This window comes from Protopterus annectens, chromosome 2.part1, assembly GCF_019279795.1.
Source record: "Protopterus annectens isolate FY-2018-M chromosome 2.part1, PAN1.0, whole genome shotgun sequence".
In the NCBI taxonomy this organism is placed as follows: Eukaryota; Metazoa; Chordata; order Ceratodontiformes; family Protopteridae; genus Protopterus; species Protopterus annectens.
The window spans coordinates 1,284,109,152-1,284,181,240 of record NC_056729.1 but is presented as its reverse complement, the minus strand read 5'-3'; positions in this window follow the sequence as shown (position 1 = coordinate 1,284,181,240).

Here is a 72,089-nt window from a genome sequence, read left to right as displayed (position 1 = left end):
TAATTACGTCAACTATAGAAAGCAACGTTTTGTAGAACAGTATAAGAAGAGCATACTTCCTGTTAGTAGTTAGGCAAAATCCTGTATTTTCATGTTTTTGTCTCCTTGCAGCAAGTAATTAAATGCCATATCTGAACCTTACGTGAATTGGTCTTTGAAGTTTTTTCCCATGACAATGGTACCCCTGTAAAAGGTTGGGAGAACTGAAGGTGGTAGTTTTGCTCAACTCAGCCTTCTTAAAAAGTGTACACACTGTCACTCCTTCTTGACAATGTGATTAGTGTTTATTGACCAAGGCAAGTCTTCTTTGATATGCACCCCCGGGAACTTGGTGCTCTTTATCCTTTCCACTTTCTCCTTTGACTGTGAGTGGAGAATGAGCCTTGCATCTCTTTCTGATGTCTGCTATTATCTGCTTTGTTTTATTCACATTGAGAGGCAGGTGCTTTTTATCACACCAGCCAATCAGTTTGTTCTCCTCCTCTCTGTAGGCTTTATCACCACCATTGCTGATGAGACCCACCACTGTAGTATCATCTGCAAACTTAAAAATGTGGTTTCTGTTGTACCTAGTGATGAAGTCATGTGTCAGCATGGTGAACAGCAGGGAACTCAGGACACATCCTTGAGGTACTCAAGTGTTTAGTGTGATGCTCATTGAGGTTTTGTTGCCTACGCATACCTTTTGGGGTCTATCAATAAGAAAGTCCAGAATCCAGTTGCATAAAGGAGTGCTAACACCTAGATGGACCAGTTTCTCAATCAGATGTTGGGGGATAACCGTGTTGATTTCTATTAATCATCATCATCATCTTTTGGCTTTTCCCGTTAGGGGTCGCCACAGTGGATCATCTCTTTCCATTTCTTCCTATCCTCTGTATCTCGCTCTGTCACACCAAATGCCTGCATGTCCTCTCTCACCACATCCATAAACCTTATCTTAGGCCTTCCTCTTTTCCTCTTACCTGGCAGCTCCATCCTTAGCATCTTTTTCCCAATATACCCATCATCCCTTCTCAGCACATGTCCAAGCCAGTGCAATCTTGTCTCTCTTGCTTTGTGTCCAATCTGTCCAACATGTCGAGGTGGCCTAATGGTTAAGGTGTTTACCTTACAAACACAAGGTGCAGGGTTTGAGTCTCACAAGGGATAATTGGCTAGGCTTAAAATGGCTCGCAAAGGGTAGTTAGCCTAGTACAAATCTATGAATGAGCTGACCCTCTAATATACTGATTCCTAATCCTATCCATCCTAGTCACACCGAGTGCAAATCTTAACATCTTTAACTCTGCCACATCCAGCTCTGACTCCTGCCTTTTTGTCAATGCCACTGTCTCCAACCCATATAACATAGCTGGTCTCACTACTGTTTTGTAGACCTTCCTTTTCACTCTTACTGGTACCCGTCTGTCACAAATCAATCCTGACACTCTTCTCCACCCATTCCACCCTGCCTGTACTCTCTTCTTCACCTCTCTTCCACATTCACCATTATTCTGAACTGTTGATCCCAAGTACTTAAACTCGTCCACCTTTACCATCTCTACTCCCTGCATCCTCACCATTCCTCTACCCTCCCTCTCATTTACACACATATATTCTGTCTTAGCCCTGTGACCTTCATTCCTCTGCTCTCTAGAGCATATATCCACCTCTCCAGAGACTCTTCAACCTGATTCCTACTCTCACTACAGATCACAATGTCATCTGCAAACATCATAGTCCACGGGGCCTCCTGTCTGATCTCATCTGTCAACCTCTCCATCACCACTGCAAATAAGAAAGGACTCAGAGCTGATCCTTGATGTAATCCCACCTCCACCTTAAATGGATCTGTCACTCCTACTGCAGTCCTCACCACTGTCACACTACCCTTGTACATATCCTGTACCACTCTTATATACTTCTCTGCCACTCCCGACTTCTTCATACAATACCACAACTCTTCTCTAGGCACCCTGTCATATGCTTTCTCCAAGTCTACAAAGACACAATGCAACTCCTTCTGACCTTCTCTGTATTTCTCCAATAACACTCTCAGAGCAAACATCACATTTGTAGTGCTCTTCCTGGCATGAAACCATACTGCTGATCACTAATCATCACCTCCCTTCTTAACCTAGCTTCTACTACTCTCTCCCATAACTTCAAGTTGTGACTGATCAATTTTATCCCTCTGTATTTACTGCAGCTCTGCACATCACCCTTATTCTTAAAGATAGGTAACAAAACACTTTTTCTCCACTCCTCAGGCATCCTCTGACTTTCCAAAATTTCATTAAGCAATCTAGTTAAAATTCCACTGCCATTTCTCCTAAGCACCTCCATGCTTCCATTGGGATGTCATCTGGGCCAACAGCCTTTCCATTCTTCATCCTCTTCATAGCTGTCCTTACTTCCTCCTTGCTAATCTGTTTCACTTCCTGATTCACTATCCCCACATCATCCAACCTTCCCTATCTCTCATTCTCTTCATTCATCAGCCTCTCAAAATACTCTTTCCATCTACTCAACACACTCTCCTCTCTTGTGAGTACCTTTCCCCTCACTATCCTTTATCACCCTTACTTGCTGCACATCTTTCCCAGCTCTGTCCCTCTGTCTAGCCAATCAGTACAGGTCCTTTTCTCCCTCTTTAGTGTCCAATCCCTCATACAACTCTCCATACGCCTTATCCTTAGCTTTCACCACCTCTCTCTTTGCCATGCGCCTCATCTCCTTATACTCATGTCTACTTTCTTCATCTCATTGACAATCCCACTTCTTCTTCGCCAGCCTCTTCCTCTGTATACTCTGCTGTACTTCCTCATTCCACCACCAGGTCTCCTTGTCCTCCTTCCTCTATCCAGATGTCACACCAAGCACCTTTCTAGCAGTCTCCCTTACGAGTTCTACTGTAGTTACACAGCTATTCGGAAACTCTCCACTGCCTCCCAGTGCCTGTCTTAACTCTTCCCTAAACTCCACTTCACAATCACCCTTTTTAACTTCCATCATTTAATCCTTGGCACTGCTTTCACACTCCTCCTCCTCTTCTTGATCACCAACATCATCGTACAGACCACCATTCTATGCTGCTTAACTACACTTTCCCCTGCCACCACTTTACAGTCTCCAATCTCCTTCAGACTGGCCCTCCTATATAGGATATAATCCAGCTGTGTGCATCTTCCTCCACTCTTGTACATCACCCTATGCTCCTCCCTCTTCTTAAAATACGTATTCACCACAGCCATGTCCATCCTTTTCGCAAAATCCACAATCATTTGACCTTCTGCATTTCTCTCCTTAACACCATACCTACCCATCACTTCCTCATCCCCTCTGTTCACTTCAACAGCATGCCCATTAAAGTCCGCTCCAATCACTAGTATCTCATCCTTGGGTACACTCACCATAACTTCATCCAACTCACTCCAAAATTTCTCTTTCTCATCCATCGCACACCCAACTTGTGAAGCATATGCACTAACAACATTCATCATTACACCATCAATTTCGAGCTTCATAAACATCACTCTGTCAGACACTCTCTTCATGTCTAAAACACTCTTGGCATATTGTTCCTTTAGTATAACCCTTACCCCATTTCTCCTGCCATCCACACCATGATAGAACAATTTGAACCCATTTCCTAAACACCTGGTCTTACTTCCCTTCCATCTGGTCTCTTGCATGCACAATATATCAACCTTCCTTCTCTCCATCATATCAGCTAGCTCTCTTCCTATACCAGTCATACTGCCAACATTCAAAGTCCCTACCCTCACTGCTACACTCCTAAACTTTCTCCTCTCTTCCTGCCTTCAGGCATACCTTCGCCCTCCTCTTCTCCTTCAGCCAACAGTAGCCCACTTTCCACCAGCACCCTGTTGGCTAACAGTACTGGTGGCGGTCGTTGTTAACCCGGGCCTCGACCGATCCGGTATGAAAATATGAAATTTTCACGCCATAAGTTATGTGGCAGAATTTTTACGCCGGATGCCCTTCCTGACGCAACGCTCCCCATTTATCCGGGCTTGGGACCAGAACAAAGAAATGCACTGGCTTGTGCATTCCCAGTGGCTGGGTTCTATTAATGCCCTAAAGAAAAAGAACATGCAAAAAAAATCTGAATCAAAAAGGAAAATCCAATCTACTCAAACAATTCTCTTTTTAAGGTGTACCTGGAAAACTAATGTTATTTTAGAGTCCATGATAACATAAAAGAAAAAATATATGAAGCAAGTTTAATTGTACAGATTCTAATAGTTTAAATAAATCTACTCAGAATGTGGCACTATTACAAACTATAATGTACAGAAGGAAAGAAACGTTAAGTTTTGATTTGTTTCATAGGCACAAAAATCCTAAAAATAACTGAATATTTTGCCTGAAAAAGATCCTTGTGTTATAGCTCTTGAAGAACTAAAGTGAAAATCTGGTATTTCTCAATTACAGTAACAATTATGTTATTTATTTGTATCATGATTTTCAGCAGAACTGACCACCGTGGAAATGACCGGATAAATCCTATAATTACTGTGTTTGTTGTAGCCAGCACATCAGTATGAGTCTTCCACGGCATTTGTTTTATTCAGTCATTTGTTGACCACATTTTAGGTCAGTGTCCTCTTGTCAGGGGAAACTTAAGATGATATTCATATTAACCAAAGGAAATTTGGTCAGGCCTCCTGAGAACTTTCCCTGCTGTGTGAGATGTCTCCCCATTCCCTGTTTCCTATTTCCTGTTTCTGGTGCTGAGGATGCAGGTAGAGTAGTATGGAGGCAGCTGGGGCATTACTGTTAGCGATTGATAAGGAAATATGTAGTCTGGATAAAAATATAGATGAACGAGCAATTCAGATGGCTGAAACTGAGATCAAAAGGGATTAGTTTGAAATATGGGGGTCTGAGGATCAGAAAAAAGCAAAAAATATAATAGGGATTCAGCATATAGGGCCAGATATGCCTAGTCTGTTTAAGATGCTGCAAATAGAGGAATCTTGATGAGTGGATGGGAGATCGTAGGTTTACCCCGGGTATCACTTCTGTGTCACTGTTAGACAGAGGCACAGTATACTAACCTCGAAAAAAAGCATAGCAAAATTAATTTAAAATGGGTGGCGAAAGCCAAACACACTCTGGCTAGGCTTATAAATGCCCAAGGGCAGATAGCCTAGTATGAACCTATGAACCTATAAATGCAGGAGCCTGGAGAGGAGTCTGTGCTGTCTTGAATTAAATTAGGAGATAATGGGCAGGATTCACGAAGGCTTGCACGGAGTCTAAGAGATGTGTAAGACTCCATGCAAGCCTCGCGATCCAGGAACAGCCCGAAACTCCATGTAAGAGACCAGCTAAAACGTCTCTTACACGGACTGGGCGTGGATATGCTAAATACCCCACTTACAGCCAAAAGGCATGCAAATGAGGTATATTAGCGATCCACGAAGCAGAAACCAGCCCGTGTAAGAGACGTGTTAGCTGCAGAAATGTACTCAGTTGACAACTGAGTACGTTTCTGCAAAAAACACAATGGAGCCATGTCAGCTCCAAATAAAGCGTGCATATGAGCCAGGCAGCATGCCAATGGCCAAATATGTGGCCATTGGCAAGGTACCCCGATGCAAATAAGAGAAAATAGTACTTATTTTTTTTTGGCGATCGAAGATGTTTAAACGCAGCGCAGTCTCGCACAAACGGGCTGCGCTGTATAAAACATAAAAATGAAGGTTATAAACCCACAAATGTGGGTTTTATGCAATACATGGAATGACAATGGAGGGACCAGCATGCCAAAAACAACATGGCCACCATGTAGTGGTTGCTAAGGGGGGAAGCTGAGTCTAAGACATGTAACTAAGCATTAGTAGGCAATCTGATGTAAATGAGGGTTAGGATACTGAATCCCACAGTCACATACCAAATGAGCACATTCTGAGTAGTGTAAGAGATACATAAGGGGGAGGAATAGAGTAGGAGATAGGTGAGATCACAGGGGGGAATGGTAGAAAGAAATGCAGTTCATTGGAGGTCAGTGTTACATGACAGATGACAGACACAGATCATGGAAAGAGGAGTGCCACAAGATAAGCATGGGAAAGTCAAGAAATGGAAGGTGTACACTGTTACTTACACCAAAGTTTCTTGCTGGCCATGAAGCACGAGTAGGGCAGTGTGAATGCGTGTAAGGCAGACTGAGCATGTGGGAGCGTGTTGGTAAATGTGTAACACTGTTTGCACTGGTGTGCGCGCGTTTTAACCCAAATAGGCAGATCCTGAACCATGTAAGCATGTGTGCGTGCATGTAAGCCACTGTGAGCGTGTTTCTGCTGGTATTCACGCTGCTCCCCCCTGAGGAAACAGAAAGGAAAAAGGAAGCAACAGAATTAGTAGGAAGCTAGCAGGGAATACTGCTGGAGCTAGCAGGTGAAAACAATTAGAAGCAGGCAATTACACAGGCAGAATAGTAGCCCAGCCCAGCACTTAAAACTCTGCAAACAGCAGTGCAGGATGTTTCTCTCAAGAGACACTGCAAGAAAGGAGTAAGCTATTAGAAGTGAAAACTGAAAAAGCTGAACTCAGAGCAGAAATGCTAGGGGCTGCCATAGCTATCATAATGAGACATAGGCGACTTGCTGAGGGTGGTAAAAATGCAGACGGTGCCAGACAACCCACAGTGAGGAGACGGAGAAGAGTGTACAGGCCCAGGGTCACCTACCATGGGTTACATGAGCTGGAGATAGTAGAGCTATAGAGTGGACAGAGCTCCTGCAGCAAATAGTCGAGCTGTGCAGGCCACGCCTCACACACAGAACCAACAGAGGGGAACCCATCCCAGTGGAAACCAAGGTATTTGTTGGCCTAAGAATACTAGCAACAGGTACCTTCCAGAGACCAACTGGTGATATGATGGGGATATCACAGGCATCAGCCTCCAGGGTACTGCACCAGTTCCTGGATGCCATGTCAGCACATGTCGGTGATCATGTATATTTCCCCAATGCCTGTGAGGTATTGGCCAGCAATATCGTCTCTTCCAGCAAATAGCGGAATACCGGAGGTAGTGGGTGCAATAGACTGCACGCATACGCATCAAAGCACCAGCCGTGAGCCGGGTAGGGCCTACATTAACGCAAGGGCTTCCCCTCCATCAACTGCCAGGTCATGTGTGATGCCCAGGGCATAATAATGAATGTGTGTGCTGGCTGCCTTGGGAGCTACCATAATTCCCACATCTGGCATTTGACGCAGCTGTACCAGACATTTGCCAATGGGGACATCCCACATGGACACCTAGTGGGGGATGCAGGTTATGCACTGGAGCCGTGGCTGATGACACCCATCAGAAACTCACACACACATGAACAGGAACACCATAATGAGGCACACACACAAACACGTAATGTAATAGAGCGTGTGTTTGGGCTGCTCAAGTCATGGTTCCAGTGTCTGGACACATCTGGTGGAGCCTTGCAGTACTCACCAACTACATGTACCCAAATTGTCATGGTATGTGCTATGCTACATAATATGATCTTGCGAAAAAAGCTGCAGCAGGACCAGCATAGGGCTGGGCCAAACAGCCCCCCACCATTGCCAAGGCCATCACAGGCAGAGCGTGACTCGGCAGAGGAACAACCTGAGCCTGCCCCAGTAGGCAGAAGAAGGCATGCCCAGTATGCCCTGGCCTTGGCAAAGAGGCAACGCATAGCATATACACTGGCTCAGTAGGAACCCTGGGAATGATACCCCTCTCTGACTCACTCAAATAATAACAGGGATGCCTAAAATGACATGACCTGCTCACAAACATGTACAGGGAGTGTAATATGTGGATCCGACAGAGGCAGCCCTGCGGCACCTGAGGCATGAATGCCATGTGTTAAGTAATGTAACACCATGTACTATATGCACACTTGAGGACCCTGACTAACATCCACCCTCACCAAGCATGAAGCCACAAAATGACGATGGGATGATCAATTGCAATAACTGGCGGAAGTAATGCAGTTAGTCAATGGGGAGCCAATGTGTTCCAGCCTGGGAAGACATACTGAGCATGACATGATGCACTACCTGCTAGGGGTGGCGTGCACCTATCAGTCCAGGCCCCATGGATACTGGCAAAGGCTGTCAGTACCCACAGCGTGCCCTGAATAGGAAAGTCTCAAAACACAAACCCACCTTCATAGGTACCACAAGGGATAGGAACCTAGATGTAATGCTACCCAATGCCAGAAGTCTAAACAGCAAGATGCGTGCAGTGTAAACACACACAGTATTGGGAATGTTGATATCAGTCATGTAATAGAACACTGGGTCAAGGCTCACATCAGCACCCTAACACTACCAGGTTACACCTCATACTGTGCTGTACAGCCTCAAAACATGGAACAAGCTACAAAAGGAGGGTGACTAGCAATAATTGTCAAGGATAACCACACCCCCATGTTGGTACCACAACAAGAAGCAGCATGGATTAGCCATGGTCAAATACCAATGGCTAAAACCGCCTCCCAGTATATAGCCTGCTGCAGACTACTGTCCTAACACCAGGAACTGCACCTGGCCTATGTTGGAATACATGAATATATCAAGACCCCCAAACCACATTATATTGGTTGACTGAAAATACCCAGACATACACTGGGAGCATTATACTAGCACCAACACAGTAGGAGAAAAGTTCCCAGAATCCATAAACCAAAATGCCCAGGAGCAACGTACCACTCCCACAAGAGGGGTAAGCATACTGGATGTGATAATCAGCAACATGCGTACTGGATGACAAGATGAGAAGTGTATCCCTCACTGGTAAGACCAGACCATAGAGTAATCACACCGGATATACACATCCTGACCACAGTCCCTGGCCAGAAAACCACAGTGAAAAACATGTGTAAAGCATAAGTTGCACCCCTCCAAACCAATGTGGAATCCACTAAAGGCCCTGTGCAGGTGCAGAATATGGGACACACTGCAGAACATGTTATACAGGCATTCCATGAACACAGCCAGGAATGCTTGGATTATGCAATCACAAATAACAACAAGACACAATGCCATACACGCAGGCATCTGGCATGCTGGACTCCAGACATTACCAAACCATGCAAGAGAATGAGGAAGCTACTACATGATAGAGCAAACATAAAAAGGGAAGTAATCACTGATCAGTAGTATGGCAATAAAATATGTCCACACATACAATCCACTAAGGCCAGCCACAACAGGTAGAATTTGTGAATCCTGAGGCAATGTTACACCTGCCCCAAGTACACAGACAACCCTCAACTCCCCCCAATAAATACAAATATATGTGAGAGATGCAACCATTTATCCAAACCGGAGGCTGAGCTCCCCCAACTCAGTACTGTCAAAACTAGTCAGGAGGAGAAGGTAACCACATACACCACAAACCCAGTCCCACATAGACCTATCACAACTGTAAACCAAACACATAAACACAGAAAAACATTCCCGGAGGCCCTAATTACAAACACACCACACCAACAGAGGCCTCCAAAGCAGACCCCAAGCAATCACAACCTCCAAACATAGCACATGCAACACATAGTACACAAAGCTGGTGTGCCAAACAGTCACAGGCCAGAAGGAGAAACAACATGCCTGATACAGTTGTAATAGGTGTCTGTATAGGCAGACACACTGCTGTCCCACTCACCAGACTGAACAAGGGAAAGGGTACAGTAAGCTGCCTGTAGGCTGCCACAATATGCCACATAACACAAGTACACAGGTTACCCCAAAGCAAGCAGAAATATGATGCACTCATATTCCATGCTGGTGTGAATGACCTGAGATGTACCTCCCTGGACTACATGAAAAGAGACATGGATGAGCTCTCTGAGTATGTACTCTAGGCTGGTATGACACTGGCCGTTTGCAGCATCTAACCCTCACCAAGAATGATGCCACAGTACAAACACAGAATGATCAGCTTTAACAGGTGGCACAATTACAGCTGTCAGTCCAAGAGGGTCTAATGTCTGTCTGTTTGAGATGTCATGCATGACAAGCCATGCTGCTGTTCCAGGGATGGCTTGCACCTGTTACCCCTGGGCGTCTGGATACTGAATAAGGCCTTGCCACCTCCATAGAGCCGTACGTAGGCAAGGCCGAAAAGACTAACCCACCACCCTAGAAAACATAAGTGGTAAGAAACATAAGGGTAATGCTGACCAATGCCAGATGTGTAAACTGCAATATGCATGCTCCTGAGGCACTTCCCAGTATGGAGAACATCGATGGCTGTGCAGTGACAGAAGCCTGCTGCAAGCCTACTGACAGCACACCAGCACTACCAGGTTATACCACATATGCGTTATGGCCCCAACACCTGGACCAAAACATCAAAGGAGGGGGAGTATCCATATGCAGCACAGACACCCATATGGCCAGGTAAATGGCAATGCACGAAGCAGTGGAGACCACCCATGTGCACCTAACTGTAGTCAAAACTGCTGTACAGTCTGTAGCATGCGACAGACCACACTATCACACACAGAAACCCCACCCAGAAATCCTGAAGACACTGGACAGTATGAATGTCCCACCAAATACTAAACAAGGTACTCACAAATTACCACATAGGTGGTAAACCATTATGTATGCAAGGAGTAATCAGGGACATAGGGACACAAGTTGACAGTAACCTGTCATGTGACACTCACAATGCCAGTGTGGCTAGGAAGACTGTCTATACTGGACACCGTATCATGAAAGGATTCACATCTACATCAACAGAGGTCACTGTGCCCCTGTACTGTTCCCTTATCAGACCCATAATCTAGTACAATGACTCATATGGGATGTACCGTACCTGACACCTGCAGCGGTTCGGAAGACCTCAAAGGTACCTCACCAAGAGGATAAAGGGTGTCAAATATATGGCATATGCTGGCTGGCTGTAGACACCCCAGCTGAATGCAGTCACAGACTGCCTACACAGATGCATTGTATGTCTGTTGTACAAGGCCATGTCCAACACAGGAGTAATGGACATGCTTCACCCCAGGAAATCAAAGCCATTGGAGCTGTGAGAGTGACAGATGTCGACCTCAACACATAATGAAATAGGATGTGCTGGAGGGACAGATACATAACCCACAGGCTCCCCACACCCTGGAACAGGATCCCACTCCATGTTAGGCAGAGCCCCTCACTGACACCCCTCAACAGGAATATTGCCAAGTGGCTGGATGATCGTAGATGTACACTGGGGGTCTTCACTGTGTCACGTCCAGACAGAGGCACAGTAAAGAAAATCATAAATGGCCATAATATTCACATAGCAAGGGGTGGCGAAAGACACACACACTCTGGCTAGGCTTACTAATGCCCTAGGGTGGATAGCCTAGTATGAACCTATGAACCTATGAAGATACAAATTGTACAGGACACTAAGGATAATCACAAGGCTTACTCAACTGATGGTAGGAACCATGTTGGGAATTCACAGATATGCTCTGAATCACACAGATATTACAAACAACATACCAAACACACACACATATTGCCAACATACAACCTGACAGGTGCAGTGCAACCCCCCCCCCCACCGCAGAATGCAAAAAATCTATCTCAGCAGACTGCTGGCCCCCTGACATTGCAGATGCTGAGGTAACAGCCATCATCTACAAAGCAAAACACACAGCAGCAAAGGTATGAGATGGTGTCCTGGGCTGAGTCCAACATGGACTCCAAGAAGAATGGAATGCCAAATCACACTACTGCCCAATGTCAGCCTTAACACAGGATATGTACCCAAAGAGCAGTGTACAAAAACAGTGGTCCTTCACAACAAAGGTGTTGCCTGAATGGATACTGCAAACTACCACCCCAGGATCCTGACAAGCTAGGTCTGCACAGCTACGGAAAGGATTAGCATGTACCGCAGACATAAAGCTATCGGGGACCTACTGACACGGGACCCTACCCAGTGTGGCTGTCGTAAGTGCAGATCCTGCCCCTAAACATGTTTGACCCATTTGAAAAAGTCATTAAGGTCATCAATGAGGGCAATGTGGTCCACACAGCATAGCTGGACCGTGCAAATGCTTCCAGACAATACCCTACGAGTTCAGTATGGATATGTTCACCAGCTTAAATATAAACCCCTATGTCAGTAGAGGGGTTGCAAACCAGACCAAGGACAGAACTGACATGGTCAGACATGCTGCATCCATGTCAGACTACAAAGCAGATATGAGTGGCATCCCACAAGGCTTGGTCCTGGGACCTCCCCCGTTCCATATATATGTCCCATAGGTACAGGCCAACATGGAAGGACTGTGACTGAACATGTATGCAGAGGAGTACAAACTGCCCACCATATCTGACCCCCAGCTGACACAAGCAATCCACAAAAGGGCCACATAGAAACAGACAACTGGAGCCATAGCCATATCAGCAAGCTGATTGCAGAAATGTGTATAGACAACCCCCTTGGATATACAGTAAGTGCCCACCAATTACCACACAGGTGTTAACCCATTATGTACCTAACATGTAATGAGAGACCTGGGGACACAAGGTGATAGATATCCTGCACTGGACAAACATGTGGCTGTAGTGTTCGCAGAAACATACCATATACCCACCCAATCATGAAGGTTGTCGGATCTAGATAAGGGGAGGTTACTGTGGCTCTGCAGTCATCCTTCATCAGCGTCACAATTGACTACAATAGCCCCTGTGGGATGTACCTCAGCAGACACCACCATCAACTGTAAAGTCCACAACAGTACCTCACCAGGAGTAGCAAAGAGCATGAACAGATGCCATGTGTTGCCTGATTAAACAAACTGCAGCTCCACACACTGCCATACTGCCCACCCAGAGGCAAGCTGTGCCTGATGTATGAAGCCATGTCCAAGCTGGAATCAATGAACATGCTGCACCTTGTACAATCTGAATGGCAGTGAGCTATGCACATGAGAGACCTGAACCCCAGCACTGACATACATAGGACAAGCTGTACTGAATGATCCATAACACAGAAGCCACCCCCACTCTTGAGTAAACTCCCAGTACAGGTTAGCCAGAGAGTCACCTATCGACACCCCTCAAGAGGAATCCTGATGAGTGGATGGGAGATGGTAGGTTTACCCTGGGTATCACTGTTATGTCAGAGGTAGACGGAGGCACTGTATACTAACCATGACATATGTCATGGCAAACTCCAGTTACAATGTGTGTCGAAGGATAAACACACTCTGTGACTAGCATCAGAAATGGCCTAGGGAACATCGCTAGTGTTTGCCAATGTCCACCTATGTTGTGGAATACACTACCAATGTTGGACAAGCCTGGTGTAGGTAGTCCATATCTGAACATAATGCAACATGGTCATATGTGCACAACTGGCCCCTACACAGTCTGTTGTGCTCACTATGAAGATGTCAAGCAGTGATAGGACTAAAGCCCAGGATACTGTCCACCACAGTGAAAGTACTGAACCAGTACACTATACAGTACTACAGTGTTAGGTCATTATGAAAGGATGTTGACAACTGTATGCAAAGTATCCCATGCAATCCCTGCAGGCACAGTATAATCCCTGTTATGGCAGACACGAAGCAGTTGGCCAGTAAGTACACAACATGACACCCAACACACAACCATAAACATGAGATATGCAAATATGTGGTGGACTGCAGAGTTCAACATATGGAAAGCTCACACTGGGCATGCTCGCACACTTTGATAAATGAGGCATATGTCAGACAACATGCCATGGAAAGGCTGAACTGGGCATGCTCACACACTTAGGCCATATCTCCGTTTAGCAGTTGGCCACACATATCTGGTATTTGTACGTGTCATTCCAGGAACAAACCACAACACAGCAATCTGCCCAGTGCACACAGTAAATGACTACAGAGACATAAGCGATATAGTGGATCGCCCTCATATTCAAACATCTTCCACAGATACACAAGTTGTTCATAGGAACAGGGAATGCTATGGCAATAAAGACCTGCAAACAGTCTATCAGCAAAAAATATTGTGCATCTGACAATTAAACATATGGGTGTAGAGGTCAATACTAGGCTGTTTGCCATAGGGAATGACAGCTTAGCCAGAGTGTGCTTGGCATCTGCATCCCCAGTACAGTAGGCTACTGTGCCACTGTAAAGTAGGTCACAAAAGGCAACGTGTGAGGCTAGTGAACAGTGCCTCTGTCAAGCAGGGGCACAGTGGAGATCCCAGGGTTTGAATGTGCTAAGCCACATCCATGTTGTTGGTGTGTGCTGGAAGAGGGTTGCTGAGGACCTCTAACAGTAAGTGGGCATCAATAACAGACTGAGGGGAGCCCTATCTGCATTGTCTGGACAATTCCACTGTCAACACTGTGTTGTGATGATTATGTGGGATTGAAGTGTCGTGCCGGTACTGTTCACAGATGTCCTCCCTCTGTGGGCTACAGCTCTGCAATGTATTAGCTCACTCTGTCTGTTGGACAGCTCATATATGGCTGGTGTATACCTGACAGGTGTCCTGTTGTGGAGCAGTCATGGGTATATGTGGGATAGCATGATCAATGCAAACCTTACACATGCTCATAGAATGCAATTGGCAAGGATTATGCAGAGTGGCCAGTATAGTCCCCCAGCATGGGTCCTTTGAAGTCGTCCACCCCAGTCTTCACAAGTGTAGAGTCTGCTTGTGCTAAATACAGTTTGTTTGCAGTGACAACCTTGCCTGGGAGTGGGGATGGGATATGGATGTCCAGGGAAAGGTGGGTATGGTCAGATATCAACAATGGTGGTCTACCTCTGGTGTGGAACAGTGAGTACCCATGTTGCAGGTGGACAGGTGCAATATGTATTCCCCCATGTGGCTCTGGTGAGTGGTTCTGCCATAGCACATGGACCCACAAATTGTAGTGGCTGTAGGGTAAAGTTGTAGAGGCCTGAGTAGTTCCCACACACAATATGCCTGTACCTGATGTTAACAACTGGAATGGTGTATGTGAACACCTGCATATCCCGGCACTGTTCCCAGGGAAGCAAAGTGTGTGCCCTGGATGTGGGAGTGGTGTTCTGGACTGGTTGTGTTGTGTGTTACAGGTCCTGTGGTCACGAAGCATGGTATAGAACATAACCTGCCAGTGTGATGTGCATATCTGACCCTGAAGTAGGTGGCTGCAAATGCATATATATGCTATCCCCCACCTGACAGATAGTACTAAATGTACATACCTCTGTAGAAATAAAGATGTCAGCACCCTATAAATACTGCAGGTGCAGAACAGATGCCCAGTAATTCGGATAGCGCGCTCTGCTAATGCGTCTCCCTCAAGTGCCATAATATAGTTAGTTAGGAGTTTGAACCATGCAAATGCTCAGTGTGTGTGTGTGTGTGTGTGTGTGTGTGTGTGTGTGTGTGTGTGTGTGTGAGCGGGGTTGATGTTTGTGCAAGTCTGTGTGAGGGAAGCGTCCCTTTTGGCAACTGGGAAAACACTCTACAGGATGCACATTCCCCTATATAAGCACTGATCATGTCAGCACCCTATAAGTACAGCAGGAGCAGATAAACCTCCTAGTAATGCGAATAGCGTGTTCTGCTAATGCGTCTGTCATGAGTGTCATAACATAGTTAGGTAGGGTTTGAATCCTGCATCTGCCCAGTGTGTGTGGAGGGGGGTTGGTGTGTGTGCAAGTCTGTGTGAGAAAAATGTCCCTTTTGGCAACTGGGAAAACATGCTACAGGATGCACAATCCCCTATCTAAGCACTGATGATGTCAGCACCCTATAAGTACAGCAGGAGGAGGAGAGCCTCCCAGTAATGCACATGGTGCGCTCCACTAATGCGTCTGTCACGAGTGTCATAACATAGTTAGGTAGGGGTTTGAATCCTGCAACTGCCCAGTGTGTGTGGAGGGGGGTTAGTGTGTGTGCAAGTCTGTGTGAGAGAAATGTCCCTTTTGGCAACTGAGAAAACACTCTACAGGATGCACATTCCTCTATCTAAGCACTGATGATGTCAGCAATCTATAAGTACAACAGGAGAAGGGAAACCTCCCAGTAATGTGAATAGCTCGCTCTGCTAATGCTTCTGTCATGAGTGTCATAACATAGTTAGGTAGGGGTTTGAAACCTGCAAATGGCAAGTGTGTGTGTTTGGATGAGGGGAATTTGTGTGTGTGCAATTCTGTATGAAAGACATGTGCTTTTTGGCAATCAGCAGATCACACTACATGATGCACATTACCCTTTCCAAACACTGATAATGTCAGCACCCTATAAGTACAACCGGAGAAAAGGAACTTTCTAGTAATCCAAATAGTGCACTTTGCTAATGTGTTTCTTTCATGTGTAGTGACGTAGTTAGGTAGAGGTATGAATCCTGCAAATGGCAAGTGTGTGTGTGTGTGTAATTGAAAGTGTGAGAAAACAGATCCTTTTGGCAAATACCAGATGCTGCATATTCCCCCAGTAAACACAGGGGATGTCACCACACTATCAGTACAGCCAAACAGGGCTACTTTCCCAGTAATGCCAATAGTGCGCTCCACTACTGGGTCTATTACCACTGTCAGAGCACAGATAGGTATGTTTTGGAAACCCACAACTGCCACATGTGGTTGTGTCACACGATATGACCATGTGTGGGTTGTTGTTCATAACAATGCATGCCATTGCCTAAGCCAGCAATGGCAATGCACACATGATGTATGTGTGTGACACATACACATATATACCTGTGACCTTCAGTAGTTACCATGTCTGACACGTGCCTCAAGTGGATAAATGGTATTCGCAATGCATAACAATATGACTGTGTCGTACTGTGCAGGGGCCGCACGCGGTATGTGTCTATACAGTGTGGGTTGTATATGGTATAATACCTACAGCAGGGGATACACATCTGGTTTGGGCCATATAGTCTACATGTAGTCAATGAACAGGTGCTGCATGTTCCCACCTGTTGTGGGAGTGGTAACATGTTGTTCCACTGCAATTCAGTGACTACATGCTGGGAACCTTTCAGCTAGTGTGTTGTAGCTACAGTAATGCTCACGCACAATGTTTGGCTGGAAGCAGTCCAGCCATATAAAGACATTTCTTGAGACTGTCATATTGCCAGTGTTGTTAGGGAGGATAGGTGGGTTACCTGTGTATGGGAGGGTTGTGTGTGCCAGGCTATGAACCAGAAGGCAGTCCAACACACTGTTAGCTGCTCATGGATAGGCCCTGATGCTTTGTGCTGTGCCAACAACCTGGAGGTGTGTGTATCTGTGGTGCCTTGGGATACCACCCCCCTGTCCATGTGTGTTACATGTGTAGTGGACGACAGGCATGGTATGAGGTATAACTGGCAGTGATGGGTTGCACCTGTGAGCCGTGAATCAGGAATCTGGTACTGCACAGATATTGCAGTTCACCGTGCTGAGGACAGTGTCCAGTGCATGCATCTTGCGGTGTACACTGCTGGTGTTGTGTAGCATCACTGTTAGTGTCCTATCCTGTGTGATACCCACGGAGGTGGCTATGTAATCCGTGTCCTGCAGCAAAAGGCACTATGTGTGTATCAAGGGGCTTTGCCAATATACAATGGCCCATGGGTGTCACATGCAAGCTGCCCCTCGCAAATCATTGTGGCTTCCCTAGCATGTAAGCACATGTTGACAGCCATTGGATACCCTATGAATGACATTGGAGATTGAGCAGAATGTAGACATAGAACACCCTTCCTACATATTGTGGTAGCATACCTGGTGAGGGTATGATGGCAACCAAGATCAGGCTCATACTGGCCCATGCCACATGCTGAGAGATCCCTTCTATGTTCCCTATCATGTAGTCCAGGGAGGTATGTCTCAGGTCATCCATAGTGGCATGGTCAATGACTGAGTCATATGTGTCCATGCCTCTGACTGACCTGTATGCATGTGTTATGTGGTGGACCATAGTGCCCCACAGGCATGTCACTGTGACCTTCACCATGTACAGCCTGTTGAGTGGGACCCCACTGCAGCGGCCAAGAGGTACCTGACACATCTGTAGCAGGTGTGTTGTGTAGCCCTACAGGCTGTGAGTGTGTGGCACATGGGATGTGTGTGCCATGTGTGGCATGTGCTCTGTTCCGACGTAACATATGCCTGTGTGCCAGCTGCGGAGGTGTGTGATGCTGAGGCAGGATGCTATTCTGAGTCTCCAAGTATGCCCCAGTGTGTTCAGATTGCTGTCAGTGTGGATCTATGTCAGACTGGTATTGTAGTCAGTGTAGTATGTCATGCCACCTGACAGGGTATGGCAGTACTGGGTTCAGAGTGCTCAGTCCCCAGACTGGCTATGTGGTGGCATCCCACACACGTGTTGTACATTCCTGGCCAGGGGAGAGGGTTGACTGCATACATGTGGCAGCTGTGACATTGCCACATGACTCACATAAACCACAACTGAACCATAGAGGTGATTCTCAGGTTACCTTTGCACATGCTACCATAGTAGTGTAATTGCCATGGTGATTACCAACACATAGGGCCAATGGGGAACAACATACTGAAGGTGTGTATGTGTGGGTGTACTGCTACTGATTTCATAGCACTGGCATATATGACTGCACACGTGGGTAAATGCCAGGTAAGTCATGTGCAATGTGTCACAGGCAATGTACATGCGAACAGGACAGACAGTGACGTTCTGTCATGTGGAAACTTGACATATGTATTGTACGCTATGCAGATGTCACTAGGGGTCCACAGAAGCTCTGTAACTCTGCATTGCAGGTGAAAGCAGTATTCCAGGGAACCCCAAGCGAACATGCATGCAAACAAAGCTACAGTAAGCAGGGCTGAAAGTAGTCCATTGTACAACAAAGAAGGGGTAATACTTACAGTAGGTAACAGTGCAAATATGTAGGCACTATCAACATGTACCCAGGTATGCACAGCTCAGATGTCCATGGTAGAACTGATATTATGTCATAGTTAATTGTGATTTGTATTACATTGGTACTGCACACATATCAACATGTGCAAACATCCACATTGCATAGTCGTTGTGGGCAACTTGCCACCATTACTGTACATGTCCATCATTGCGTATCACTACTTGCATTAGCTTCTCCCCTGTGCTACCTATGTATGTGGCTATCTGTTGACATCCTTACCACTGGTATGCAATAATGTGCAGCTGTTACACTATGGTACTTTCTATGGGTGTAGATAACAATTCAGGACAGTCATACAGTTACTGCATCAGGCATGCTGGGATATACACACAGTCATATCAGCACACTGTACTGTTACCAACATGATACTAGTAATACACTTCTATGTAGTCACCCTGTGCATCAGCAACATGTTTACCTGTTCCTGCACTGATGTTGGAGATTGCAGGAGGTGGCACAGTTTCATCATATGCACAGGGTGTAAATTAGGTATGCCTGAGTCTGCCACTGATACCACCAATTGACATGTGTGTGTATGTGTGTTGGTGAGGGACAGCAGTACAGGGTGGGACACTGTTGGTGCAGTGTGTGCGTGTATGTGGTAGCCCTAGGTGTTAACATTTCGCATGTGTGTATGCATGCACACAGTTCCACCTCATGGCTGCCATATACTGGAGTTTGTGGACAGCCACAGACTGCACCTGGCAGGTCATACAGATCAGTGTCTGTGGGAACGGACATGGTACCTGTGCCTGGCAGGGGTGCTACGGACGGTATCCGGTACTAAGCCAGACTGGGTACTGTCATCAGAAGCGGGAGTGTGTTGACTGGACACAGGTCCCTATTGGGACTGTCCAGAGCCACATGCACATGGTCTCCTGGGGCGTTCTGATGACAGCACAGACCCAGCATTGCTGGGGCTGCTGCTGGCACTATGGGGGCATCCGCGGGCCTGTTGTCATCCGCGCCGACTACCAGCTGCTGCTGTTGCTGGCATACAGCCACGTCGACGCCACAACCATCCACCATTGCCCTGGCTCATGGACATGTGGTTGTGGAACTGCTGTAATATGTCCCCACAACGTCTGTCTATGACATCGGTGAAATTACGGATAGCATCCGCGATGTCACGCATACTGTCAGTCATGGCTGTGAGACATGCTCTCAGCTCCCTCAGACCCTGTCTGGTGTACCTTTCCATACGCGACTGTGCCTGCATGACAGCCCGAAACATAGCTGAGGTTGACAGACCTCTTTGGGCACGTCTGCCAGAGGCAGTATGCCCACGGATGCTCCCACGAGAACCCATGGGCAACTGTCTGTGTGGTACCATCGCAGGACCCTGCCCATGGCTGCTGTGTGGGGAAGCATGTGCCACAGATACCACATTACCCTGGTCAATGCCCACTGTATCCCGTCCATCATCTAGGGACAATGGTGACATAGGATGTACTGGCAGGATGACTGTGCGCAAAGATGGGGTTGACAGCTGTGTACTGTCAATTGGCTGACCAGTGACGGACCCTGACACACCTTCCTGTGCCATTACACAGATATCATCATTATCAGTACCTGTGGCAACAGATTCAGGTTCCCTGCTGCAGGACACCAGAGCAGCACCAGAACCTGTGGGAGGAAGACAGGAAACACAGTTTACAATCTCTACACAATGTTACCAGTGATGCACTAATGCACACATGCACACATGCACACATGGACACAGGCACACATGCACACATGCACACATGCACACATGGACACAGGCACACATGCACACATGCACACGTGGACATGTGCACAGGTGGACCCGTGCACACATGCACACATGCACACATGCACACGTGGACACAGGCACACATGCACACATGCACACATGCACATGTAGACACAGGCACACATGCACACATGCAGACATGCACACATGCACACGTGGACACAGGCACACATGCACACATGCACACGTGGACACAGGCACACATGCACACATGCAAACATGCACATCCCGCAGTATACACACAGAGCACTACTGAGTTACACTAGTATTACTAGCACTATCAGGACTGTTATAGGTATTGTTAAAACACACTCACCAGCATGGATGGGCTGCCTTGCTGTAACACCGGAGGGACCTGCAGAAATGAGGAGATTAATGTCAGTGGGCACAACTGTGCCATTGATACTGCATATGATACAGTGCAGTAGTACACCAGTTGCCTTTCACATGTCAGCTGCTGATATTGGCAATATCACACCTGCACAATTACATACTATGTTGACAGCTACATACCACAGACACACCTTACACATGCATAAACTAACAGTGTACAGAACAGTTAAGTGTACATATGGCATATTACCTGCACACTCCATGTCGTGTTGCTGTATGGATCCAGCCTCCATCATGATGCAGGTGTGTTACTGTTGATGTTCTGGGGCTGGAGCCACAACACTTAGGAGTAGCCCCTCCAGTCTGGTGAGGGGGGGATGTGTGGCCACCCCACCTCCTGTGGCGACCTGTTGCCTGTGGATATCCGACGCACGCTGATGGACATTTCTGATTAAATCACTGCAGTGATGTACCTGCTCATATGTCCTATTATGCGTGCCAATGTCATTTACCCTACGGACAAGGTCTTGCCACAGTGCAGCCCTCTCCTGCTGATTCTGGCTGGTGCGGGAAAACAGTATGTCATAATCCCGCACCAGGCTCTGGTGTATCTCTTCATCTTCTGCAGCAGAGTAGGCAGGATTTCGCTGATGCGCCATGTCCCTGGAAGAGAACACAAACAGGATATCAGCAGACTATGTCAGCAATATATGGCACACATACTATACATGATTCTCAACTGTAGTGATATACTACTACTCCCATATGTAGCATGTGTGTGTCTCTTGGTGGATACACAAGTACATGGCCAGGTATCAGTGCTCAGCCAACACCTGTGCAACAATACCTGCCACATTCCATACAACATAGTAGCATGCCCCATCGGTCAGCACACTGAGACAGGTCCAATGCACAACCTCACTCTGGGGGTTCATACCAAGGTACTGTATGTGGAACGCCATCCACTAGTGTGATCTTGACACAAATTACTCGGCCTGGCTATACATATCCCACCACCACCACCACCAGCACAGTAGATTACTTTGATATATATGTGCTTAGACAGATATTCACCTGTTAGGACTGACATGGTATCCATGCAGCCCACTGGGCCAGTGGAAGCCACAACCCACACTGCTGACCCCTTTGCAAATGCTTCCCACGGACATCCCAAAGAATGCATGGAACATGCACGCACATTTCTAACCCAGACCCTATGCACAAAGGTTAGGCATCCTGTCTGGTGGACCCCAGCCAAAGGCAGATTGTATAACGATAGAAGGAGGCTACTGCAGGACAGAGCAGATTCACATAAAGGGAAGGCATCTGTGGTCAGCACTGGAATAAGCTACGGTCTCTCATAACAACATCCATGGCCTACTCTGGGAGGGAAATGGCCACGAACACTATTGATAACCACAAGGCCTTCTTCAGTTATGTTACACATATGGACCAAACACCTCAGATATGCTCTGAGTTACTACACACCAACTTAACATTCACCGAACACACAGATATTGGCAACATTCTGGCAGACAGGTTCAGTGCACGTATCCCCCCTCCTTCTCCCCCACACTTAGAAATACTTATCACTGCTGAATGTAACCTCCCTATCATCTCAGATGTCCAGGTGAGGGCCACCCTCAGCAAAGCAGAACACACAGCATCAATGTGACCTGATGGTATCCCTGGATGTGTGCTACGTGTACTCCAAGAGGACATACAACCGCATATAAGACTGATAATTAACCTTGGCCATACTACAGGATATGTACCTGAACACTGGCATACAGCAACAGTGGTCCTACTCCACTAAGGAGGCACCTCTACTGACCCTGGGAACTACCGCCCCATAAGCTTAACCAGCCTGGTCTGCAAAGCTATGGAATGATTCAGTATGGGATGCATATACAGCGATATTGGGTACCTGCAAACACTTGTTCCCAGCCAGTTTGCCGTTGTGATGGGCTGATCCTGCCTTTTGAACCTGGTTGACATTTCAAAACAGTCACTACAGCCATTGATGAGGGCAACGCAGTCCATACAGCCTACCTGGACTTGCCTAAGGCCTTCAACACAGTACTCCACTCAGGCATCATAGACAAGCTCATTAGCTTACATGTTACTACATATGTCACATGATGGGTTGCACACTGGTTGACATACAGAATCCATAATATCGATATTGCAGGTGCCATGTCAGACTCAATGCCAGTCACATGTGGTATCCCACAGGCCTCTGTCCTAGGACCCCTCTTGTTTGGCATTTACTTCTCAGATGTGAAAGCAAACATGTGCGGGTTGTGGATGACAAAGTTCCCAGATGACTGCAAACTAAGCGCCATAGTTGTTACACCAGCTGACACACACATCCTACAGACAGGCCTCACTGAAACGGACAACTGGTGCCAGGATCATGGCCTAACACTGAATGACATGTAATGTATAGTCATCCCCTTTGGGTGGAACTACATGCACACAACATATCAGATGGACATACCTATAGATACAGACCTATGACACATATGGAGGGTTCACAGTATGTAGACTATTAACTTGTTACTTTACATTACCTGTGTTTGTCGCAGCTGGTTGTGTTACCATTACTACAGCTTCCTGCTGCTGCTAGCCCAGCTTGGTACTGACACTGCTGACAGCTTCAACTTAGTTTGTGTAACGTGTGTTGTTGTTTGTGTTCTTATTTTCTTTTTTTTTTTTTCTTTCTCTCTCTCTCTCTCTCTCTCTCTTTGTCGGCCTCCAGACAGTGCAATGAAAGTATTGCATGTGTGGAGCGTGAGTACAGGATGCTTTTGTAGGTATCTGCATAAGTCCATGTGATGGCCTCTGCACCAATTGTAAGCCAGCATTTGCTAATTGCATGCAGCCAGTTGTGTACTGATTGCAGTTCTCACTGTGATTTCAGGACAGTGCTATAAAAGGGTATGTGAGATAGGCATTGCCCTTTCAGATTGTAAGGGCGGGGACCATGCTGGTATGCTGTGGACACTGTTCTGTGAGTGTAAAGGTTAGTATCTCTCTCATGATTCAGGCTGTGTTGTAGATTCACATTTCTCCATTCCTCTCTCCTGTTTCCTGTAGTAAGTGTGTATGCACACTGACACCTACAACTATATATATATATATATATATATATATATATATATATATATATATATATATATATGTAAATATACATACATTTATATATGTACATTAACTGACATTATTACCTACTACCTACCAACTAGCATGGCTTTTTCTGTTCACACACTACTATTATGGAAATCCACTAGATTTGACAGTAAGTATACATGACATGCTTTGTGTACTACACATCCTATATTCCCTTTACATTCATTCCTACTATTACATGATATATTTATTTTAGCATAATGTTCTTGTGTAACAGTCATGGCTTAGTGGTAGGTAATGCACACTACTGTTTCCAAGGTCCTGGGTTCGGGACTGACAGTGGGATTTTATTTTGCTTTTGAACTGACTACAGGACCTATCAATCAGAGTGACTAAGGCACTTTTAAGCAGTTGTAACTGGGTTAGCGCTGGTTTGCACAGAGCTCACACATGCGCACTGGCGTTCAGCTCAGGGCACACCCGCTTACAACCGCTTAAATATGCTTACTCGTGCGCACACCCGCGCTATTTTCTTTGAAAGAAATGAAAATGGGGAGACAGGAAAGTGGTGAAAAAGGGGTCACAAAGAGGGTAAGACAGTAGGGAAACAAGCTTGGGTTTTGCAGGAGGGATGTAGGTAAGGCCCATAGCTGCCCATTTCTTCATCAGCAACAGCTGTGCATATGTTTGTAATTTGGTGTGACATTTGAAACCTTCCACCCCTGAGAGAGGTGTCAGGACAACAATAATACTTGTTGTACAGCCAATTGTAATTGATAGTTTCCATGTCCAGCAGACATGTGTGCGGAATGGGCAGCTATGTATGGGGCGTAATTTTTTTGTGGGTACAGAGTGCCCTTTTTTTTTTATTTCAGGTGAGAGTGGTATGTCAGGTGAAGGAAGTCGGTATAGCTGGGGAGGTAGGTTGGGTAGGTCAACAGACAAGACACACAAGATGCATACAGGGGAGGTGTATGACACGTGTTGGGGGGGTTACACAATTGACGGGGACGGATGTTTGGATATCCAGAGCCCATGAGCCCATACTTCTCAACCTGGAAACATCAAAAATCTGGACAAAGCCCATGAAAAATAGGTACAAATCTGTACACTGATTAACATCTAATTTGCATATATAATTACGCAGCCCCACCCACTCCAATGGAATTCTGGGGAATCAATTTTCAAATGCAAACTGAAGAACAGACAACCAAAATATGGCACCACTGACCCCCTGCAGCCATTCCAGTGTCCCATTACCTGGCAATTTCATCACATTTACCATAAACACTAATGTGTGCATACTGTTTTACTTATGCAATGATTATTTGGATTTATTCTTAAATTTTGGAGCACAATGCACAAAACACTAACAGATATCTGCTAAACAAAGCAATACTGTCTCACAATGAAAATAGACTTGGCATTAAAACTTCACATTCATTGAAACTCACACCACATCCAAAGAAAATGCATCTGGCGGTGGTGGATAAAGATTACCTTTGGGCTGTTTTCAATCATAGGCCCCTTGCACACAAAACAAGAAACATACATGTGTTCTTTGATACACCTTCTTGACTTTATTAAATTATATTCCTTGTATAATAGAGCACATTTTTAATTATTTTTCTAGTATGCAATGAAACAAAATGCATGAAGCAATAATGACAAAACTGCCCAAGTCAGAACATTTCCATCATAAAAGTTTATTTACACACACACACACACACACACACACACACACGCACGCACGCACACACACACACACGCGCACACACACATACACACACACCCTGGCTGTCATAAATGAAAAACAATAGAACCCACAGCCTTCTGCATCAAAAGCAAGCATTGTACCTGTTGTGCTACTAACAACACAAAGTCACAAACCAATTTGGCATAAGCAGCACTGCTTAAACCAAATAAATGAAAAGCATATGCAGATAGTTCTAACACAAAATATAAGTGCCTACTGTAAAGTAAGAAACACAAACACTCTTGAAACAAAATTAATTTTTCCAAAATGACTAATTCCACAAAAGGTTAATATAAATGAATCAGGTGTTCCAGTCTCACATTCATTGCATACTTAAATAATCTACATTATGTACTCTCACTATTGCATATATCTAGCATCCATATGCTAGCTTGTTTGCTGTGCACTTCCATTTCTGTTTAGCCAGTAATTAAATATAAGAACTGAGACTGCTGTTACTAGCCAGACAAATAAGCAATTTGTAAATGAAGCCCTAAAAAATAATGCCTTAGATGGATAGGCAGTGTGATAAGCCAAAGTGCCTTTCTGTTTACATGCCCCAATACTTTTAGAGGGCAGTCTGCTTGAGACATGGTATAATCATGGTGTAAGCCCATTCTGTTACAGCATGATGCCATCATGCAATCCATCTGGTATGGCATATTACAAATGGTCTACCTTAGAGTGTTGAGCCACATTTTTGTGTGCCACACGAGGTGTATATTTCTTACCAGTCTTGTCACTGTTTTTCTTAGACGTGGACTCATATCAGGCACACTTCAAACTTCTTGCTGCCCTTAAAAGCACTTAAAAGAATAAATCTCTCAAGTCAAGCAGGGCCAAACATGGATAAACCTACATGTCTATAGCTATATCTTTATCTAGAGGGAGATCTATGTATATATAGGCAAGATAAATACTTGCATCAAATATCACTTACACATGCATTAAGTTTAGCAGGTGACAAATACCAAACTCCAAGCCCTTGTATGGGACCCACCTTTATCCTGAAAAAAGAATTTACCAAAATCAGGTAATACCACATGGTCAAAAAGTATGCTTTCTTCCCAAAATGACACCCCATACGCAGAAACAAAAAAATTAAAACTTATCGACATTATCGGCCATAGTGCCTCCAGCAAAGTTCCGGAACTACAAGCATTTGTTGTTCTTTGAAATACGGATGGTACCAAAAGTAAAAAAGGTTAATATACCAGACTTTGGTATATTCTACCAAGGACATGGATCACTGTGGTTCAGGCAGAGTTGTACTAGTAGCCTTATATCATCTCACTTATACTGTGTATGAGAAGCTGAGTTGTTACCAGAAAAACAGGGACGTCTTTACAATTGAAAATCTTAGATCCTATAACCTCACTGAGATTCACTTTCCCGACAGACAACCAACAGTGTGTAAGATGACACTATATTTCTGAATAAATAATATGTCTCTAACACACAAAAACTTACCATATCTGCCGAAAAATCCGTCCCAAGCTCTTTCATTCCGCGGTCGCTCGTTCGCACTTGAAAAACAGTCCCAAACAAGCTCTTCATGCTGCTGCAGGCCAGCAGCTAGTCCCAAACTGTTCCCGCTCACATTTGAAACAGCCAGCCAGCCAGAAATGTGTGAGCTCCTTTAGCTCAATTCCAACAGGCTGGTAGAGGGTGCTGACGTCATCGCGTAGGCTGGAATCCCCAAGGGAGCTGACGTCATCGCGTACGTGATGATGTCAGCTGCACAAGCCGTGAAAATTAAAAAACAAATAGAAAAATCGGAAATGAAGGGGTGCCACTCGGGAATCGTGGCACCCCTTCATTTGAACCCCAAAACTCGGTAAAAATCGAGCAATTCGGCACAGTTGAGAGGTCTGCATGAGCCCACAGATGGCAACAGTGGAACTGATATCCCCACCCATATGCATTTGCCACTGTTCCTTCACTGCCCAGGACAGGGCTGTGCTGGGGGCTGTGTAGACTGGGCAACAGGCATGCCCGTAAGTTGTGCCACCTGTGCCTCAAGCTGGCGTAGGGGCCCAAGAACAGAGTCCCAGATCTCCCTATGCACCACAGTCCGGACGCTACGGAGGGCGAGTGGTGGTTCTCCTCCGGCCACACTTGCAGAGGGGGGATGGGCCCCATCCCCTGCAGTGCTTCCACCCACAGGTGGCACAGGGCCACCGGAGGAGGGTCCAGACTGGGCACTAGTGCCAGGTGCACTCGCCAGCTGAGGTGGGAGAGGTGGGTCCGCTGGAACCCGCCTTCCCTGTCGTCCAGTGTTTTGCATTATGTCATGACAGTTTGGGTTAGTAACATACAATACCATTCGCAATTAGTTGTAACAGCATGCATTAGTATTCCCATTAACCAAACACCCAGATATTCACACCATTGAACAGTGAGCATAACACATGCATAATTTGAACAGCAATACACAGTCCAACAAAATGCAGGGTTGATTGATGGCAACAGGCCATCAGGTTTGGATGTATGAACAGGGCAGATGCATCAACGTACATGCAAATATTTATGACCCAACAGGACAAATGTCCAGGGGTGTTAATTGTGATTGCACATACCAATTTCACGTGGAATGGATTATATGTGGTTATAGGATGGGGTGAAGAAAATATTATTAACACCTTCGAATACCAATGCATATGCTGTACATTTCTAATAGCTGCAGATATATACACATTACTGTTCTAACTACAGTTTCCTATATGATAACTACTTCAATTTGGTGATAGGACTGTTACTGCTACATCAATATACATTTTATTGTTATTCATACACGTTCATATCTGGCTTTGTTCAGCTGCATCATCCTGCTGCATTTGCTTTATATAGCTATAGACAACTGTGGATGTTTGGTATTTCAGACAATCATACTATCTGCATATTGCAGACTGAGAGCAACATATCCAGATTTTGGGATACACATTCCAGCTGCAGCAACACTTTGAACACATTTCGCAGTTTGGTTCTGCTTGTCACATTCATTTCATTCTGTACTGACTGCAGTATACTTTATTCAGGGGTTATTACTACTTTATTGGTGGATTCATAACTCTTTCTCACACTCTCTCACTTGTTTTCACTTTACTATTCAGGATGGTACTTACTTCTAGGCTTTATTGACATGTTTTACCTGTAGTTATTACAATCCTTTCCAGCAGTCTCACTTCTGTCATGTTTCAGTATTTCAACAGGGATATATTTCACACATGTGATTTGCTCATCTTCTGTAACTGTACTTTTCAGCCTGCTGCAGGTTGTGTACTATTATATTACAGGTGGGGCATCTTTATTTCAGACTTTATTTCAGACATTTTCATTTTTCTGTTTGGATTACAGACTGCAACACACTTTTGTAATCAAGCAATACTTGCAAACACTCTTACACTGTTACTTGCACATTTTATTACTTAGTGACTACACTGCACTCTTTTGCTAACTGTCATACTTTTATATTTCTTTACAGTTACTGGGAGAGGATTACTGACCTGCCTGGTGGCAAAACCGCACCAGCCTATCGCCATAGGCTCTGCGGTTCACAGAACGGACACCTGCAGCTGTAATATAAATGAAGTAATATTGGAATACACATCTCCATAATATCAGCTAGTTTAATTTCTTACATACATAATTAAATGTAACTTACTCAGTAGTGGGCGTTGGGCATTTGCCGGGCCTCCTGGATCCAAAGGTTCAATTGGTCCTGCTTACGTCTCTTCAGGTCCGCATGGTGGTGACGGACCTGCTCACCAGTCCTTGGAATCCCTGTGGCACTGGTGAGATCATGAGCCAACCGGTCCCACGCCTCAGCCCTATATGCTCCCCACAGGACCTGGCCCTGCATGAGTTGGGCCTCATGATTGTGGACTAGGAGCCAGACCATATATCTGGACTCCTCAATGCCCCACCTCTGTGCTCGAAAGCAACTACCCTCACCTACTCCTGACATTCTGGCTGCAAGTTAGTTCTAGAATTGTTTATGCTCTGTATTCCCGCCTATGGGGCTTATATATGCCGTTTTTCCCGCACTTATCTGTGATTGGCCATTTTGGAATTGTATCAACTTCACAAAACCTGCTTTGTCATGCTCCACTTTCTATTCATTCCTATATATTTGCTATTACTGCATTTCTAAGTACAGCTGTCATGGCTTAGTGGTTCAGTACCTTGACTATGGTGCATGGTATCCTGGGTTCGAACCTGGCCACTGCTTTTTATATTTTATGACTGTCTAGACAGGCTAGGGGGTGTGTCTGTGTAAAGGCAGTTTTGTTACAGCTTGCTCAACGTTGCCCGTCGGTTAGCTTGTTGGCGCGGTGTGCAGGTCCGCGCAAATGGGTTACGCTAGTTTATGCTTCATTTGGCTGTCAGCATGCATATTATGCTCAGCTCAGCTAGGGGCACACAGTTTCAGCGTGTTAAACCACTGCTCACCTACGGGCAGATACACTCAACTTGTTAAACTCTTGCTCAGCTATAGGCACAGCTGACATTTCTTATTATTTTGTTAGCTCACATTTCTTCAAAATAAATGTCCCATTTCATTACATTTTACATAAAATATAATTTTATATGTGTACATATATGTCAGGGACTTGTTTCGTGCTTATTTCACTAACATTAAAATATGGTGTTGAGGGAGCTCGAACCATGCCTGCCTGCTCTTCAGCCGACGTCTCTACCGCTACGCTATTGCTTCTTGGCTTATTTTGCATATGTAGTTCTTATATGCTTTTCCACTGACTGCTAACTGTGGCTAAGCTATGGGCACGCCCGCGCAAATGAGCACACTCACGGGCAAATATCTTTACAATTTAAAAAAAAAAAATAACATGTTCATTTATATGGTTTATGTTCATAGTCTGTGGGGGCATGTGTTGTGTTGTGTTTATGCACATTTACACAGACTCTGTCGTGGGAGTTTACTTTCGGGTCTTTTACTCTTCTGGGGGCATGTCCGTTTACAGGGCTCGGCCTACGGACACACCCCCTACTTTCTTTCACGGACCGTGTTAGCCTTGGTGTGAGTCAGCATGCCCTCATGAATATGCATGGCATGCTGGCATAACTGCAGCCTCCATGTAAGACTTATTACTCTTACACGGAGGGTTCCTGAATCCTGCCCAATATCTTTTTGTTTCAGAAATGAGCAGCACAAAGAAAGCAGTGCTGGTGGTATGCAACAACAGCAGGATGACTTGCAATCGGCAAATGGTGTTAAAACCTGTGCTGAATCAGCTGGTTACCTGCAGAAGGAATGGAAGAGCAATTTTCCTAAAGTCTGACATTTAAAACCTGCGGTGAGGATAACCAGCAAAGAAAGGAGTGCTATTGTTTTGGGACAAAATGAAATTTCAATGGGATTAAAAGTGATAGAAATTCACGTGAGTAAACAAAGTTTTTGTGACTTAATCTTTCAGACTGTAAATTTATTGCAATCATCTCTCGATATATATATGAAAGAAAAACATGAATATACCTAGAATTAATTTATTTTCTTTTTTTCTTCTGGACGGAGACCACACATTAAAAAAAACATCCATTCTTTAATTTACCTTCACTCTCTATCTATGTCTTATCTGCCATCTGTTTTTTCTACATTTCTCCTACCATTTTAATTCTATTCCTAATAATGAATACATATGTATTCCTACATATGTGCTCCCTTTGTCTACCTTTTCCTCCTAATTTATATGTCTATCCCTTCTCCTCACTCGGCCTTATATTAGACAGTTTACTGCTTTCACTAATAGCTCTAACTTTCTCTGCCTATTGCATATGAAATATATAGACTATACAGAGAAAAATCACCTGATCTTTCATTGATTATAAAGTTTTGGATACTGTACGCTATATAAGGAGCAATCACTTTATATATAGAACAATTACTTTTCCCTACCATATATAATTCACATTGTGACTACTGTTTGCATGTAATTGCAATTACTTTTTTACACAATTTAACTAGAGATCATATTAAGGTGTACTGCATGATTTCTGGAGGTTTTCTCACATGGCACCTGCTGAAAAGGGGCAACTTCTCTTTGCCCTTAAGACTATCCTGGTAAACAAATGAAATAAATAAATGAATAAATAACAATATATATATAAAATTCAGTACTGAAGAGGTATGACAACAGGATGTTGAACTTTTCTTACCTTAACATTGTAGAGAGATTAAGTGTTAATAGCAGTACAATTAAGTGATTTTGAAAACTGTTGGGGAAAAAGTACATTTACCTAGTATTGTGTTCATTGTGAGGTGCAGGGGTGTGTTAAAATATCAGAGTATTCAAAGGCTTTTATATAAGTCTTGACTCCTAGTGGAGATTGTCTGGTTGATTCTGACTTCTTGGGTACTATCTGAGAGACAGGCAGCAATCCAGATAGCAATGAAGGAACTTATGGCTAGTTCTGAGGGGTCTACAGTATATTACCCTGTTGAAAGACATGTTCGTCAAACATGTCTTAATCAACATGGAAATATCAACTTGACAAAAATCCGAATGGGTGAGGTGAAAAAATTTACTCGTCCATACAGAAAAAAACACACTTTTAAACCCTACAATGTGGGGGGGGACTTCACCTCCCCAATGTGGGGACCTGTTCCCCCCACACCCCCTCTAACTAAATATACCAACTCCAAGATCACACTACAGTGGGGTAAAGGGCATATCCCAGATGATGACTGAGCGATTTATTTTCCCCTGGGAAAAAATTTGCTAACTTGGCCATTTAGGTTTTGACAAGTCAATATTTCCATGTTGATTAAGATGTGTTCTGTGAACATGTCTTCCAACATGGTAATATAGACCCAGTTCTGAGAGTTTGTCAACAATACATGAGTGGAGTATTGTACTGAATGCCATGGCCAGGGCAAGGTAGACAGTATGCATAGTTTTTCCTTCATCTGTAGCCTTGGTGAGCTTCTAAAAGAAGTCTATAAGGCAAGAACTTCTCTTAACAAGGTCAGACTGGAAAGCATTAAGTGTCTGAATGTTGGCAATGTCCTTGTTTATCATTTCCATGATGATCTGTTCCATGACTTGGCATATTAGACTTGTCAGACTGATTGGTCTTTAGTCCCTGTGGTCAGTTGATGGTTCACCCTTATGAAGAGAGGTGACCATTGCAGCCCTCCTGTCACCTGGCATGTACATAGTTTTGAGGCTCTAGTTGAAGACTGCCTCCATGTCATGTCTTAGGCTACTAAGGAGGCAATCATGGATATTGTCAGTGTGCAGTGAAGCAGTGTTTTTGGTCTGAGTGAGCACCCTCAAGACCTGCTCCCTGTTGAGAGCTGGGGGGGGTGGATATGGTAGGAGGGATTTTATAAGGGGTAGTTTGGAAAACCAGGGGTGAAGTCAGAACTAAATTTGTCAGCCAGTAGAATTGCTATGATGGCCTGGCCAGTGAAGGTTGTGCCATTTACCACCAGTTCTGCACATTGATGAGTTTTACCTTTAATGTTCCTGACATCACTGAAGAAGGCCTTGTAATAGTCCTTAGCCTGGAAGGCTATCCTAACCTCATAATTGGCCATGTTAGACATTATTAGATATCTTAGTTTCTTGTTTAAATGAGTCAGAGAGCTCTTGTCTGTATGACAGTCGATTTCTGATTTTGTTCTTTTGGCATATACCCTGTTATGGTAAGTGATCTTTTGTGTGTGTGTGTGTGTGTGTGTGTGTGTGTGTGTGTGTGTGTGTGTGTGTGTGTGTGTGTGTGTGTGTGTGTGTGTGTGTGTGTGTGTCAGATATGGGCTTACTTCTTGTAGGTACAGCAGCCTCATTGCAGCCATTTACATGTTTGCACAGGGTTTCTATATTCCGCATAGGTGGTTGTGTACTCTTTGTTTGGGGAAGCTGTGATTTTAGGATTTAATTTGTTTAGTTGGCTTTTCTGGAATGATATTTTAAGGGAGACAACTTTGAGGCCTGACGTCACCAATGAGGACAGGAAATGGGGGGGGGGAGTACAATGCTCTACCATGTTGGTGAGTACTAGGTCCAATATGTTTAATCCTGTGGTTGGAGTCACACTATCTAGTCTAGGGTGTTTTTTGTTGATAATATCCTAGGAACATTGTGCCTGTGAGTTAGAAGCAGGGCACATTTTTTCAATCTACAGAGAGTTAATTAAAGTCTCCCATGAATAGGGTATTTGGTTAGATGGTGAGCACTTCTAGTAGGTCTTGATAAGAGTTGTGAGCTGTGCAGAAGAGACATGTTAAATACAAATGTTCATTGGAAAGTATGGATGGGTTTTAGAAAGAAGACGATACTTGCTATTTGAAAAACAAAAGACAAGTATATGAAGAAAGTGAAAAAATTAAGAGGTAGATGTGCAGGCAGCATTTTGCTAAAGGGATAATGGAACAGGTGCCTCTCTTTGTAGCCATGTTGATTAGGGATAAGGAAAGCCTTATCAAAGAAGGTAAGGAAAATTTAAGCAGGAGATGATTATAAAAGTAGTGGAAGACAGTTTTTGGTCAGAGTTTTCTTCAGGAAGAAAAGGAGCAGAAGGTTGTTGGAAAGCCAAGCAATTTGAACAAATGTTGGATGATTTGGAGACAAATGTTACTTTGTAAAAGCTGAACGAAGTGTTAAAATCAGTAGATGTTAATTCTGTTCCAGGTTTGGATGAAACTGGATATGAAATATGGAAAGATATGAAGAAAGAATGGAGGGGAAATATTCTAAGTGTTTTGAATGAATGGGTAGAAAATGTGTGAGGAATAATAAGGGAAAAGTGAGGAAGAGTCCAAAGTAATATGGAAAAAGGGTGAAAACCAATATATTAGGAATTAGGGTACTTACGTATTATCGCAACCAGATTTTCACAGTTGTGAAATTCACATACTGGAATCGAAATGAGTGCAGGAAACACTGTAAGGTGTTGTTCAAAGTCATTACTGCTGCCGAATAACTTTGGATTACCTTCAGGAAGAGAAACAATTGAAAGAATCCTCTTCCTATTCTGCATGCATTACACACGCACATATGAATTGTCATTGTTGCGCTCTTACTGAAGAATGAATTATTTTCACTGTGTGGAAGGAATCCTTTTGAGAAGGAAAAAACAGACACAGGAAGGAGGATTTTGGTAAACTCTTTATTTTTCACAATTTGCAAACATTCTTCAAAATAAACATTTCAATGAGAAAGTTGCAGTAAATAGTGCTTTTAAAAAGGTGTGTATGGATGATGTTGACAGCTGATTCTGGAGTCATTTTTCATGGAAGAAGTTGGCAGTAGTGATTTTGTTTTGTTTTGTGATGGTGGCATGTTCAGACAGGATACTGGCAGATATGTGAGTGAATCACTGAACATTTGCAGCACCTCTTGGTAGTACTGGAACTGTCTCCTGCGAGTAAACATCTTCAGATTTACTGAACTGTGTGTGTGAAACAGGATAACGTTTAACTCTCCAGTCACAGGAGTCCCACAGGGGAGAAAAGCAACAGTCCCTGAGCAATCAATGTCCCCTTACTCACTACTTGTAGCAGGCACCTTGGGTTTTGATGACTACTGGCCATGAACATTCAGATGGTATATTCCTGATTAACTTTTGCTGCGCTTGTCATCAGCAAGGCAGGATTTGTTATGTGGTGTAGCAGTATGGAGTTCACCGCTAAAGTGAGACACTCCAAGCAGGAGTCGAAAAATTCACAGTTATTCCTCTCCCTGCCTCATACCGTGTGTGGCACAGTATTACTTACTTGCTTACACTCCCCTTTCCACCTTAATAAACCTGTTTTCACATAAAACATTATGAATTATGCGAGTTTGAAAATCTGGTTGCGATAATACATAAGTACTAGAATTAGATCGCAATCACTGTGAATAGTGCACATTACAAAAGTACTAATGAAAGTGAAGCAAAGGAGTTTTGAGAATCCCTTACATGGGGATGTAGTTGATGGACTGTGTGGAATTAAAGGTAATCAGAGATTGTGGTTGGTTAAAAAGGTGGTAGATGATATAATGCTTGGACGAAATGAAGTAAAAACAATGGTGTAGTATATAGCAAAGGTTTTGATAGTGTGTGACATGAACGGCTAAGGGAAATAATGAAGGCATATGATGTCAAAGCAGAAGTTCTACAATTGTTAATTTTGGTTTATAGTAATAATTGACAAATGGTGAATTAAGTCTGGAGATAGGGTTTATGTTCTGAGAGGGTTAAGTGGATTTGGGAGTAGATATTTGGTGAATATATTTTCTTCATTGTTAGTGAAGTAAATATGGACATGATTCTTGATGGACTAAAGTGTTGAGCAAAGAATGTATAAATAATTTAGCGATGACACTTTTTAAATTGTATGGGAAATCTGAGGTGCACAGATGGATGAGCTATTATTTAATAAGAAGTGGGTTCTTTTGGATGTTGCTGATAAAATGAAAAAGTGGTTGTGGAAAAAGGAGTGGGAGTGAATCGTGTAATATGGATATTTTTTTGAAATGTATGATATAAATATCTTCTCTGCTTGCTTTATATTTGCTTATTTTATTCTTTTATTTTATCCACAAATTGTACTCCTGAGTGATTGTCTTGGTCTTTGTAACCAACATTGATTTGTAAATCTGTTTAAATTGCACTGTGGAGCTTTACTCCTTGGGGCTCCACTTGAAAATGGGTTCCTACCCAGTCAGATTTCCTGGTAAAAGAGCTTGAAATAGAATTAAATAAATAAATAAATAAATAAATATAAACATTTTTGTTCTTGAAGATGTTGAAAGAAATGAGAAAGAATGTGACTGAATATAGCTGCAAATAATTTATAAAGATATGCAGGCATGTACATATTTATTTGTGCAATGGTATTTTTATATCCACTTGAGCTACAAACAACTCAGGCAGATGGGGCATCTGAAAGATGGCAAACTTAAGAAAGCAGCATCCTATTTATATGATTATTTTTTGAGAATTGCCGGAAGACATTTTTCCAATATCATTTATTTATTGGTTTATTTATTTATTTATTGTCATTTGTTAACCAGGTTGGCCCAACTGAGCCAGGGGCCCATTTTCAGTGAAGACCTGAGGAGAAAAGCTCCAGATACAATTCACAATATAAAAAACAGAGATATATTTACAAAGGTAAAATATGAAGTTGTACATAGAAAATAAGAATCACAAGTTGCATAATGTTACTACAGAATAGCAATAAAAAGTTCACATGCAGAAGTATATACAGGTTTCAGCAATAACTGCATGTACATCAGTATTACAAGAAGCAGGGTATAGGTCTACAGTAACAGATGTATTTGAGAGACAAATAGAAAAATACGATGTATGCAGAGAGTCAGGAGACAGAATTAAGAGGAGAGCAGTAAGATAAATCCATGATAGTAACGGTGCAATTCACTGATTTGATTTTATGAGCTGAGTAATATTTTTAACATTCTAAGATCTTTTCAGGACCTATTTGGTCTTAAAGATGTTAACACGTCCATCCATATTTCAATGAAATATAGCTTCAAGTAACCTTGCACTCCTTACCTTTCAAACAAATTGAAGACAACAGCGTACGCTCTCACTAAGAAATACATCTTCAGCCAAGATGTATCTTTATCTCAGGTTAAGTACCAAATGCAATACTTCATTTCTGTCCTCACTGTATAATAGCAGGGATGGTGTAATGTTTTTATTTCTGCTAGTAAGACTTTTACTGCATCTTTTTCATATTTTACAACTTCTGATTATTGAAGTCTTGTGTGAAATTTGCACGTACTTATTCAACTACTATTTTGTTAAAGACTCTGAGAGGTCTGAGATACAAGCCTTTCATCAAAAGGGAAGAAACAATGTTTATTTAAATTCTGCATAAATATTTCAAGTTGCACTTATAGTGGCCTGTGCGGTGATATTTTTTGTACTCCTCTGCTTTTTGTCCATGGTATAGCCAGAAAAGTTATCCTTTTTGCATTTTTTAAAATTTGATCTGGGACCTTAGTGTTTTAGCTTCTTTTTAGCTTCATTTGCAGTTGTGAGAAGATTATGTTTTACTTCAAAATGTTATTATGTGTATGCATTATACTGAACTTCTATTACTAAAAGTAGAATTACATGTAAATGGTAAAGCTTTATATTTTGAACTTAGTCTGACACCTCAATCAGTCTTGTAGCTTCTTTGTCATCTACTATCATATGTGAGCCTCATTCACTCATTTATTACAGTTATGATACATTTCTGCATAGTTTTGTGGTACAGTCTGTGGTGGGATTGCAGTAGTGGTAATACTGTGAATTCTGCTCCAGGATTAATGCTTTAGTACTTTTTTATATCTGCATATACCTGGTTAAAGTTGCATTCCAGTGGTCTAACGTCTTAATCTGTGGTAGGATCATAGTAGTGGCATTATTGTGAATTCTACTCCAGGATTTGTGCTCCAGTACATTTTATAGCTGTAAATACTTGCTTAAAGCTGCATTCCAGTGCCTGTTTACCTTATCACTTTCGCCCTCCTGTTCTTTGAGTCTGCCCCTTACTCCAGTGAGACATTAAACTAAATGTTTCTGAAATTATAACCATAGGTCTAGAGCTCCAGTTGTAATTCTTTTCTCAACCAGTGCACCCTTCTTTTGTTGTGATTTTTAAATGATGTATGTTACTTCCATCTCCCTCCCTCACCTCTTGTATTGCTCTAAGTACCTCTCTCATTGTTTTTCATATAAACATAATACTAATTTGCTCACACAGAAAACCAGTATTGCACTTACGTAAACCCCCTTTACTACAAGTTATCTCCTGCTCATTGTTCCTGAACTCTTATCTCCTTGGTGCCCTCCCCATACTCTGAGGGGATCCCGCATTAATCCTGCTCCCTCCTTGGCAGACAAGGGATTTATTTTATTAATTTGCACTTCAGTTAACTGTTTAGAATGTTACTGTTTTGTTTTTGTTTTATTTGTTAACTTTGTCTGTAAATCATTTTAAAGGTGCCTAATACTTGAAATTGCCTTGTCAAGGTAGTTTGTTTTAGTTGTCTTGTTGTAGCATTATACTCACAAGGAATCTTTTTTGGTGTTAATACACCAAAAGTTTAGCAGTGCCATATACAAACACAGATTCCTAGAAAGTACATTTTATCTATAAAACTTCCTTTAGATCTGAAACCTGTAACTTAATATGGCTCAAACAAAGCCATTGAGCAGAGACAAGCTTAGACCAGATAGCTTGCACATTAAATGGCACTACTATCAAATCTTAACCCAATCTAACCTGCTGTAGTGCTAAATGCAAGAGACCACCCAAGGAGGCCTCTGTATAACCCAGTCCATGATCTATAGTAGCCCACCCAAAACCAGATACTGACAACATAGATATGCAATTTCCAAATGTCTATGTAGCCAGCTTGGTAGATATGGGCATCCAGAGACAATGTAGTAATTGTCTTATATTCACAATCATTGATCCTTAAAGAAACTAACACAGTATGCAAGAGATGCACATACACAAATGCACTCAAGCCAAAAATGTCACATACAAAAAAGGTTTTCAAGAACACACACTGTTCATCCACCACCCCTAATGTCCACCACACAGATAGACCAACCTACTCTGAGACAGAAAAAGCAATCTTCCCAAACTTCAATGATTTCCTAAGCATATAAACAGCAACTTTTAAAGGCTGTATTGCATCTGTGGTCAAACCTGAGCACTGCAGCACTCTGTGTGTGGTCTTCACTGTAGCAGCTGCTTGCTACATTGTAGCAAACAGTTTGCTACAGTTTAAAAGTTAAAAAGAAATGCCTTTTTTTAACTAAGACCAGAGTGCTGTAGCTCTCTGTCAAGTCAGGGTATAAACTGTAGCAGATGTTTGCTACATTTATAACAAGCAGTTTGTTACAATTTAAAAAAAAGATTTTTTTTTAAACTAAAACATGACAACTGTAGTGATCAGTGCAGGCATACTATAAGTGGTTGCAAACTGTTGCAAACTGTTATCTACATTTGTAACACACAGTTTGATACAGTTTAAAAGAAGAAATCATTATTTTTTTAATAAAAATGTTGATAGAGGGTTGGGGGCAGGGTGAAGAAAAGGGACCTGTACAGTGTGTCTGTGTGTCATACATCTTGCTCTTTAATGGAAGAGATGGTACTGGATGGGACATACATGACCTATGTTGGGTGTCCATTTTCTGCCATTTTTCACTGAGATTCTTCAAGATGAGATATGGGGGGAGGGGTGACATAATGGTTAAGATGTTTACCTCATAGAAACAAAGTACAGGGTTTGATTCTGACAACAGGCTATTAATTAGGCTTGAACTGATCCTTCAGGGTAGCTAGCCTAGTGTTAACCTATGAGTCTAAAAACATCATGATTAGAGATGAAGAGGGTAGTGCTGCCTTCAGAACACAACAGTAGTGTGTGGAGGAATCATACATCCTTCTGTACATCCTCCTTTATAACTTCAGAAAAAGGTTACTGTAAAAGGGCTATCAATGGCCTCAGTAAAAGACTGAAGCCTAGCTCAGGCTGTCAGCTGTGTCACAGGTATCTCTCTCATAGGTAAACAATGCCATCACAGGAGAATGAAGTTAAACCAGGGTCACCAATTTTAAGTAAAACTTATGTTAGCCACACCAATATCTTACCATTATGTGCCTTACCACTGATTTTATATTGTGCTATGTTTCTTCCCATAACCCCTTAAAACAATGAAGTGAATGGGCAGCTGCACAGGAGGAAATTGGAGCACCTAAAAGAGTTCCATGGGTGAGTATATTTGCTTCACAATGTACAGCTTTCAATGTTAACAAAAGTAAAGACTCATTTTCAAAAAGCATATTTTCTATAAATAACTGCCACGTTTGTGATAATTGTCTCAGGTGAAAGATAGCAGTATGAATGGTGAACGCTAGCAGTGTGCGTTTGTGCCCATATCTTGCCATGTACTCAGACAAGTAGGTCGGGATATTAAGGCTATGATCCTACAGTGTGAAGATGCCAATGGGTTCAGTCCCTCCATTTGTGTTATCATAATGTTTCAGTTGATGGTTTTGCCTCATTATACTACCTGAAGCATTAGATGTCCAAAATATGAATAGGCAACATTTTTTGAGGGTGGATATCTGTGTCATGGACACTGTTTGGTAATGTAATTGTTTTCTTCACTTATAAGGTGTGGCTTGAGAGGTGTGTAGAAGACAAAGGGGAAGGGGACATCAGACATCATACACATCATTTTTCCTTTTATATCTATTATTGAACTTTGGACAACATTTTTCCACAATAGGTTATCCAAGTATCAAATGTGTATTTTGCCTTTTGTAATGCAAGTGTGGATGGCAGTGGGTATACATCCCCTACTCACATGTGTTCAGTAACACCAATATTAAGTTGAGAGGTGTGTCTGTAGTTAATTCAAGTGTGTTGGGTGTAACTGAATCATTGTTCAAATGCATATCAGCTATATGTTTTGAATGTATTTGGATTTCTCTCGCCCCACTCTTTTTTTCCTATCTTTTGTATTACATAACATTTATTTTGTTTATTATTTTGTTTTACTTGATTTATTTTAATATTATTTGCAACAGCAACATGACCAACATCTACTTCTCTGGCAAGACCAGTCAACCATCTCCATGTGGCAGCAGCAACAGCAATGCCACCATCACCACCAGAAGCACCTTTCACATTTGGGTAATAGGCTGACACAGTCTTCTCCACACCTCCTGCTCTACCTGTACCACCTGCAACAGGTAGCCCTTTATCAGATTCTGGGACTGCTGTACTTGCCAGTAGCAATGCCAGTGGAGGTGACACCTTTGTCACCTATTGGCAGCTGGTAGACATTGTGGGGTTGATAATCAACAGGAGGTTGTGTGTCCAAATCTGCCAAATGGCAATCCTCTCCCTGTGACTCATTGAGTCACATCCCTGTACAATACCAACTCAGACATGGCCCAGTGTGATGGTACTCAGGGTGGCAAGTAATCTCCCAGTGGGGTCGCATTTGGTAGGGACTGCAGATACTGAACCCCACCCTATCCCCTATCCTGGTATTCTCTCCATACTGTGTCCATATCCTACCTCTTTTGGTTGCTCGATCATCCCCTCAAAATTGCCTTCTCTATGTTCGTCCGATGCATTATTTGGCATTGTTTTCTCCTTCCCTCATTGTGTTATACCGTTTCAGTTGAGTATGTCATTCTCTTACGCCCTTTCTTTCCTTACCCAACTTCTCTTTTCTTTATGCATAAAAAATGGGCACCTGCCCGACAGAAAAAAAAATACTCCTCCATCCCCACTTCCACCTGGCTCAATCAATAGTTGCTCACCTTTTCTTCTATTCTTCCATTCCTTAACCTTTTCATCTCTTTCCTATACTGTCATCTCCACCATTTAATCTGATGAAAAATAGATAAAAAAAACTTTATTTGTCCATCTCTGACTTCCAAATCATGTATTTTTGATGATCGTACTGTGCATTCCAGGTCATAAGGAGCACTCTTGATGCCCATGTATAATTGCCAAGCAGTGACATTTCTTGTTGTACATCAAAGCTAGGCTGCCGTGTTCCATATGTCCAGCTATTGAGTACAACCACTGTAGTGAACTATATATATTGGCCTTGGCTTCTACCAGCAGCACACATTAGCTGATCATTGCAGAACTACAATTGGCATATGCAGCATATGAAAGCTTCCTCTTGTATAGTATTGCAATTCCAGCTATGCTTGTAGATGATAGATTGCAAATATAAATAACCAAAAGAGATGACAATGTGTACTTTCTTTGTTCACCTGTACTCAGTAATTTTCTTGTGATATAATGTTTGTTTTTTTCATATTGTTGGAGCTTTTCTCACAATGCCTCTGCTGAAAATGGACCTGTGCCCATTCAGACTTTCCCAGTAAACAAAAAAAAAAAAAAAAAAAAACTTTTTCTAAGCTTGTTTCCTGCCTTTCCTGTGGGTAGTCTAGCCTGGATATAGATTTGCTGTGTCCAGGACTATTTGTAGGCTTCTAGGGCCCAAGCCTTTCTGTGTTGGAGGGAAGCCTTCTAGCTTAATTTTGTTTCTTAGAACTAGCCAGTTTTTTGTTTCAGCACTTGTTCAGAACTTATTGTAAGCACTAAATAAGCTACAAATTACTACAGCACTCAACTTTCCTCACTGTCTAGAGGAAAAAAGTTTCTAGTACTTAACAAATAAGCACCTATCCAGGCATGTCTAAGGGTCAGCCCCCGGTGTTTTCTCCTGTCTACCTGATGAATCTGGGCATCTTGGGGCAATGCAGTAATTGCCTCATGTACACAGACAACCCTCTCCTCCTGCAACCCAACACTACAACCTGTGAGATATGCACTTATATAGCCAAACTGGAAGCAAAGCTCTCTTCACCCAAGACTGGACTAGACAGTCAAGAGGAGAAGGTAAACACTTGCACCACACCACACTCAGCACATAGTCCCTCAAAACCTACACCACCAAAACACACACATAGAAACACAAAACACACACCTACATTCGTGGAGGCTCTCAGTAAAAACCTGCCCAAGCAACAGGGACCTCCAAAGCAGAAACACAAGCAACCTCCACCCCCAACACAACCCAAATGACACATAGCCCACAAACTCAGTGTGCCACTCAACCACAGCCCATAAGGCATAACAACGTACCCAACACTCTAGTCATAGGTGACTCTATAGTCAGGCACACTGATGTTCCACTCACCAGGCTAAACAAGGAGAAAGTTACTGTCAGCTGCCTGTCAGGTGCCAGGATCCGCCACATAATGCATGCACTCAGGTCTCTCCACAACAAGGACAAATATGACTCTGTCATTGTCCATGTTGATGTGAATGACCTGAGATGTACCTCCTTGGACTACATGAAAAGGGACATGGAGGAGCTGTCTGATCTTGTAGCCCAAGCAGGTATGACCCTAGCCCTGAGTAGCATCCTGCCATCACCCAGAATGATACCACAGTACAAGGACAAAATGATTGACTTCAACAATTGGCTAAGCTTCTGGTGTCATTCTAAGGGGATCCAGTATCTGTCTGCCTGGGATGACAAGATCGACAAGCCACAATGCTTTGCCAGAGATGGCCTGCACCTGTCGCCCCTGGGATTCTGGATACTGGCTAAGGCTCTAGCCACCCCTATAGTGCCTTTTTTAGGCAAGGTTCAAATGACAAATTCACCAGCCTAACAGGTACAGGCAAGAAGTATCTGAGGGTACTGCTACTCAATGCTAGAAGTCTAAACCTCAAAATGCACTCTCTCGAGGCACTCCTTAAAATGGAGAACATCGACATCTGTGCAGTGACAGAAACCTGGTTCAAGGCTCCAGAGAGTACCCCTGCATTACCAGGCTATAATTCATACCACACCTTTCGGCCACCTAACCTGGACCGAAACACTAAAGGCGGAGGCATGCCAATATTCATTAAGGATATCCACACCTCCAGGCTAGTTGCTCAGCATAATGCATCCAAGATTATCCAAGTGCAACTAACTCTGGGCAAGACCACAATCCAAATTGTAGCTTGTTACAGATCCCCCACCATGCCCCAGGATTCCCACTCCTCATTTCTTAATACACTGGAAAATATTAGGGTACAACCTAACACCCTAATAATGGGTGATTTCAACTACCCTACCATTAACTGGGAAAACTACTCATGTACCAACTCTTGTGCTCAACATTTTTTGGAATTCATAAATTCCAATGCCATTGATCAACTTATCCACACCCCCACCAGGGGCAGCAATATCCTAGACCTGGTTATTACCAACATGGGCAACCAGTGCTCCACACCAGAGGTCAATTCCTCGTTGGTCAGATCTGACCATAAGCTAATCACCCTAGACATCCACATCCCTCCCCCACCCCCCATTAGGGAAACCACAGTAAAAAATTTCTCCAAAGCCAACTTCACGCTTCTTAAGACAGAAGTGGCAAACTTCACGACACCCATGCTGACGGACAATAGAGGTATGACTGCTGAATCCTACACAAATGCACTTTATAAGCACATACATGAGTGCATGGATCGTGCAATCCCTAACAGAACCAAGATGCTATCCTCCAAAAAAGGAAGCCAATCTGGTGGTCCCCTGCCATAAACAAACTTTATAACAGAAGACAGAAACTGTTACAAAAAAGAGTAAAATCCCATGATTGGAGAAACTCCCTGGTCAGCTTCAGTAAGAAGCTGAGATCCCTCATAAAATAATCCAAAGCTAGTTATGAAAACAAAATCACCACTGACTCTAAAGACAACCACAAAGCATTCTATAGCTATGTCAAGAATCTCAGTGGCAACACTCAGATCTGCTCTGAGTTACAGCACAATGGCACTAAATATACAGAACCAACGGATACTGCCAATATCCTGGCAGATAGGTTCAGTGCTAACTTTACCCCTCTGTCATCCCCTAAAGGGCCCATCTCTATACCAGAAGAATGCAAAGTTCCTGTAATCACGGCTGCACAGGTAAAAAACACACTATCCAAAGTCAAGAACACAGCATCCATGGGACCTGATGACATCCCAGGCTGTGTACTACATGAACTAGAGAACGAACTGGCACCCCACCTAAGTACCATGTTCAATCATAGCCTCACCTCAGGCTATGTGCCCACTGAATGGCGCACAGTGACAGTTTTCCAACTCCACAAAGGGGGAGCCACCACAGATCCCGGAAACTACCGTCCCATTAGTCTAATGAGCCTGGTCTGCAAGGCTATGGAGTGTATCATCATGGAACTTATAAACAATGACATTGGTAATCTCCAAACTCAGGGCCCCACCCAGTTCGGGTTTGTAAAAGGCAGATCATGTCTCCTAAACCTGATAGACTTCTTTGAAGCAGTCACCAAAGCTGTAGATGAGGGTAAGGTGGTTCACACAGCCTATCTAGATCTTGCCAAGGGTTTTGACACCATCCTCACTCTGGAATTATAGATAAACTCACTAAACTAGGTATAAATCCCTATGTCACAAGATGGGTTGCCAACTGGCTCACTGACAGAACCCACACTGTGAAAGTAGCAGACTCCAAATCCAGCTTCAGACCAGTGACAAGTGGAGTACCACAGGGTTCAGTCCTGGGTCCTCTCCTGTTTGGTATCTACTTCTCTGAAGTACAGACCAACACAGAAGGTCTTTGGCTAATGAAGTTCGCAGATGACTGCAAACTAGGAGCCATAATCAAAACTCCAAAAGATGTGGACATCCTACAAAAGGGCCTTGCTGAGACAGATGCCTGGTGTCAAAGCCATGGCCTCAAGCTCAATGCCAAAAAGTGCATTGTCATTCCTTTTGGTAAAAACTCAGTACCCATGAACTACCACATAGGTGGTAGTCTACTTAACACCAAAAGTGTGATAAGAGACCTTGGGACACAGGTGGACAGTAGCCTCTCCTTTGATAATCACATTGCCACAGTGGTCAGGAAATCCTTCTCTGTGGCACACCTCATCACAAAAGATTTCTCATCCAAGAAAAAAGAGGTCATTGTTCCCCTTTACTCGTCACTCATTAGACCCATTATAGAGTACAATGCCCCTTTTAGTATGTACCTCACAAGACATCTACAACAACTGGAAAGGCCACAGAAATACCTCACAAAGAGGATTACCAGCCTCAAAGAGATGCTCTATGCAGACCGTCTCAAAAAACTGCAGCTTTACTCCATTGCATATCGCCTACTCAGAGGCGATCTCTGCCTAACACACAAAGCTATGTCAAACCCAAAGCTTTTAGACATACTCCATATAAAGAAATCCCAATCCCTATGAGCTACATGCTCTAGGGACCTAAACCTCATCACCACAATAAACAGAACATGCTGGAAGGATAGATTCCTGTCACAGAGACTTCCCGTACTCTGGAACAAACTACCTATCTATATCAAACAAAGCTCCTCATTAGCACTGTTCAAGAAAAATCTTGATGAATGGATGGGAGATAGGAAATTCACCCCGGGGATCACTTCTGTGGCTCTGCTCGACAGTAGCACAGGAAAATAATTTTCTTGGGTGGCGAAAGCCAGGGTACCTTTGGCTAGGCTTATATAGGCCCTAGGGTCAATAGCCTAGTACCTAACTATGAACCTATGAACCTAAATAAATAAATAAATCACAAAGGTGGTGCTCTGAGGAGTCATTGTTGACTCTCTTATTCTTGCATTCAGCAAGTGTGTGACACCCAGCTGATTTATGTTCCCCCGAAGCCTTTTTGTTTTACTTCTGCTTTAGCTCAGCTTGTAAATGAAGTGTTTTGCATAATACAAATTAGGAAAGTCTTAAGCTCATGTCACCTGAGTGTTGTATTCTTCTGTGTGCATTATTCCTTTATTCTGCAAGTGTGTGAAATACGACTGCAATGTATTTCCCTGAAGCCTTGTTGTCTCATTGCTGCTGTGGCTCCACATGTAAATGAAGTCCCGTTGGGGATGTATGCATGTGTCTGTATTATTTTTTCATCCTGTGTGACATACCCAACTAATTTGTGTTTCACTGAAGGCTTTGTACTGCTAATGTAGCTCAGCTTGCACATTAAGTGTTTTGCACAATATCTTCAGTTAGCTGACATTTTAATACAATGAATCCAGACCAGATTCTTGTCACCTTCCTGGCCAGTTCCACCACCACTAGTGGCTACAGCATCATTGCCAGCAGCAGTATCCTAGCCTGTGGTATACCTAGCTGTCACATTCACCTCCACTCCATCAGTGACACCACTGCCTTTTACTTTGTGCATGAGTGCTTGTTGTCCACTTGCCCATTGTCTTCCAAATATCTGATTATATCACCACCTCTCTTCACAGTCTTGTCTATGTTATTGTTTGTTTTTGCAGCCCTACTAACTATTTTAGCCTTCTACCTTGATATTAATTCTTTCACTGCCTTCCGCAAGTTATCCTCTCTCCATGTTCATATAATTGGCTCAAGCAATGGATCAGCAATCAAGCCTGAAGAGTCTGTAAATTTGTCACACAGGTTCTTCTTCTAGCTGCATCTTTGTAAGTGACAGTGCTCAGAGCACCATTAGGGCTTCTGCTCAACAATCAAGTCTTACTGCTGTTTGTATGTCCATGCGACCACACCATGGTACTACACGGTCTTTCCATAGTCTCTGCTTTGGCTGCAGCCAGAAAATTTAATTAGCTGCTCATCTTGCATATGTGACTGTCCACATTCATTGTTAATGAGTATCAGGGTCATCTTCTAGGCATTGTAAACAGAGTAGGGTTGGCTGCACTCAAGACTTTAGTACGCTGTGATGTGACTACTTCAGTTCCTTACAGCCCTCACATGTATTCTTGAGCACTCTAGCTAGGAAGCTTGCAAGTGTAACATTTGTGAGGTGTTAAACCAAGTCAGTCTTTTGCTGACATTACTGAACATGGATATATCTGAGATTATGTTAAATTCAGTTTATAAGTAATGCTGCCACAGTAAACCAGTTAGAATGACTTGCTGCGTTCATAGTAAAGGGTATTCATTTTCTGTTGAATTTTCTTACTGAATAAATGAATATAAAACCTTTGTTGAACCGAATTTAACTGTGAACAAGCTTCAGACCCTAGTCTTTCCTAATAAATAAACAACTAAATAATGTTTCCTGTTTCATTTTTTTCAAAGAGTAAGGTGAATTTCAACTATAAACAGTTATGCTAAAATCAGTTTAGATGGTCTCATACTGTTGTTATAATTGTTGAAACCAATAGCATCCTGGGCAGATGGCATATGACAGGATGGCAGATTACTGCCACATACCATTGCCAAAATCAGCTCTAAACTGAAGCACTCTTCTATTACAAGAGGCACTCGTCAATTGGAATACCTTAAACTTTAAGTTGATGCTGGAGTGCTTCTTACCGCAGTTATAAATTATTCTATCAAGCAGTCTTCTGCCCTATAAAAAGAAATCACAGCTGTAATTCCTTTCCGCAAAGGTTGTCCAAATTTTGCCTTCATGAAATGCCGTCCAATTTCATATCCATTACTCTGCCTGCTATCAAAACTCTTGTATTCTCTTTTGACACTTTGACCATCTATATAATTTCAGTTTTCTGTTGTCCACATTGCATGGCTTCAGCCTTACTCATGCTACTAAAACATCCTTGGCAGTCTTTACACAATACGTACATGAGACACTGAACAGAGTCAAAGTTGAGTTTAATTTTATAAGACATGACAAACACATTTGACACAGGTCATTACATAATTCTTCACCATTTCTCAGACTGTGGTCTATCTTCAAAGTAATTTAGCTGGTTTTCCAGATACCTTGAAAACAGAGGAGAAGTAGTTAGATGACATGCTGTTATCTCATCCTCTCAAGCAGCCCCCACCCCAGAATTCATAAAGCTCTACATTTGATCCTACTTTCTTCCTGTGCATTAGTAGTATCCCATTATACTATGGCAATGCTATTGTATTTTAGTATTGAGAGGACTATTTTTTTCTTCACTACACATTCACAAGTACAGGCATGCATATAACTCAGTTTTGATTGACTTCACATGCAGCTAGTTAAATTACTTCTACTTCCCCAAATAACCATATTAATGGTCATGCATTTCACAATTAGCTAGAACAGTCTCAGACTGTAGCACATAACCTTTTTCCCACCCAAGACCATTACCACTGAAAACTGCTTGGTGAAACCACAGGCACATACCTCTCAGCTGTCTAGATTTTCACAGGATGTCCAGATGTGTACCTCAAAATTTTGATCTGTTCCTCACAAAGCTTTTAGTTTTCTGGCAAATCACTAGGATGATCTGAGAAATGAAAACAATAAACAATGTTATACATGTGAGTTTCAGACTTCATATTCATAGAAGGTGCATTTTAATGCATACCTTGTTTTTCTATCAACTTTCTAAGTTTAGAAGAGCAATATTTAAAATCTGCCCCTGTTTTGGGGCTCCCTCCCCATTATTTTAGGCTTTGTCCAGATTTTGCACGCTAAGAGTTGAGAGGTATGTACAGGCACCAAACTCAGATTTGCTTTTCATGTCAAAGCAGTTGTTGCTCACATCTGTAACACAGTTACATATATCCTTAAATATTCACTATCATTACCTGTAAGTGTATGTCATGCAGGTTGGTTTCTGTACACTGGTGTGAAGGCTGGAAATAAAGGTGAAGGAACTGGCAGTACTATATCTTGTGTCCCATTGTTTCAATTTTGTTTAAGATTTAGGCTGAGCCTTAGTTTGCACCTTCAGAGGGACCACTTCATTTTAATCTAGGGTCAAATACCCTTTCCCCCAACCAAAGATCTAGATCTTTCTTAAAGGACACCAATGGAATTCAAGCTTCTTAAATGCAGTGGTAGAGAATTCCACCACCTTCCAGCTTTAATGTGAAAAGTCATGCCAAGAAAGTTAAATTTTGGTCAAACAACCACTACTAATTTGTTTGTATTCCTAGAGTTAACATATAGAGAAGAAAATTAAATCCCTATTATAGCTCCATAAATATAACTGTGATTACTTTTATAAATCAAAATTAAATCCTATCTTATAAGTCCGTAATTGATTTTGAACAGAAGTTTCTTTTTTAATCTTTCCCGGTAACTTAGATACTTCACAGAGTGAATCTGCCTTGTGAAACACATTTGGATGCTTTCCAACCTGTTTATAGTGTTCTTATTAGAAAAACAAATGGCCACCACATATTCCAAGATAGGCCTTATAATTCATTAAAGATTTTAAGCAATTCTGCTGCGTACCTGCTGTTTATGGTCCTTAGGATTGTTTTTATTTGATAGTAACACTTCCTAATGACATCATTCAAGTGTGGGTCAAAAGAAAATGTTAGCTATCAGCACTCCCAGGTTTTGCATAGTTTCTATCTCCTTAAGGACATGATCACCATTTACATAAGGTTAACAATTATTTGATTTACCAAACTGTATTACTTTATATATTGTATCCATTACATTCCATCGTATTAAATTTAGTGCAATGCACAATTTGGTCCCAACATATACTGTAGTTTAAATTGATCATATACTGAGATTACTATATCGTCTGAACAAGAGGACACATTAAATTCAGATACTGGAAGGAATCTACAAAATATAATGAAACATTTTAAATGGAAAGAGTAATATACGAGTGCAGGAGGTTTCCTCAAGGGATGATGACATAAAAGCAGTGTTAAGACCATTCAGGACTGTGTGAAACAGACATGGTGATTCTTATACCATGAAGAGAAAAAAGCTGTTAGTTAAGATCTGCATTTTATCCAGGAGTTGAAGAAATGGCTATACCGAGTATGCTAAATGGTCATTATCTATTATCAGAAATATACTTTTCTACATTTCATGCTAGCCACATATTAATACACAGTCATGCAATATTCCACAACTTACACTGCTACGACATTCTCTTGTGAAGCTGGTTATAGAGTTTACCTGCCTCAATGCTAATGCATAAGGCTAAAAGCAGTGATGTATTTTATATTGTACAAGCTAACTGCAACCTTAGAACAGCTCATACGATCTACAGAGACAACCGTGTGGAACAAATGGGATGGTAAATGTATCAGACATGGTAACAGACATTCTGTAACTTGCAGTAAACAGTGTATCTGGCATTTTTGTTATTGGTGTTGATTGCTTAGAAACATGCAAGTATTCCCCTTTACCATGAATCATCTCACAAACAGGAAGGAAAATGACATTGCATCCCCTGCGAAATGGGCATAGATTCAGCTGTAGCATGCTTGGCCAAGAACTCAAGTTCATTTTAGGGGAAAACTGAAATGCAGACTATGTATTCTTACATAATAGTCACATGAACAGGCCTAGAGTAATAAAATGTATGTCCCATTCAGAACTAAATAACCTGCAGCAATTCCTGTTAGCACTGGTACTTATAGCAGGTAATAAAGTAGTAATTAGGCACCTGAGGAAATGAATAGAAGTAGATAACCTCAGAAATCTCCCACACTGACTGCTTAATATCATGCTTAAGGTGACAAATAGATTGTTATTTGGAAACCTGTTAACTCTAGTTCAGCTGAGAACTGCGATGTTAGAGCAAAAGCAATTTATTCCCATTAGATTGTATGCAAAGTTTTTAGTGACTCATACATGAAATCTATCAAAGTGCTAACATTTTATCCTTTAGTATATGTTTTATCATTGGCAATAAAAATTATAATAGCATTTTCTGTTTGTCACATTCATTCATTTAAACCAAAATCTGGTTCTATTTTATCCAGATGTCCTCCTTTATACCTGAGCATATATAATAATTAGTTGAATAATATCCTGACACAATACTGATGAGCTGGTGTTTTATAAATAAGTGATAATGTCCAGACTACATGGAGATTATTATGTGTATGTATTTATATTTATTCCAGGACTGAGATTAGTGACAGGAACAGAGTTAGAGTTGGAATTAACATCCTTCTCCCAACCTGAACTGCCTTACTAATTCATGATAAAAAAAGTATTTATTTATTTATTTATTTATTTTCAGTTTGATGACCGGGGACGTCCACTGGGTTCAAGGAGCCCATTTTCAGTGGAGGCCCGGGGAGAAAAGCTCTACAAAACATAGCTGACATAGTAACGATTAAACAATTAGTAAAAATTATGTAGTAAATCATAAGCACAATAGAATATCAACATAGTATGGTATACAGTGCATATTTACATGTAAATACAATTAGAGGTCGATAATACATAGTCACCATTATACTGAAGTTTTAAATCTTCTAAGAATGCTATGAAAGAAACATTTGTAAGAAAAAGTAAATATTGTTGAACTCCTATTGGGTAAGGTGGAAGGTAGTTTAACATATGCCTAAACGCAACCATACACCTTGCCTAATAAAACTCTTTTCGATAACACTATTACAACTCAAGACAGTCAGACACAAGCTAAATAAAGCAACACGTATACACAATACCAAATCTATTCTTCCATCTAGATCTTACTTCATCTATTACCTGCAAACACTCTGGCACACACTCCCACCTCTTTTGGTATATCTCAAAGTTTTGGCATAAAAGTCCCAAACCTACAGCATTATGGTTTGGGTTAACACCCATTACTAAGGTGGACCGGGGGAGGGCTACTTTCCCCCAAACCTAACCCTACACCTTTCCTTAATAAAAACCTTTCTGTAACACTGCCACAACACAAAACATACTTGGACACATAGAGGAACACAAACACCTGTGATTATGTGCCACCCAAAGAGCAATGCAATAGGCAACATACCTGAACATAAGTTGCAGCAGACCCATACCAGTGCATGTGATACGCAATCGGCATATGAAGTCCTTATGGTGTCCCAGGTGGCCAGAATTAGATTAGTGGGTTTGGCTTCCATAGGGATTGGTAAGGGTGAGAAAAGAATAACGAGGCAAAAGCCTGCTCAGTTATCTTTGGGGGTAGGGAGATGGGCAGGGGCAAACTTCCGAATTGAATTCTAGTGGAAGCTGGAGCCTATGGCAGGATGGACTGCAAGTGAGATAAGAGCGTTTCTGTCTAAGAACTCTGGGTAGGGCTGTATCTCATAACGGCAACTCATAGTAGCTCTACCCATTCAATGACATCTGTATGCTACAAAGATAGGAAAGTGAAAGCCTCTGTGAGCAACAGCGGTAGCTGTAATGTCTCCTCCATCCCCTAAGTCTGATGGTGTACATGCATTTATTGTGAGAGTGATTTAGGAGAAAAGCTACCCTAGAAAACCTACAAAGCTATTGAAATGGTAATAAACAGGCACTATCCCCACTAATAAAGTATTAGTGAGTCCATCTCTCTCTGACCTTGCTCTTCCTTCTTCCATTTCTGTGTCCTTCTCTCCCCTCCCCTTTTGTGCTTTTCTATCTTGCCCATTCCATGGCATGTATTGATTGCATACATTTGCTACACAGGTCCCACTTTCCAAGACTGTAAGGTGCTTTTCCTGTACTATGTTGTTGATGTGACTTGCCTTCCTTATCACCTTACATTTTTTTATTTTCTTAGTGGACTGAGCTATGTTGGTATTATCAGCATGGTGTGTAGATATATACTTATAAATAAAGATATTGGGGACCTACAGACACTGGATCCTACCCAGTTTGGCTTTGTTAAGGGCAGATCCTGCCTCTTAAACCTGGTCGATTTCTTTGAAACAGTCACCAAGGCCATTGACGAGGGGAAGGTGGTCCACACAGCCTACCTGGACCTCGCAAAAGCCTTTGATACAATACCCCACTCGGGCATTATAGATAAGCTCACCAGCTTAAATATAAACCCCTATGTCACTAGATGGGTTGCAAACTGGCTCAAGGACAGAACCCACATGGTTAGAATTGCTGGAGCCATGTCAGACTCCAAACCAGTTACAAGTGGCATCCCACAAGGCTCAGTCCTGGGACCTCTCTTGTTCGGTATATATTTCTCGGAGGTACAGGCCAACACGGAAGGACTGTGGCTGACCAAGTTCGCAGAATTGCAAACTGGGCGCCATAATCGACTCTCCAACTGACACAAGCATCCTCCAAAAGGGCCTCATAGAAACAGACAACTGGTGTCAGAGCCATGGCCTCAAGCTAAACGCCAAAAAGTGTATAGTCATCCCCTTTGGCAAAAAGAAAGTGCCCACAAATTACCACACAGGTGGTAATCCATTAAGTACAGAAGAAGTAATTAGGGACCTGGGGACCCAAGTTGATAGCAATCTCTCATTTGACAACCACGTGGCCAAAGTGGTTAGAAAAACATTTTATATAGCCCACCTAATCATGAAGGGATTCACATGTAGATCAGGGGAGGTCATCGAGCCTCTTTACTCATCCCTCATCAGGACAATAATTGAGTACAATGCCCCTTTTGGGATGTACCTTACCAGACACCTGCAGCAACTGGAAAGTCCCCAAAAGTACCTCACCAAGAGGATCAAAGGGCTCAAACAGATGCCATATGCTGCCTGGTTAAAGAAAGTCCAGCTCTACTCAGTGGCATACCACCTGCTCAGAGGCGATCTGTACCTGACGTATAAAGCCATGTCCAACCCAGAATTAATGGACATGCTGCACCTCAGAAAATCCAAATCCCATCAAGCTACGCGCTCGAGAGACTTGAACCTCAGCACTGAAATAAAAAGGACATGCTGGAGGGACAGATTCATAACCCAGAGACTCCCTTCACTCTGGAATAAAATCCAATTCCAGGTTAGGCAGAGTCCCTCATTGACTCTCTTCAAGAGGAATCTTGATGAGTGGATGGGAGATCGTAGGTTTACCCCGGGTATCACTTCTGTGTCAGTGTTAGACAGAGGCACAGTATACTAACCTCGAAAAAGGGCATAGCAAAATTAATTTAAAATGGGTGGTGAAAGCCAAACACACTCTGGCTAGGCTTATAAATGCCCTAGGGCAGATAGCCTAGTATGAACATATGAACCTATGAACTTGCACATATTTCCACTCCTGTGTAAGGAGTTAATCACAGATTACTCTCTCTAATCCATGCCTGTATTCCCTCTTGTTATATTTATAAATTTTTCATGTCAGAGTAATGCTTTATTTTGAGATAATGTAACTTTCTGATGAATACACTAATAAATGCTTGCTCATACACTTTTGACTATGTTTCATTGTATTTGTTTTGTCCTTCATTTAACTGTATGCTCATTTTTCTTTTCTAATTATGCTTCTTATTATAGAGGGTGAATAATCATTTTTATCAGACCTTTCCCCATATATTTGGATTTGCTCAGTGGAATAGAATTGCTGGTAAGCTAATTATATTGCTACAATGAAGCTCAACTAAAGCACCAAAGAAAAAAAGTCAAGCAGCTGCACATAAAGTGTACATGATTTAGAGACACACAGAATGAGCAGAGTAGACCAAGTGGGATTGCTTGCAGTATATGATAATGACTATATAAACTGAGGCTAATGAGCAACAGCTTCAGATGCAGGGATTCTTTGTATGCAAATAAGGTAAGAGACTAAGGCATAGTGATGCAGAAATGTGTAAAGGGCATGATATGGTGCTCTAACATTGGTGCTAGTGACACCAGACAAATTCTTGTGTTCATGCAGAAGAATTATACTTGCCTGTGCCTCTACGTGGCCTTGCATATATGTTATTGAAACATATAGACACAGATAGTAATAGGGGAGAGTGGTGCTTGTGCCTATAACATGCATCACTACACATACTCATGTAATCACCTGCCACTCTATGAAGATTGCAGTAGACATTGATTACTAGTCAAGAGAGGGTGTCACTCTGCCATGACTGGGAGTGTGATTGTCTGCAGTAACCTGTCCTTCCTGTGTGGTTTGTGTTTCTTGGGTGTCCACAGACACAAAGGTCATGTCCATGGCATGAGTAATGGATCCTCTCTCAAACTTGAATAATTTGTTCACTCCTCATATCCAGTACAGACACACTGTCCCCAGATAATGTCAGCTGATCATTATCATCAGAGTCAGACAATTCTATTACATAGGGGCTTGTATTTTCATGGTGCTGGTACCAGGCAGAGAATAATTTTTGAACTATCCAAAGCACAGAGCCCATCACCTCTGCCTTACCTCTGCTACTGATTTAATCCTACAGTGCTTACCCAGAGCACTGGATGATATCATACCTCATACAGGTGTCCATAGAGATCGCACCCAGATGTCCCTATGGAATGCAAAGCACACAAGGTTAGTGAGATGTTCAGTGATTAAGGGAGCAAAGAAGAGTAATCATAGTATAATAAAGGTATGACAGTAGTCTCCTAAGACATCTGCAATGGATACTTTCAGAGCATATTAAGATCCAACACTACACCATGAAATTGTGTGTAGCCTGCTCCTTCTCTGAGTGAGGCCACAAAGTCTTCTATCTCCAAGGGTGACTTGATCAATACCCCCCCCATCACCCTACTTTCCTGTGCAAGGTGAAGATCGTGTAATTCACTGGCTATAGTATGTAGGTGGCCCTATGTCTGACCTGCTCATAATGGACCTGGAAAATGACAGCATTGCTGCCAAACAAAGGATCCTGCCAAGCATATTTATGGCAGAACTGGTCAGCAGCTTCCTTCCTGAAGTGCCATTAACAATGGAGACTGAGGACTTGCACTAGCACCTGAGTCAGTGCATCTGAGAAGCCATGCTGCTCTTCATCTCAGCAGAGACATTATTTTTTTCATGTTTCCCTTGCCAGGTATACATTTGTATGTAGAAAAAATTCATATCACTATGCTCATAATGACTGTTCTTGTCAGCTCACCTAAATATTGTATACCCCACTGGAAGTTTTAAAAACTACACAGAGGAATACAACTATAACAAGCAAAAAATAAACCACAAATGGTGTTGGTCTGGTACCTCCTTCTTTTTTTGGATATTAATACATCTATAACCTTTCAGTAGTGACAAGCCCACAATCACTAGCACAAACATTGCCCCCCAACCCACAGCACACATAGACTTACAATATGCAGGTAATCGGTCAGATACTTTCTATCTTTCATATTATACAGTGGCACATTCCTTTCTGCACTGATATCAAAGCTTACTTCCTGTTGTGCTTATCAAAGCTTACTTCCTGTTGTGCTTTACATCAACTCACAAACATACCATTCACATGCATTTTATTGCCATTGAAGTTGTATACTGTGAGTGGGGCAATTTCATGTACAGTTATTTGTAGTAATATGTGCCCTACGTGTGTGTCACACATGTATAAAGCTGTGCGTTATCCTGTCCTATCACAATGCTAACCTGCTTTCTTTAAGAAATGTATTTCAGAATTGTTATTGGGTGTGCATAGCATTAACTTTTTTATCCCCTGAAATCATCACTATTGCAGCCTCTCTGATAACTCTTTCCTTTTATTCAAACATCTACAGCCACGAAATATTTCCCCAAAGTATGCATTTCCACTGGGAAATAATAATTTATATGCATTTGTAACTCCTAATAGGAGAAATGCTACACATACCTTAAGCAAGTTGATAATCAGCTTTCCACAGTGTTGCTTGTCAAAAACAGGTAAAACGTGGTCTGCTACTAGACATTTACAGCTTTTTCTCTAGCACAATGTGGCTCTGTGCAGATTCTTGCATCATATTGAGCATATTTGGGCCTCAGCATGATGACTATGTATATGAGGCCTCAGGTCATGAATGTTTCCGAAGTGGTCAATCAATATGTTGCTTCCATGAGCAGAACCTCACAGAAAGTTCTAGATGGCATCATGAAAATGCCTGCACAATTATAAGACACATTGAGCATGCTCAGATGTGGGAATTTGTGAGGAGGTTCCTTGAAACATCTAGCTTCATCCTGTACAGTATAGAATCACCCAAGAACACATGCAGTATCATAGTTCCACTACATGCAATGTAGCTTTGGACACTATATTTCACACCTCCTGTCATGTACTGCCCATGTCTAAAAGTGGCATGAGCTGTTATCAACTATGCCACTGATCATACTGTATTGAATGTCAAATCTCACAACAGAAAGCAGTTATGAATATGAAATGTCAGTCATGATTCTGACATGAAATCTGGTGAATGCCTGTGGATTCTGAGGGCACTGGTGTGCTCCCAAAATATTAAAATATTTCTCAATTTCCTGCATAGAGACCAATGGAAACATTTTATGGGAGACTCATTTCATAGGTAGATTTATTTATTTTAACATTATTTTGCCAGGATAAATCCAACTGGACACAAAGTGCCCGTTTTCAGTGGAGTCCTGCGGAGAAAAGCTCCAAGGAAGTTAACAGAGTACATACATGGTTTAGATAACAATAAAAAACTGGTATACAAGGTAAGAGAAACAAAGAAGTACAAGAACAATGTTGTAAAACAATAAGATACTCAAACAACAAGATACTCAGAAGTAGAATCCCTATTTGCAATATTTACAAAAAAAGTACATATCAGGTGAGTATATCACGTGAGAATATAGTGTATGCAATGGAGGCATACAGCATTGTCTCACCAGGGCAGTGACTGAAGTCACTCGCATCCCCCAAACTGGTGAGCAGCACAGGCACCACTACAATGACCTAAAGAGATGCCATTGAAACCTTCTTTTAGAAGTGGGAAAAAAAGAGGTATGAGTGAAAGCTCCTGAGATGTATTGTAAGTAATAGCAACCCTGCAAGTTTGGACTGCAGTACACTAATGCCTTTCTATTTCTTCTCCCGTAGCTTTGGATGCCATTGTGGATAATTGTCAGAAATATCAAGGGAGGTTAGACTGCTTTTCCAGATGCAGGGGTAACTACACCTGTTTTATATTCTGCCATAAAGTAGCTGCATTTTTCTTGTGGTCACAGCCTTATTGCTAACCACACATCTGTGTATTTAAATGTGAGTGCTAGGGATGATTGAACAATGGAAAATCAACTGCAAAAAACATTAATCACATAAGATAAAAAACACCAGTGTAAACACGATGGAATGCATGCACTATGAATCAACCTCAGTGCATGTAAAATCTAAGAAAACTATATAATCAAGAAACATTGTTTTTTGCCTGCCCTGCATGCCCACGACCTCTGATAATTATATAAACTAACTTTGAGATTACACAAACTGAGGGAAGGAGGCATATTCCCCAACCCATAGAACTGTGTGATCTCGCACACCTATCAACCATCTGTTTAGTTGATCACATTCAATCAAATAAACCACTGTTAACCAAACACATGATTGACCATCCCTAGTACCTCCCATTTAAACGTATTAGGCATTCTCATTGTTGGAGCTATGTTCACACCTTTTGCTGATTAGGCAGTACCTATCTGCTTCTTCTGGCAGTTGGCTATTGTTTGCTATTGATAGCATTATCTTCTTAGTTGCTTGATATATTTTGGCAGTAGTGATACCAGGATAGCTGAATTTGTAAGGCACTTGACTGTTCTTGATGATAGTAAGAAAGGTATGCGTTCTGTTCCTATAGCAGCTGCTCTCATTCTATGTGCATTATGCCCAGCAAATTACATCATTGGGAGAGTACAGGAAATGCAGTCCTGTGAGTGAGATCTCAATTGATGTTTAGATAGCTGCATATCACAGGAAGGGTAACTTTTATTGCACATAGGGGAGCAGGTGCATGTAAATTTATTTCAGTTGCATGCATGCTTGTGTGAAGTGGACCTTTCATCACACCCAGACTGCATTATTAAGAGTCAGCTTATGTTTAGCTGTGAGGCTGCCACCACAATATCTCAACAGATTGCACACTTGCTTCAAGTTGCTGAAAATATGTTGAGTCATGCATTTTATTCATGTCCACCACAAATGCTTGCATGATATTAGTTCATGACACGCTTGTTTACCACTTGAAAAGACAAGTGCTCTAATTCCCACTGGCTTGACCCTACATAACTATTTAGCAACACCCGGCTCTATTAAATTGTATTGACCTACCAGAGCCCTAACTATAATCCTAAAACAGTTCATAACCTGATTCCTCAATTCCTAACCCTAAAACTCCACTCTCCAACTCTAAACCTAAAATCCCTGTTCACTTCCTAAACCTAAAATGTCAACCCCCCCCTCTCACTAAACATAAAACTTCCTTCCAACTCTCTAACTCTAAAACTCCTCTCCTGATCTCTACTCCTAAAATTGCTGTCCTGCTCTCTAACCCAAAAACTCCCTTCCTCTCCTATCACTAAAATCCCCCTCCCACACCCTAACCCTACAGCTGCCGTACTTATCTCTCTCAACCTCAAATAATTTGTTCAGGCAGGGTGTTACAGATGATTGCCTGAACTCATATTCAAGTTTTAGTGCAAGCAGCAGCCTGTACGAGCTAAAGGACATTCATGTCCTCGGCTTCAGGGCAGTCATCTTGACTTCAGCGCTTGTTTTACAACCACTCTATAAACACGCAAGTGCTTTCCTCCCATCCAATTGCATTATACCATAATGGATACAGAGCTTGTCAAGGTCAAGCTACGTGTGCTTCCATTAGTAGCACATACCAATTTAAGTTAATTATGTATTTCCTAGAGTAGTGTAGTTACAGTTGAGATCATATATTTTTCTGATTATAAAATCCTGTATTTAATTGTATTTCTGACTCCTATCCACTTTGCTTCTATCCTTTTTATTTGCTACATTTCTTTGTGGGGGGTTTTGTCATTTCTCTTCATTTATTTTAATTTATTTACACAGCAACATCCACAGCAACACATGTGGCCCCACCATGGCCCACCAACCCCCCGTTGCCCAGCACCATCTCCACCATTACAAAAGGTAGCTGCCAGCGTTACCTCAACAGATACATTTGTTGAGGGGGAGCCAGATAGACCCACAGGCTCAGCTCCTGGTGGGGGTTTCATCAGCAGGGCCTGCTGTCACTCCTACTGGTGGCTCTGCTAGGGGTGCTGATTTCTACATCCACAGGAGAAAGCTGGCTGAGGTGTTAAGAGAACTGAAGGGTCAGGACTTAGATGCAAGCAAGCTTGCAGAGTTGCATCCCTGCCCCACACTGGTACCACCCACAGAACCATGGTCCAATGGTGAAGGTATGCAAAGTCAGGACTTCGGTCCCACACAAGTAGGGTGATAGTGCTGGGTATATCTACCCTAGCCTGCCCTCCAGATTTTGTTTCTATACCCCCTTGTTTGTCATCCAATCCTCACAGTCACCATTTTCTTTCCTCTGTTTGTCTGATATCTCCTAATCCATTGTTCTCCCTTTCCTTTGTGCATCTGCCTCTCCCTGTCAGTCTTGTCTGTCTTCTATGTTTGTTTCTGTTCTCTTGGTATCTACCCTAGCAATTTTACCTTTCTGCAGGTTACATTAATTCCTTCGCCAGCTTAGCTTCTTTATTTATACCAAAAAGTTATCCAACCTTCTCCTCGACTTTCCAGTTCATTCCTTAACATCTCCCCATATGCTTTTCCCTTTGCTTTCTTTTCCCTTTTTCATAGCTTTCCCGTGTTCTCATTTGCATCCTTTATTTTAGTCAAAACACACATGAAAGCACACTGACTTGGCCATTTAAAGCTACTAGCTGACTTTACCATATCGTCACTTCTTTGCACAAATTTATAACACAGCATCAAGTCATGTATATGCACTAAGTTCACAAAACGTGTTTATCTCATACTGTAGTGACTACCAACGGTTACACGATCTCACTGCAGACCCTCTTCTGGCAGCAATTAGGAATATTTAATAAGTTGCCAGTCTCACAGTTCTTTTCCACAGTATATTTTGTTGAGCTTCAGTCCTCATTATGCCCAATAGATAAATAACATCATGCCAGGTGTGACCATACCCACCACATTTTTGAATCCCATGGAATATCTCATCCTCTAATAATCTCAGTCAGTTTTTTGAGTAACTATAAAGATAAATATGTCCCTATATTTCATGTCTTGGGCATGTTTAGCCAATGCATTAACTTGAATACCTATCCACATATCTGAACAATATTCAGGAATTATTTCCCTAGAATGTCTATTTATCTTACCTACTTAAAAAGTTACACATTGTATGCAGGTAACTAGATATACAATATTCTTTGTTATGTTTGTTGCATGGCGGGCAACTGTAATAACTATCTGTAGTTATCATTTTACAGACCTGGTAATTACAACAGGAAAAACTGCCTTTATTGCTAAACTGTGTTATCTTATTAATAGCAAAGTATTTAATAAAATATGGAGCAGTGTTGGTCAAAACCCAGATCCACTGCTGAGCTAAAATGCTTTAGTGCAGTTTCCTTTGATTATACAACATTTGCCAGAGCAAGTTATTCCTTCTATAGCAAATGAGAAGCAATAGTATTTTTTCAGACTTACATCATAAAGGTACAATACAAGGCAACTAGTTGAGAACTGTAAGTTTAGTATACATATTTGGACAAAGATGGTTAACCAGTTACTAAACCAGGGGCTAATAGCAGAATATTGGAATCCAGCAAACTTTTACCAGATTTAGTTTCTGCAAAGCAAACTAAATGTTGTTTCTAGCCTGTCTAGCACTGAATAGGTTCATAGGTAGGTACTATGCTATCAGCCCAAGGGCCTAAGTAAGCCTAGTCAACAAGGTTCCCTGGCTTACGCCACCCAAGAAAGTTAATTTCCTGTACCCCTGTTGAGCAGAGCCACAGAAGTGATCCCCGGGGTGTATTTCCTGTTTTCCATCTGTTCATCAAGATTTTTCTTGAAGAGTGCTAATGAGGAACTTTGCTTGACATAGATGGGTAGCTTGTTCCAGAGTACAGGAAGTCTCTTGGACAGGAATCTATCACTCCAGCATGTCCTGTTTATTGTGGTGACAAGGTTTAGGTCCCTAGAGTGTGTAGCTTGGAGGGATTGGGATTTCTTTATGTGTAGCATGTCCAACAGCTCTGGGTTTGAGATAGCTTTATATGTAAGGCAGAGATCACCTCAGTCTAATGAGTGCCGAGTAGAGGGGAACAATAACCTCTTTTTTCCTGGATGAGAACCCTTTTGCGATGAGGTGTGCCACATAAAAAGATTTCCTGACTACTGTGGCGATGTGAGCATCAAAGGGGAGACTACTGTCCACTTGGGTCCCAAGGTCTCTTATCACACATTTGGCATTATGTAGACTACCGTTTATGTGGTAGTTCATGGGTACAGAGTTTTTACCAAAGGGGATGACAATGAACTTTTTGGCATTGAGCTTGAGGCCATGCCTCTGACACCAGGCATCTGTCTCAGTGAGGACCTTCTGTAGTATGTCCACATCATTTGGGGACTCAACTATGGCTCCTAGTTTGCAGTCATCTGCGAACTTCATTAGCCAAAGGCCTTCTGTGTTAGCTTGTACTTCAGAGAAGTAGATACCAAACAGGAGAGGTCCCAGGACTGAACCCTATGGTACTCCACTTGTCACTGGTTTGAAGTCAGATTTGGAATCTGCAACTTTTACAGTGTGAGGTCTGTCAGTGAACTAGTTGGCAGCCCATCTTGTGATGTAGGGATTTATACCTAGTTTAGTGAGTTTAGCTATAGTTCCAGAATGGAGGATGGTGTTGAAAGACTTGCCGAGGCAAGATAGGCTTTGTGAACCACCTTACCCTCATCTATGGCTTTGGTGACTGCCTCAAAGAAGTCGATCAGGTTCAGAAGGCATAATCTGCCTTTCACAAACCCAAACTGGGAGGGTCCAGAGTTTGGAGGTTACCAATGTCTTTGTTTATGAGTTCCATTATGCTATGTTCCATGGCCTTGCAGACCAGGCTCGTCAGGCTAATAGGATGATAGTTCGCAGGATCAGTGGTGGCTCCCCCTTTGTGGAGTGGGATGACTGTTGCTGTGTGCCATTCAGTGGGTGCAAAGCCTGATATGAGACTATGATTGGACATGGTGCTTAGGTGGGGAGCCATTTTGTTCTGAAGTTCGTGTAAAACCCAGCCCGGGATGTTGTCCAGTCCCATGGATGCTGTGTTTTTGGTTTTAGAGAGTGCAGATTTTACCTGCATAGATGTTATTACAAGGACTCTGCATTCTTCCTGTATAGATATGGGCCCTTTAGGGGGGTGTGAGGGGGGTAAAGTTAGCGCTCAACCTATCCGCCAGGATGTTGGCAATATCAGTGGTTCTGTAATTTTTGTGTCATCGTGCTGTAACTCAGAGCAGATCTGGGTGTTGCCATTGAGATTCTTGGCATAGCTATAGAATGCTTTGTGGTTGCCCTTAGAATCAGTGGTGATTTTGTTTTCATAGCTAGCTTTGGAGGATCTTATAACAACAATGTATTTAGTTTTCAACTCTTTAATGGGGTGGATTTTAGATGGTGTTTAACACAGATGAATAAAGCTCTGACTTAGGAAACCATATCCTTTTCTGAACGTACAGGAATTTAATCTGTCCATCTTCATTTATGTAGTTTGTGACCATGAGCAAGTCACTTAACCAGACAGTGCTTTATGGAATTTGGGCTAGACTTCTTAAAAGGTTTCCTGAACTGAATGCCACTACCTTATTAACCTATAATAACTGAAAACTACTGTATCGAGTACTATCTCAGCACACCAGCACACTTCAACTGAAGTGATAGACCATCTGCAAAGTGAAGGATTAGGTGCAGAAGCTCTGACACAAGAAGAATTGCAACACGATGCATCAATGATTCCCAGGATAGAAGACCTGAAGAATTAGGGGTGATGTCATGGAACCATCTGTGGGAAACTCACAAAAAAGTCCAGTTAGCAGTGCACAAACAAATGAGCAGTAGAAAGTATAAACTTTTACACAGGCAATATTGCAACAGAATAGGTCATTCAGGCCCCAGATGGAAAAGAAGCAGACAGGACAGAATATCCGAAGTAGATATGTCACGTGGCAATGTTATGGGACCTTCTATAGGAGATTTGCATTAAAGTCAAGTTAGAATTGCATGTTAATGAAAGAACCAGAATCAGATATCCCTCTAGAAAAAAAATATCTAAGGGAAGACATGCTTGATTTAGTAGAGATGGGCAGATATGTTAAAATAGATCAAAGAATAAACTGGAAACAGTAAATAAGACCCAAAATGTTAGAAGACTGGCAAAACAAAAGAATACAGTAACTGGGACTGTTAAGAGAAATTAATGTGGTATAACAGAAATAAATGGGATATACTATTGTGCAGCTAAACTTATACCAGATACTTTTTATCTGCAAAACTATACAGTAACAATGGGAAGGAAGTGAACACATGGAATGCCAACACGGAAGCATTAACTAGAAAAAAACTAAAAAACAACTAAGACAAGAAGTATCACTTCTAGAAGAAAACTGAAAAAGGAACAGATAATCAAAATTTCATGCAAAGATAGATGTGTTAGAAATAACACACAATATTAAAACAGACCAGGATTTATCATGCACTGTTTCCAATAATAAACTAAAAGTCCTGTGTCCTCTCCTGTTTGGTATCTACTTCTCTGAAGTATAGGCTAACATAGAACGTCTTTGGCTAATGAAGTTTGCAAATGACTGCAAACTAGGAGCCATAATCAAAACTCCTAACGGTGTGGACATCCTACACAAGGGCCTCACTGAGACAGATGCCTGGTGTCAAAGCCATGGCCTCAAGCTCAATGCCAAAAAGTGCATTGTCATCCCCTTTGGTAAAAACTCTGTACCCATGAACTACAACATAGGCGGTAGTATACTTAACACCGAAAGTGTGATAAGAGAACTTGGGACACAGGTGGACAGTAGTCTCTCCTTTGATAATCACATCACCACAGTAGTCAGGAAATCCTTCTACGTGGCACACCTCATCACAAAAGGTTTCTCATCCAGAAAAAAAGAGGTCATTGTTCCCCCCTACTCATAACTCATTCGACCCATTATAGAGTACAATGCCCCTTTTGGTATGTACCTCACAAGACATCTACAACAACTGGAAAGGCCGCCGAAATACCTCACAAAGAGGATTACTGGCCTCAAACAAATGCCCTATGCAGACCGGCTCAAAAAACTCCAGCTTTACTCCATCACATATCGCCTACTCAGAGGTGATCTCTGCCTAACATACAAAGCTATGTCAAACCCAGAGCTGTTGGACATGCTCCATTTAAAGAAATCCCAATCCCTCCGAGCTACACGCTCTAGGGACCTAAACCTTGTCACCACAATAAACAGAACATGCCAGAGGGATAGATTCCTGTCCCGGAGACTTCCCATATTCTGGAATAAACTACCTATCTCTATGAAACAAAGCTCCTCATTAGCACTGTTCAAGAAAAATCTTGATGATTGGATGGGAAATAGGAAATTCACCCCAGGGATCACCTCTGTGGTCCCTGCTCAACAGTGGCACAGGAAAATAATTTTCTTGGGTGGCAAACGCCAGGGTACCTTTTTGGCTAGGCTTGTATAGGCCCCAGGGACAATAGCCTAGTACATACCTATGAACCTATAAAATATCAGCACAGAGAGAAAAACAACTTACAGGATGTGCTGATTAATACAATGGAAAAGTACAAAATAAGCAATTCATCGACGATTCAAAAAACATTTTATTGAGATCTGGGAAACAAAGCAAAAACAATGGAAACATTGCCAATAAAAGAAGACATAAGTAAATTTTGGAGAAGCATTAATAAAGACCCTTTAAAACTTAGCAAAGATGTAAATGGATAGAAGAGATAAAAGAACTCTAACACTGAGGATCTGAAATGGGAAAAAGCAACATCCAGGGTAATTGAAACAAAATTAAGAAAAGTTCCTAAATGGAAAACCATAGACTCAGATGTAGTACCTAACTTCTGGCTAATGATATTAACATCTTTATACAAAGATTTGGAACTGAGGAAAATTATTTATATGCACATTTCAAAAAGACACAAATCTAGTTAACAAAATGAAAAAAAAAAAAATAAAAACATACTCATCTTTAATTGTGATCTTGCAAACTATCCTAAAAATTATAGTCGAATAACCTGCCTCCGAACAATGTATACATTATATACTGAAACTGATGCAGACTGAGTTATAGCTATCTAGGAGAAAAAACTGAAATCATGAAAACAGAGCAAAAAGTCAATAAAAGGAAGTCATATGGAGCAAAGGGTCATCCGTTATTAAACAAAGCAATAATAGATAGCTGTAAATGGGAGAAAATCTAAACATGGCATGTATAGATTATAAAAGTACATTTGACAGCATCCTGCATTTATAGATAATGGAATGATTACAGACATACAATATACACCCTTCACTGAGCAATTACCTTTCAGTGACAATGAAACAGTGGCAAACCACCTTGCACTTGAGCTATGACAAAGTACAAATTATTACCACAGGTATAAAAATGCAAAGAAGAATATTCCAGGATAATTCTTTGTCACCACTGCTGTTTTGTCTTGCCCTTGACCCCTTAAGCTCTTTACTTAATGGTCTATTCTATTGTTACAGTTTAGCTTCCAGAAACTAGCCATGACCAAAGACATCTCAGCTAATTTTTGTGGATGATTTAAACTATTTAGTTCATCAGATGAGGATCTGAAAACACAACTGCAAATAGTTAAACATTTTCATATGATATAAGGATGACATCTGATCTTAATAAATGTGCAAAAACATGTATAAAGAGAAAGCTTCTGCAGAAAGAACATATCTACCTGAGACTATGTGATATAAATGAACTTGAAAAGGAGTGAGTGCATAAATATTTGCTAATAAAAGAGGGGTCAGGAATAAAACACTAACAAATGAGAACTAAGCTTAGTAAGAAATAGATCAGAAGACTGATGCTAACAGTAAAAAACTGCCTTGACAGCTATGCTTAAACTTCAGTATATACATAAATCTGCAAATCCCATTCTAAATTACAAATCTGATATGATTGATTATCTCAATACAGCACAGAATTAATTTGATAAAAATAGAAAACTGCTTCATGTTTATTAAATCATATATTAAAACAGTACATACCAAAATTATACAACCCTATCTCTGAAGGAGGTATGGCCCTCCTCAAAATCAATTTTATGTATAGGACTTCAATTATGAGACACCATACATATTTAGTGACCTCATCAGATTCAAGTATAGTGATCATAATGCATGAGGAGAAGAACCCTAAGATGACATCTTTGCTTAGCTTAGCAGGAGGATTTTGGAAAGAATTGGGAATGGAAATCCATCAAAAGCAGATGAGAATCGGACAGCAACTAAAAGTATTAAAAAGCAAAATGAAGAAATATTAAGTGACCAGACAAAAAGTCACAAAAATTGAAAAATCTCGGAAATATTCTGGTAAATATAGAATATGTCTAGATCAACTACATGTTGATCAAGATGTGATACAAGAATGTTAAAGGAGAGATGATTTTAAAACAAAAGATGAAAGGCTAATAATAGCAGCCCAAGACAAATATTGCTTACATGCTGGTTTACTATATCTACAGAAATTGTAGGAGAAACAGACACATACATATTGTGTAAAACAGAACTGGAAACAGTTATGCATGTTGTTGTTGGTTGCAATACAATAATTGCTGAGAGAATGTATACTGAAAGACACAATAATATGGCAAGACTGTTGCACTGAGGATTATGCAAGCACTGCAGTACAAAAGTAGCCGACTAACATTGGAAACATGAACCAGAAAGCATTATTGATAATGATGAAGTATATATTACATGGGATCACCAGATACCTTTAGTTGAGAAAATAAATACAAGAAAAACAGATATAGTAATCCAACAACATAAAATGCAGTATTGCTCATTGAAATTGCCTCAGCCAGCTTGTATAGTGTGTTACACTACAAAAGAGACAAAGGCATTAAGTGCCAGGATTAGAAAGAAGAATTGAAAGGAATGTAGAAGACGCCAAGGCAGTTCCAATTATAGAAGGAACAAAAAAATAATAAAATACAGCACAATTCTAGATTATATCATATTAGTTTAGTGTTTTATTTGATTTTGATATTGAGCAATGAAGCTGATTGTGTGATTTCTGCTTTTAACTTCATCTACAGAATCTTAATCTCTTCATCACTTTCAGCAATCAGTGTATCATCTGCATATCTAAGGCTGCTAATATTTCCCAGTTAATTTTGATTTGATAAATATAGTTCACATATATTAAAGAGGTATAGTGAGACTTCAATACTATTTCAACTCCACCACAATAATTGCATATTCTTTCTTCTATTTTTATATTGAATATTCAATTTCACTGGCATTTTTTTATTGATAATCTCCATTGAAAATCTCTACATTTACATATTTCTTTCCACATTCTAGGCTCATTTGTATGGCTTTTATTTTTTCTCCCTTCAAGTCTTCTCATGGAGAAAACACAGTAATACTTATTCATTATGTTTAAATACCATTCTTTCCTATTATATTCAATGCCACTTATGTTTATTTCCATAACATATTTTTCTTCATAATCTTTTATTTCTCACTCACACATTATTCCTCTCATTCAAATTTACTCATCACACACCATGTTTTCTTGTATTTTTCTTTCATTATTATACTTATTAATAACTTATTTTCCTTTTATAGCCACGTTAACAGTTTATATAGATTTAGTCAAGATGCATAAACTACTGGATTTATCAAACCCTACCCTTCTTCTTTTTCTTTTACATATAGCACACCTCTTTTCACTGGATTTAATCTGGACCCTTGTATAATTAAAAACACAATTGACATTACTTCCTTTTCATATTTTACAGGGCTCATAGACACGTTTGCTAAATACAGCTATAGACAGCATTTATTAAATACAATTTCTTACTATATGGCAACTTATACGTTTTCCAAAATAAACATATTTTCTTTAATTTTTGTATTATATCTTCCCATTGATGCATTATGTCTCCTTACCAAATGTTAAACCTAATATTTCTGTTAATTTCATAGTAAATTTAATATTTTCTATTTTGTCTATTTTTCCTAAACCATTGCTTTTATCCATATATAAACTCATGTCTAGGGCTACCAAATATTGATTAAGTTGCTTAATGGCTACTTCTATCCATTCTTTATTCTTTGTAATTAAAAATATCATCCATATAAGAAAACATAATTGTACTTTAATCTATTCTATAGACCTATATTCTGCTATTTTAATGATGTATTTATCTTACTAACCACAGCATTCATAACCAATGCAAATAAAATATAACTATTTGGACATCCATGTCTTACACAGTGCTTTGTATCTATATCTTGACTTAACCAGCTATTCACTACAACTTTTACTTTATTTCCTCATATGCTGAAACAAATGTTTTTAGTATATTTTCACTTATATTTTTTTTATGCCTGTATCACTTGTTTTTGTTGATATTTTTTTCTAACTTATAATCAGAATTTCTACAATTTTTTTTCTTCAATTTCTCATATAAACTATGTATGTAACATAACCTTTGTATAATCTGTATGTGGAATATAATCTTTGTATAATCTGTATGTGGAGCTTTTCTCCTCAGGACTCCATTGAAAATGAGTTCTTTAGGCCCAATGGACTATCCTGGTTAAACAACTGCAAATAAATAAATATTATATTATTTCATTATGTCCCATAAAACTTTATGTTGTATCCTGTCAAGTACCTTAATCAAATAACCTGTAATAATTTTAAATTCTGTTTTCCTATTAATTATTTCATCTGGGTATATATTATAACAATGAAAGTTTAAAATTGTGAACACTCTAAATATCAAAAATGCCGGACCGTGAAGTGCTTTTTGTGTGATCGCAGTACGGTGAAGATCAGAATATTTGCCCTTTCCTCACTGTAGTGCGAGCTTGGAGTTAGTAAATATATTTAGTGGGGGTGTTGGAGGCACAGCCCTCCACAGTAGCGAGTTTGAGGTCTGGCATTTTCGATATTTAGAGCATTCACAATTTTAAACTTTTGTTGTTATAATATAGACCCTTCCATCTACCATTTCTCTTACTGTCATTAACAATTCTTGCCTTCCTTTTCCTTTTTTTCAAAATATTATTTCTTCTAATATTTTATTGAATTTAGTCTCCAACCTCTTTTATATTATCTAAGTTATTTGAAACTGTAAGTCTCAAATTTCTTATATCCTTGTTTCCCCTTTTTTCCATATACATTTCATAGCTCTAACCCATAATTCTTCTTGTCTAAAACCTTCATCTAGCCGTGCATTTAATAGTTCCATGAAATACTTCTTCTGCCTATCTAACATGTCTGTATACATATAAATTTGTCCCATCCAATCCTATTACAAATCCCAGGTTTAGTACTTATAACTCATAATTCACATGTTTCAGTGTTATTTCTGTGTTTACATCTTCATTATCCTGTATGTATATATATATATATATATATATATATATATATATATATGTATATAAATAATTTCCACTTTTGTTTTTTTTCTAGCTTATTTTCCTTAAATGTCTTTTGTATTTATTGTTTTATTGCATGCATTATTTCTTATTGATTTTAACACTTTCTCCTCTGTCATTCTTTATTTCTTGTATTATTTGTTTATTTTCTTTTAATATTCTATTTAAATAAGGTGCCACATCTCCCTTTTCCCTTGTAAAAAAAACATATTTGTTTAAACATCTTTTTACTCTTCTCTTGATTCATCTCATAGATTTCCTTCTCCTTCTCAAAAAATTATTTCTTATTTTTAACTAATTCTCAAAAAGCATAATTGCTTACTTCCATTTGTTGTTCTTCTCTTTTCTTTTTAACATTTGCCATTTCA